The sequence below is a fragment of the Accipiter gentilis genome, chromosome 15 (assembly GCF_929443795.1).
Source record: "Accipiter gentilis chromosome 15, bAccGen1.1, whole genome shotgun sequence".
NCBI lineage: Eukaryota > Metazoa > Chordata > Aves > Accipitriformes > Accipitridae > Astur > Astur gentilis.
Genome location: NC_064894.1, coordinates 22,167,607 through 22,239,695, shown reverse-complemented (window position 1 = coordinate 22,239,695; position 72,089 = coordinate 22,167,607). Strand labels below are relative to the sequence as shown.

The window sequence follows — 72,089 nt, the reverse complement described above, 5'->3', positions numbered from 1 at the left end:
ACCTGGGAGGTTTGCAGAAACGTAGTTATTCTTTGGAGCTGCTGATTTTCCCACCATGAGAAGCACTCGAGATCAAATCAAGAGTGCTACCAAAAACCATGAGAGGTTGTAATCCAAACATATTCTCTCCAGCAAGCTTAGCCAGAGGAACAGTTCCCTGAAGGCCACCCCGTGCCGTGCCCAACTGTCCAGCTGCCCTATATTGCACCGGGGGGTCTGCTCATACCACACTCAAACAGAGGCAAAAAGGCAGATCCAGAAAAGTGTAGAAAGGTGAAGTCACTAAAAATTATTTTTTTAACCTGATGACCTTCCACTGCGTTAATTCTAAATTATCCCTTTCCTAATGAATCCTATTTTTTCCTAACCCTGCCCTGCTCCTGCTTCAATTAACAGTTCATTTTTGGATTAAGGTTGTGCCATATGCACTGAGAATTTATTTCCAAGAGCTTCACTCACTAACAGATGTAATCTTCTAGCACAGGTGAGGTTGGCCAGTGAAAGAGTTTTCCAGAGGTGAAATGGAGATGGAATATTTTTTCCAAAATATTTCCATTTTTGCTCAGTATTTTCCTATTTGTTCAAAAGTGGGCCCAGGAAAAAACTGGAGCATTCCAACCTGCTCTAGAGGTAAGCAAAAACTGGGGAAAAAGAAACAAAAATTTATCAAGACAGCCTAATGACATTTTAAAGACCAGAATGTTCACGGACGGCTGTAAATATTCCCAGCCCCAGTTGCCTTGGATTTTGAAATAACACAGACAACAAACAGTGGGTTTGGGAGCGCATTTTTTGTGGCATGGACATTCGATTTGTTTTGTAAAAAACAGACAGACACTAGCTTTCCTCTAAAGTATGGGGAGTTGTTACACTTCCACCAAACACCGCCACATGAACGTGAAGAGTGTTTGGGGTTTTTTTCCCATAGGTTTGGCCAATGTCTCCAATCACTCTTTATAACCTGGTGGTACATGGTGCAGGAGCAGCTGCAGTCTGAGGGGGGAATTGTTCCCTGGCAGGGGTTCTCTGGGAACAGCCACTTTCCGTGACCTCCAGGAGGGAAAGAAGGACCTGCTTCTGGCATCTTCTGGTTTCAGAGAAGCATCATCCACCGATCTGGCCACATGCTTTATGTTGAGGCAGTTCTTCAGTCAAATACTAGATTTTAGCAGTTTTTAAGAAAGTATCCTTTTCCCAGTTTTTAGTGAACAATTTGTTGGTTGTTGCCAATTTTCATCTCCAGACTTTCATTATAGTTGCCAGAGAATGAAAAAGAATATGTGTGTGTATATCTATCTGTATATAATGTATATATACCCATATGTATGTACATGTATATTTGTAAATCCGTCCCTACATACACTTTTTAACCACTTTTACTGCCTTCTTCACAAGAAACTGTCCATTTGTGGCAGCGTGTCGGAATCTGTTTATCTGGCAGTACATCCCAAGTGGCGGGTGCACCAGTGGTGTACCATTCTGAGCAGTCACAAACCCCATTTACCCAGAAAAGCCAAATGTGCATGTATTGTACGTAAGTTGATTGCTGGTAAGCAGTCAATATATATAAATCAATCGGTTAAACAGCTTTTTGAAAGAGCTGTGTATATAACAAGTGTTTCTGCAGGCTCATTCTTACTGCACTTGCTGTTGGCCCACAGTGCCAATCCTCATTCAGCATGCTTCTGAAAACTTCTGTTCTTCTGAAAAGCAAACCTATTCCTCCACTCCTTTTCTTCTCCCTTCCCTGCCTATAGCAAACCATTTTCTTGCTTTCCCAACTGCTGCTCACTGTGGGTCAGCGAGTCTGTGAAGCTGGAAAGCTCAGTGCAGGTGGGAGCAGGCTGTTAGAAGCATTTTTCACACATCAACAAGACCTGCTCTGAGTAGGTTTACATAGCGTGGTGTCAAAGAAGGTTGTAACAGCCAGCTGGCCATCCACGCCAGGAATGCTGCTTATACTGGCAGGGCTGAGATGAGGGTACGAGGTCCTAGGAAAACGTCCCAATCCAAACCAGGCCCGCAGAAGTGCGGGGCACCTGCCGACGGCACACGCGCAGTGAGATCTCACCCCGAAAACTGAAGGAACCACACGGGGGTCTCCGGGGGCTGAGACGTCAGCTGACTCCAGCAAAAAGGATGGCAAGGATGACCCTGGCCGAGGAGGGGGGCATAAGGTGAAAGTCGTCCCCCATGACAGAGGGAACAGCACTAGAAAGCAACAGCATCAGGGAAAGCCCTGTCAAAACCATCAACTACAAGAGAACTAAACGGTGATCAGCTGTAGTGCTTATTGCATAGCTGAATGCTAATTAACCTGTACTAGGGTTTTTAAAGATGTTAATGTTCCCAGCGCAAGTAGATTTCCTACTTGAAAATGAATTTTTAAAAAAGGGGGAGAAAAATATTAACTCAGTAGAGCTGTGGGAAATTAATGGTTTAGGTTTGGGCCAAGTGTTTCCACAAAAGACAACAGCGAACTGGAAATGTGATGAGTCCCTAAAAGAGATTGGAGGTGAATCTTGCCCATGATTCTGCTGCGTATACCTTCCAGGCTTCTCAACCCCGACAAGCCAAAGTGCTCTTTCCAGTCCTTGGTTTATAAGTTCCCCTGTCGTACCTTTTAGATCTGAAGGCTTGGCTTCTAAATATTACGTGCTCAGCCTTCCCTTTCTATGAAATCCCTTTCAAATTGTCTCTGCTTAGGGATCTGATAATTGTGGGAAATTTGTATAATAGGCTAGTAGGTAGGTAGGTAGGTAGATAGATAAATAAATAGATAGTAAATGGATAAGTAATCTTGGTAGAAACAGTCTAGCAGACATGTAAACTACAACTTCCAAAGCATTCGGGGCTTTTAGTGTGAAAGACACTGCATGTTTTCATACATATTTTAAATATTTTTTATTCTCTCTGAAAAGCAAAAGGATTGACTCTTGTGTTGATAAGGAAACTTGTAAACAACTTACATTTTCGGATAAATGGTGAGTACAGAGGAACATAGTTGCAGAAAAAAAAGTGTTGACTTAAAGATCCTTGTCTTTTTACTAAGTCACTGAGGACGGTAGAGTATTTTTTTCTGCTTAGCGTTTCTTGTATGTGTGGAATGCCTATGTTAGCATGTGCTCTCCCAGATGCAGAAGAAAACACGGTTCTGGCTAAAGCACGTATAACTACTTGGATAAAAACATGCAGTCTCAGGATGCCCTGAATACCCTTTGGAAAGTTCATTTTACCCTTGTGCCAGCTTTCTCTCATCTACGTAAAAGCTGTGAGGCAGCATCACTGATTTAGGAGATTAACACTGATACAATTCATGGAGCGGGAGTCATCTCGCTTTTCTCAAATAACAGAAGCGTACAGAAGGGTGCCGCGGGGCAGTCGCTTTTAGGATGCTGCTGGGACTGCAGGAAGGATGTGCATTTTCCAGTGAGCTGCAGGAGGGATCCCTGGGCTTGGCAAACCGGAGAACACTGAACTGACGAACGCTACCCTATTTCTACGGGCTGACTGACTTTTGACGCTGTGCCAGGGTAATGCGCAAAAGTGACATGAAAAAGAACTGGCGGCCAACCTCTGAAGCTCCAGCGAAGAGCAGGACACACACTCCAGACTGGCCGCGAGCAGAAAAGAAGTAGCGTACGCATAATTCTGCATATTCAGACTACAGGGCAAGAGAAAGCACCGGAGCAAAGACATTATATGGCATCTTCTCCAGCACTGGCTTCAGACAGTGTAACAGCACTTGCGGGTGAGTGGAGCATGGCACCTGGGTGTGTTCTGCTGAATAATGAAAGTTCTCCTTCCCCATGAGAAGATGCTCACCTGGAAAAGAGCACAACACCCATTAACCTGCGTGTGGCTTCCCCTGGAGCATGGCCACAAGCTGTGCTCCGTACTGGAAGGAGCAGGAGCGGTGTGTCCCGTGCTGCGGGAATGCGAGGACTGTGGAGTTTGCTTGGTGCTGGAAGGCGAGAGACTGAAATATGGCTTGGCACGCGCCGGCTGGAAAGACACAGCATACTGAAAGACATGCTTCTGTCCTCGGGTGTGCAGGAGGCTGGGACACAGCATGGGGCATGTGGGAGAGGAAGGAGCCGGAAGGGATTCCCAAGGCTCCCGCTTTTCCTCTGGAGCGTGGAGTTGATGGCAGGCTTTCCCCCAACAGCTTTTTCTCGCCTGTTTCTGATTTCCCTGGAAAATCACCCTCAGCCCTTGCTTCAGCTGCCTTGCAAGCAAATACCAGCCTGCGCCAGGAGGGTGCACGAGGGCTCCCGGAGGCAGCAGCATCCCCGCACAGCAAAACCAGTAAAGCCAGGTCCCAGTCTATTCCAAGGCCAGGAATAGAGGGGCAGATCAGGACAAGAGTTGCACAGACTGGTAAAATTGTCCCTGTGACCAGCAACAGGCAGTATAACAAAAATTAATACCTTAATGGTAGACAAGCCAGTTTATTTAATGCCGTGGTTGTATTATTTCAACGGCCAAGGACACAGAAATAGCTTCGAGCTGCCTTCCCATTCCACTCTACATTTGGCCAGCTCTTCAGCTTTCATACTCTCCTCTACAATAAGCCATCCTCCCATCTGCTCAGTGAACTGTCTGTGAGTTAAAAATCAATTTCTGAAAACTGTTATTCAAAAAGTTATGCCAAATTCTGAGCCTAAATGAAGTCCTGCCTATTCATTTATCGTGAAGCAGCAACTCCAAGCATTTTTCACCCCGTGTGCTTGGCTCTTACCAGCTAATACAGAACCTCAGCAGAGACTTAAAGGTAATTTTTAAAGTTTTCCTCAACTGGGATATCTTTCTGAATTGAAAATTGCATTCTCCTACCTTGACATATAAACCGGACCTGCATTTCAAAAACTTGATTTATTAGGAGAGTGTCTCCATCAATCTAACTCAGTAGACCTGAAGTTCCTTAATGCACACAAGCCTTCTTTAAGGAAGAAAACATAACCATGGGAGAAGTATGAAATGGCTCACTTTCTTTAAATTGATGGCTCTTACCTGCTCTGCCAGCTCACTGACTAGTTTACCTGTACATGTAAAACACTTTGCAGTTCAGGAAAGTGCCTACCTCAGCTTGAGAAAAGATCCTTCTTTAAAATGTACAGCCATCTTGTGTGAAGATCCCGGCACATGATCCTTGGTATGCACTTTATGATTTCCCTTTGAGGGTGTGTTTATTGCATGGGATTTCATAATTCCATTCCTATTCTAGTATTTTTGTGTACAAAATGGGGCACAGATTACATGTGTCCTCAATAGAGTCTGGAGCATTGTTATTTATTACAAATAATTCATCTGCATACAAATTTCTTATCCTTCAGTATCAAATGAGATAAATTTACACAGATACTAATATGAAATTAAGGCAGAGTTTCCAGCTGAGCTACGATACGTCTGTGTATACACTGGTTTCCTGTGGACTGGGCTACAATAAATAGATATTATCTTGAAAATCAAATTACATTTTCTTTTGTCCCTTTCTCCCTCACACAGTGCGTACCTACAGTGGCAGCACCTTCCTTTATTCCTTTCTCACTCTCTTCCTCTCTTTTTCTTGTTTGTTTTTCCAACTTCATTTCTAAAGATGGGGTAGGCTTTTGGAACCATCAGGACTAAGTTCTCTGTTAAGTACGGCCATAAAAAAATTTAAACGTGGGCTCTGTTCAGTTTCAGAGAGTCAGGATATTTTCCAGCCCCTGAAATCACACCTATTTACACTCAGTCCAGGAGCTACATTATTTGGGGCAATTCCAAGCGATGAGAACACAATTCCCTGTACCATGGCTCCACCTCCAGTATTTTGCTATGAATTTTCTTTTTACTCTATTTTGCACTTATTTTGCTTAAAATATACTCTGTTAACATTTTCTAGTGACATTTTCTGGAGGCTTAGCCAAATACACATTGAATAAAACAGAAGTGAACCACTCTCCTGTGTGGTATAATATTGCCCGCTCTAAGCAATAAAAGTTTCCACTTAAGGAAGATCTAATCATGGAAGTAAATGACAGCCTTTCTTTTCCTCATCCCAGCTTCATATTGTCGGTATTATACGAAAGTCTGTACAGACAAAAAAGCTTATACCTTACCTGTTTCTGCCCTACTGAAAACCTGATCTTCTTGTTTCCTTGCATCGAGCCGCTTACTCTCTCAAGCTGCAGTCTTTCTCTGCCACCTACCTCCCTCTGTCTGAAATATTATCTACAAAAGTGGAAAGACAAACATTTCTAAAATGAAAACATTTACAGGAATTAAGGCCTTCACAGAAAGAAACTTCCTTTTTCAAAACGAAGCACGCAAATGTATGACTGTGCCATCGAAATCACTGGCACTGGGTATTGCAGAGGATCTACGTATCTCAATTACATCAAGAGTTTAGTGCCTATGTGAATAGGGCTGGTGCTTAAGAAACCTCAACAGAGCTCAGACACAGCCTGTTTCTACTTTTAGATCATAGCACAATAGAAAGAAGTACAATAAACCAGAAGAAACCTATTTTGTGTTGGGGGTGATTGTTAGGGAACATTTTGTCTGAAATTGCCTCTCTGTCCTGAGCACAGAGGAAACATGTATTATATCTCTTATATACAAATGCAAAAATAACTGTAGAGTGTCTTGGTGCATGAATCTCAGAACAACCCAGACTCACCTCCCCGTTGTTCAGTGCTGAGGGGGGGAAAGAGGTGCGCAGCGACTGAGCTCAGAACCGAGTATGCCACAATACATGCATCAGAAAAGCTGCTAGCTCTACCTCTGAGGGCAAAACGGAGCCTATCCCTATGCCAATTCGTGGAAAAACTTCCGTGAACTTTCCTGTTGCAAAACCAAGCCCTAAATTCAATGCGTTCAGCGTGTTCTCACACATGTTAATATATTCCCTCACGACAGCTCTAGCTTTCCCTCCCAGCCCTGCATAATGATCTCTTCATCTGCCGCAATCAGTAGAGGGGAGACAGGTGATGCCTCCGGCCTGTAAGGGTTGGGTAGGACGGGTGAGTGACACACGCCAGATGCTGTGCCCTGAGCCGGGCTGCAGCTCCCCTGTAAATACATCATGGAGTAAAAATCACCACGTACATTCCAGCTGCTGCAGACCGTGTCACTGGAGTAGACGTGTTGTCACATATACGAACACGCACCAAATAGTATCTGTACGTGTGATAATTAGCAGCTAACAGTTAATTCTTCGAGCCGCAGGGAAAAAAAGGAAAAGAAAAAAATAATCATGCCCCCAAAGGAAGATTAAAATTAACTATACGAGGTCTCTGAGGCTGAAAATTAAAAAACAAATTAAAACTGGGTTCCTTGGGACAGTAAAAGAGACAAGGAAGTTGGGTATATGTGTCCTCGTGCTATTTTAACATACTGACTTTTATCTTTAATTTCAGTTAATTCAGTGCCCGTGAAAACTACCAAGCCAGCAGCTCTTGAGCCTAAAGTCTTCTGCATCAATACAGACCCATAGGCTGCACCTCAAAAACATCCCTGGGAACACCATGGTAACAGTTGCCAAGCCCTAAAAAACCAAAAAGCTTTTAGGGAGACGGAGCACAAAGACTGACAAGATAAGAAAGAAGAACAGCAATATTGATCTTAATTCATTTCAGCCAAATTTGACCCACGTAAACCCACAAGTAGGCATTCAACTGAAAGTTGAGTACGTGCTGAATTCTACAGACAGTTTGAGGCATTAGAGAATAAAAGAGAGAGCAGAAATAGGAAGCCCAGTGAAACTAAAGTTACCATCTCATAGAGGAGGCACTGCACAATATAAATAATGCACACAGCACATGGATAAAAATTGCAAGAAGCTGGAGTCAACAGAAAATCTTTAGTGTTTAGGAGTATGAATACCGCTATATAGGAGTATAGTATCTGAACACTGTATTATTCATATTAGCTAGTTTGTGAACTGTGCAAGATGTTCATCGGTAACTTGAAAGTTGATATAAAATCACACCAATAAATTTTGCAGGTAACGTAGTGACAAGAAGACTGCTGAGTAAGGTGGGAGGGGGGACATTTGGAAAGACCCGAGTCTATTGCTAAGTCTCTTGGCACTTTCAAGAACAAAGAGCACGCAAATGGAGCTCTTTGCAGCACTGCACATCCAGCGCCAAGAAGGCAGGTGATGGCAAGGGTCCTTCCTGGAAAAGATGACTCTACAAGGAGTTGTGAGCAGATGTCATAGGCTTGCACGGGATCACCAAACCTTTCAGCCTGGTTACCTGCAGTCTTAATCATCAGCTATGTGAGAGCTCAGAAGAAATGCCAGAAGCATTCCTGTACCATCAGCTCCACACCACCAAGCAGTCCACGGCTTTTACGAACTTGTAGTAGTGATCCTGAAAATACTGTGATGATCGCAGTGGGAGAGCATACCAGCATGATGTGTCTTTAAAATTGTGTTGTGGCAAAAAAAACCCCTAACAGCCTTAAGCATCAGTTGCTAAGAAGGTATTTTACTTTGTGTATACCTTCAGCAAGAAAGATGTTAGAATAATAACGAGTTCTTGTGTCAATATTATAAAACAATGTTGAGAAATTGCAAAGGGTGCAAAGAAAAAAAAGGTACAGAAATTATCTGAGGACTGGAGAAATTGCTGTAGAAGATTAAGGAGCTCCATCTATTTTGGCAGAAAAAAAAAAGATTATTATGTGGAATAAAGTAAGTTTCATAAGAAAAATTATTACATATGTGAGGGCTGTTTAGCTAAGTGAAGTAAGGCATTACATGAACCAACAGCTGAAAGCTGAAGCCAGCCCAACTCAAGCTGGAAGTGAGAAACGCCGAGGGCGACTAAGCACAATGATAAACGGCTGCAGCAAGGGCTGGATCCTCCATCCACCTCCTGGTACATTCCAGTCGGGAAAGCGCGCCTTTCTGGAAACAGCAAAATTCTCCCCAGGGTTCTAAAAAAAGTATAGTATCAACAGCATGAAGTATATATGTGGTCAGACTGAAGAAACAGAAAGGTCCCTTCTGGCTAATAAATACTTAATCTTTTTATTGAACATGATGTTCACTGCTCCAACTTTTGCACCCGGGGGGCTGACACTGGATGCAGGATTTCCAGGGAAGGTGAGCCACAAGCATGGTCAGTGCTATCACGTTTCCATGACTTTTTTGTCCCAGTCTTTCTGAATGTTGATGTTTTGTTTGAGGATCTGTTTGCCTGTCCAGTGAGCCATTCACAGCAGTACCGAATTCTTCTTTTGTGAAAGGTTCTGACTTAGTGAGAAGATAACACTGACTTGCTTTACAGGAATGTTTTCGGAGGCAAATTGTAACTTTCTGCCTCTTGCTGTTTATCAGAACCTATCATTCTTTATTCCTAACAACAAGATTTTCTTTTCACATTACTGCTGTGAAACATTACCAGTGTATGGCCGTAGGAGTAGGCCCATGCCAGTGTTTTAATGGTACACAGCCAATTCTTAACCCATGTCCTTCCTAAAACTGTGCTTTCCTTCATTGCTGTCATAATTTTCTCTCTGAGATATCTCAGCTGTTTTTTTCCAAGCCTTTGTAGTTCCTTCTGTGACTCAACCCACCTAAAATTCTTTAGTTGGGACCAAGAAAAACTATTTATATATAATTGTAAATACGCAGTGAGATCATTGGCGAATATAGTTTCTGACCCTTGATTTCCAGGATAATTTCCTATACCGGGACTGATTTCACAGAGTGCACCGAGAAGGTAAAACACCACCAGCAGTTTTGCATGAGTGTTTATATTGCTCTGCATTAAGGCACTAGAGTTTGCTCGTGTCTTACGTTGGGCAGTTTTACGGTCAAATAGCTGTTTATAAAAGAAACTGAATTCATACCAAGCCGCATCAGACCTGATTCCCCTAACGTACACTTGAGCGTGAGCTAAAACCCCTCAACCCAGCCCTCAAGGAGAGATTCTCCAGGGGACACAACCTGCACCGTCTGCCGCTTCGCAGCACCCAGTCGCACGTGTTGCTGTTATACTTTGGGTTTTTCTTCACGAGAAGCAAACGCTCAGCCTTGGCAAGTGTCGGATCCTACCTTTGCTATTGCACAAAGTCGTTGGTGAAGAGCTTGTACCAACAGCAGGCAAGTATGCTGTGTCTTTGGAGTACGTGTCCAAATCAAACTCACCTCCTGAAAAAGGGGCTTTTTTTTGCATGTCAGCTTTGAAATAGGCACAGATCTCTGTATGGTGGGAAAGCTCCCTACCTCTCAGGAGCAGGGACACGCGGGAGAAGCGAGATCCCGTCGTCCCGAGTGAGGTCCCTCAGCCTCTCGCTGCGAGGAGCGGAGGGGCGTTCCTTAGCTGACTGCCTTGCTTTGGATGCCAGCCACAGAGCGAGTCCTTCCCCGTACCGTGGCTATTTGCTTGCAACTCAGCAGAAATAAAATGATAGAGTACGAGATACATTTCTTTTTGTAAGGCCTAATCCCAGCAGTTCTTTCCCCTTGTTTGCTCCTCGACCACCGACACAGAATTTGCTCTGATGGAGGAAGGAGCGGTGCTGGGGCTGAAGCCCGCAGCCACGGCGTTCCAGGCTGCATTGCAGTATGAAAGACAAATTTACCAAACTAGAAGAGGGAGAAAAAAATGGTTTAAATACGAATTTTAAACCTTGCACCTGGTGCAGAAAAAATTGACACTTATGCTCATTAGGCATTGAAATATGATTTTGGCAAAGGACGGGCATTCAGAACAATTCCTAGCGTTTGGAATATAAAAATTACATTTGGGAGGAAACAAAATAGAGGCAAATATTAGGTTTTAATTATGAGGATTTTCTGCTAAAATTCAAGTAAAGACTTCCAGGTCTTCGAAGTTCAAAGCGCTCATTCTTTTCAGATTTTTTGCCCATAGTTTTGTAAATAATCATCATCTGAAAAACAAGTAATATTCTTTGTCTCATATTTTCTGTATGTTTTGGCTTCATTGCAAATGCTTAAAACATAAGCTAAAACGGGTCTCTTTTCACAGTAGTCGTGACCCATACCACGGAGCTGAATATTTCAAAGGGCTGCTATTGAAAAGAGAACTTACACCTCTCTGTTAGAAGCTAATCTCCCGCCTATACACCGCCGTCAAAATTAGCAGTTAAGACACATTCACCTATTTACGCCTGTGTGCGCCGCACTCGGCAGAAAGCCGGGGAGTAAATCCAGTTTACCTTCACGATCGTTTGTTCTTTTCACGTCCCTTTGCCCTCGGCGCTGTTTTAGTTCCTATTAAATGCAAAAGCATCGCCCTTCCCGGCATTTATAATGATACAAAATTCCTGGGGACATTCCTCCTGGGGAACAACTGATTTTTTTTCCTCCTTTGCTTCACCAGACCTTTCAGTTCCGTAACTTTGGTGGCAGCGTTTTCAGGCGGACGCCGGGCTCCGTGAGATTTTTATTTTTTTTTTTTTTTTTGGGGGGGGGGTACCCATCTCCCTGCCTTTCCCGTACCCCCACTTCGCCCCCGTCGGCAGCGAGACCCGACCGGGGGTTGGGGTGGGGGGTCCCTCAGCGCGGGGGGGCGCGGAGCGACCCGGCGGCGGGGCAGCGCATGAAATAATGAAATGAAATAAATGGAACTAAATGAAATGAAATGAAAAGCAGCAGGAGAGGGGCTGCCCGGTTGGGCAAGACCCCCCTCCACCCGGCTCCCCCAGCGGCCGCCGGAGGGTCCCTGCGCGGCCGGGACGAGCGCCGGGTGCCGGAGCTCCCCCCCTCCCCGCACCTCCCGGGCAGCCCCGGCTACAGAAGGGGGGGTCTCGCCGGCTTCCCCCACCCCTACCAGCCGCCGGGCCAGGGGGTTGAAACTCCCCCGGCGGTCGCGGAGGACCCTCCGGCCCCGGGGCATTTGCTGGAGGGAGCCGCGCTATAGGGAGGGGGGGGGGGGGGCGCGGGAGGGAAGGAGGGCAGCAGAGGGGGGGGGGGGGGTGTCGTCTCAGCCCAACGCGGTCTCATCCCCCCTCACTCCTCCCACCAGTGAGTGGTGCCTCTTAACCCCCGGGAACCTCCCTCCCGCGAAGCACTGCTCCACTTTGCAGAACACGAGTTGATGAGGAAAAAAAATCGAATTCTCGGCGGCGGCCAGCCATGAGCTGTTTGGATGTTATGTACCAAGTCTACGGTCCTGCGCAGCCCTACTTGGCGGCAGCCTACAGCCCCTATCGCCAGGTACGGGCGGGGGGCAGCGGTGAAGAGGCAGGGGGTGGGAGGGGTGTCGTCTGGAGGATGGCCGTCTGGGGCCTTACCAAAAGGAAAAAGGGAAAAGGAGAAGGGGAGGGGAAAGGGGGGTGGGGGTGTGAGGGGGGAAGAGCTGGGAGCCTGCGATGGTGAGCGGAGCAGAACCGCATCCCACCTTGGCGCGGGGCTCGGCAGGGTACGTACCCCGGCGGCGACCGACGGGCTGCGGGCTGCCTCGGGAGCGAGAGGGCGATTTTAACCCTGCGATGCCTTTTTAGGGATTTTTTTTTTTTTTTCGTCTTCGTCTTCTTTTTTCCCCCCTTCTCTTCTTTTTTTTTTTTTTTTTTTTTTTTTTTTTTCCTTTCTCCTTTGCCGGGACGGTCTCCATCCGAGCGCGGCGGCTCGGGGCAGAGATTTGCTGGGTTTGCGGGGAGCCGGCCCGCCGGGAGCGGCCAGGCAGGGCTGCCCGGGGCATCGCTCACCCCCTGCGAGAGCCGCTTCGGGCAGATATTTTACCAGCCGCCTCGGAGGGGCTGCTCCGGAGTCACCCTCTGGAAGCGGGGGAGGCGAGAGCGCCGGGAGGCTGCGGGGTTTCCCCGGTTCGGTGGGCTGGGGGGGGGGGGGGGCGGGGGGGGAGGCAAGGCTGCGGTGCGGGATGCTCCCCGCTCCCGGGGGCCGCTCGGCGGCGGGACCCCGGCCCGTCCCCCGGCCCACGGCGGGCTCCGGGGGGCGGCGGTCTCCTGCCAGACCCGCGGGTGCTTCGTGGGCGAGAGCCACCGCGCTGCGTGCAGCTCCGCCCGGGCTATCGCGGGGAGCGATTAATCCCCGGAGTTCGAGAAAAGGATCCCTCCGGCCGCGGGGACGTTTCGCGGCACCACGCACGGCCCGTCGTGCGGGGGGAACTGCCCGCCCCGGGACGCGCACCGTCCCGCGTGGGTCCGGGCTCGTTTCCCCGGGCTGCACCTGCTGCGCGCCGCTTTCTCTTTCACCCTCTGGGTTTCTCTTTTTTTTTGGGTTTGTTTTTTTTTTTTTCCCCTCCCCTCCCCCTCGTTCCCTCCAGAAATGAATTCCTTCCTCCCCCAACACAACGACAGAGGGGATGGATAGAGACAGCAGCACCCCGGGCCCGGGGCGGGCGGCAGCCCCCGCCGTGCAGCGCCGGTGCCGGGGCGAGGGGCTCCGCTCCACGCAGCCCCCCGGCGTGGTGGCCCGTGTCCCACCTCCAGCGCCTGGCAGCGGGGCCGGAATACCTGTTACAAATAGCAAATGATGTCTTCCCCCACCTTGCCTTTTCCCCCCACCACCAACAGCCGCACACACCCCCACCCCCCCCCGCCCGCCCCGCATACGGCTTCGTGACATTATTTAGGGGGATGATCATTACCTCAATGGCCGAGCCGGGAGCCAAGTGGAAAGGCGGTCGTCACGAAGGAGTGACATTATTAAATATCTCGCGTGTCTTGGCCCAAGGCTCTGACCCGCTCCGCAAACTCCCAGCAACCGCGGACACGCTAACGCGGTTAAAGAGAAGATGGGAAACATTCAGCAAACTCCTCAACGCCCGCTGTTTTCCCACCTGGCGGAGTCCAGTAAAAACAGAATAATCTCGTAGGAAATACCTGCAGCTTCTTGCTGGCCAGGGAAATGCTTTTTTTTTTTTTTTTTTTTTTTTTTGCCTTGAAATGTATTTGAGGCTGCCAGTCTTTTTTTTATTTTAATCTTTTCTTCCCCCCCCCCCCCCCCCCCCGCCCCCTTCTTCCTCCTCGCCGCTGTGGGTTACAGGACACTCTTTGGGGCAGATTTTGCGAGCCGAGGACCGAGCCGCGCTCGCCTTCCCCCCGTTGCCGGGGGTACCACCTCCCCCCCGCCTCGCACCCCCATCTCAGTGTGTGTGTCGTCCCCCCCCCCAGGAACCGGCCTGCAAAGTGCCTTCTTGTGCGGGACTTCGTGCGGGGGCCCCGTGCGTGTAAACCCCCCGCCCGGCCGCGCCCGCCCCGCCCGGAGGCTGTCCTGCTCCATCCCCGTCGGCATCTCCGAGTTTCGGGCCCCCAGCCCTATCTGCAGCCCCTTCGCTGCCTCCCCGGGGTGGGGCAGAAATGCAGCTAGGGGGTGGGGGATGCGGCTGGGGTGGGGGGGGACAAGCGGGGAGCCGCGGAGGAAACTTTCGCATCCTCTCGGAGAGACGGCGGGAGCGGGCTCGGCGCTGCATCCCGGCCGGCACCGGGAGGGCCAGCGCACTTTGACCGCTTCTATCTTCTTTCTTGCCTTCCTTCCCTGCCCCTTTCCTCCAGAAACTCGCCTTTTACTCCAAAATGCAAGAAGCCCCGGAGAGCGGCAGCAGCGCCGGCGCCAGCAGCTCCTTCTCCAGCCACCCCGCGGCCAGCATCAAGGAGGAGGACTGCAGCCCCGAGAAGGAGCGACCCCCCGAGGCCGAGTACATCAACTCCCGCTGCGTCCTCTTCACCTACTTCCAGGGGGACATCAGCGCCGTGGTGGACGAGCACTTCAGCCGGGCTCTCAGCCAGCCCAGCAGCTTCTCGCTGGGCAGCGCGAAGGCAGCGCGGAACGCCGGCTCCTGGCGGGGTGAGGGCGCGGAGGGGCGCGGAGGGGCGCGGAGGGCAGCGGGGTTCTCCCCACACCCCGGGCCGGCACGTCGTCCCCTCCGCCGGCCGCGCATCCCCTCTCCCTACTCCCCTCCGCTGGGCCAATTGACCCTTTTAGGGGGGAAAAAAAAGAGAAGAAAACCCTTCAGTTCTCGCCGGGCTGCGGTGGCCCAAGGAGAAGTGGCCTGGGAGGCGGCCCCGGGGAACTGAATGGCCTTTACAGCGCAGGCGATTTACCTGGTGGGGCTGCGGCCAAACAAGGGGACCCCCTCACTGTGGCTGTGGCAAGAGCCTGCCCTGCTGAGCCTGCCGGGGCAGCTTGAAGTTTAGCGCGGTGGTAATCGAACGTGGGAACAAAGCAAAAAACAAGTGTGGGAACCACCTCACCAGCTTCCCGCTGCTGAAAACCAGATTGCGTGTGTCCCTGTACCTCTCCCTACACGTATCACCACCCTGGTTGGTGCTGGAGCAGAGACAAGGATGCCACACTTCTGAAATGAGGGCTTTCAGACCTGCCCCCGGCGACGGCCCTGTGCCGGCGATGGCGAGGCCACGGCTGATGCGCAGTTCTCCATAGCCTTGTCCGATTCATCCAGGACAAGCCCGTGGGGGTACCCAGGGCAGAGGGGAATAATAACCTTCCCCACCCTCTGCCCACCAGTGAGTTAGGGCAGGCACTACTTTTGCTGTAGTTTTGGGGACCCTCCCTCACAGGGCTGCCTGCCCAGCTGAAAGCCTGTTTTCCAGCCCCATCATGAATTGCTGTCAGTAGTTCCTAAGAATGAAATAGTAGCTTACATAGTTCACGGGCGAAAGATATTCAGTGCTGGAATTGATGGCAGGAGAGGAGAGTTCTTTGCTCATCACGAACTGCTTCCCCTTCTCCTAAGTAATGCCAGGGTGCAGAGCTGACGTACCTTGCTGGCAAACATGTATCAGAAGCATGGTTTTATTTGTCTGGGGAACAGTGTGCATTCCCAATTAATAATGTGTAATGTCTATCTGTGCTATTAATAATCACTAGGCCATCTCACATGTTGCTTACCAGGCAAAGAACATGTAGAGTCCTTGTCCTTTGCCCTGCCAATCTCCAAAGATCTGCAGAGTGCTTCCCAAATATGTTAGCAATATACCCAAGAACCAGGCCTTAGTCTGGTGTAAGAGATGGGGAATTGCCCTCAGATGTTTCGAAAATTCAGGCTGGCCCTTAGTTGCATCTCGTGCTGTTCCTGCCCACTTTGAAACCGCGCTGAGGCAGCAGCTGCTTTCCCAGCAGCGTCAGGCATCCTCCGAGGTGCTGGGCGTAAATGCTTAAACAGAGAGATTACTACAAAAAACAAACAAGAAAAATCCAATCCTGGAAATTGCTGCGGTGCATAATAGCTCTGGCTCAGTTTCCACTGCTGAGGAGAAGAGGTGTTTCCCTCACCTTAGGTAATAGCCTATTCCCCAAATACGTACTAAGGGAAACCTGGAGCAAGTAGTTTCAGTTTCATGGGTAAGCCCTAGGCTAGGTGTGTTGGATGTTTAGCTGGAAAGGAATCTGTACCGGCTGGGAGAATTTTCTCGTGTTTGGCAGCTGTTTGGGGGATAAAGGGAATGCGAGGGCTGGTTTGGGGGGATCTGGGGAGGGGCAGAGCCCTAGGGAAAGGAGCTCAGGGCTCGCTGCTTGTGCTCACTGCTGCCTTTCCTTTCTCTCCCGCTCCCTTCACCCAGATGGCTCCTTCCCGATGAGCCAGCGCAGCTTCCCACCGTCCTTCTGGAACAGCACGTACCAGCCCTCCTCGGTCCCAGCCACCCTGAGCAGCCCCCTGGCAGCTGCCGCCCACAGCGAGCTGCCCTTCGCCGCCGCCGCCGCAGCCGACCCCTACGCGCCGGCCTCCCTGCACAGCCACCTGCACCAGGGTGGCCCCGAGCCCTGGCACCATGCCCACCACCACCACCACCACCACCACCACCACCCTTACATCGGGACACAGAGCACCCCCTACCCCCGCCCCGCCGCCATGCACGAGGTCTACGGACCCCACTTCGACCCCCGCTACGGCTCGCTCCTGGTGCCCACCGCCTCCGTCCGCCCCCACCGCCTCACCCCCGCCTCCGTCCCCACGCCGGTCAGCCCCCCCTGCGAACTGGGCAAGAGCGAGGCGGGCGCCGCTGCGGCCTGGACGACGCCGGGACCCTTCCCCAACGCGGCGGGGGAGATGAGCCTCGGCCTCAACGTGGACACAGGTAAAAACAGCTGCCCGACGTCCCTCCGGGTCCCCCAGCTCAGCTGCGCCCCTGCCCCCTGCCTCCCTCACACCGTCCACAGTAGCAGGGAAGCACCCCCCCGCGGTGGGGCGGTTGGGGTGCCGCTGGGGGGGAATAAATCAGGGGTGGGAGCCCCATGGGAGACACCTGAGCTCTGCCCGGGGTGCCCTTCTTGGGGCTCTCAGGCCAGGCAGGTGAGGAAGGGGAGAGGGAGGACGGGACAGGGCAACACCTCACCCCCCCGCCCCAACACCCTTAAAATTTCTAGCACCCGCAAACATGCCCTGAGGGTCCAGGTTGCTTTGAGGTACTCTTCTCCCAGCCCTGGCCCTCCTCTTGCCTGCTGGGAGCAGGACGGAGCCACCCGAAATGTCACCGCTTGGCTCCCTCCACGGGGAGCGGGGACAGGCGCAGCAGAGCAGGTCATTTCTAGACCTCGCGCAGGTTCATGAACCACCTTCTCTCCTTAGTTACTTTTTCCTCCCAGTTCTTGAGGGGAAAGCACAATTGCATTTGCTGAGCAGAAAGGGCAACGGTTTTCCCTTGGTAGTGGCACCCTGTTCCCGGTGGGCTGCCTGGCAAAAAGGCTGTGAGGCCACAGCGGTGACAGAAAGGTGACACAGGCATAGCCAGCAGTGGCAGTTCCTGAGTCAGTGGTTGCGGAGGCAAGGAAATCTGCTCTGGCGACAGTTCTCCATGCTGAAGTTGGGTTATCGCGGCCACGGATGGCTCCTTACGGTGGCCTCACCTTAGGCAGGAGGGACCTGTGCCTGTCTCCAGTCTAGCTTGGGCTCTTCTCCTTGCTTCACGGCCTCCTGGGACTCTGGGGAGCCCATGTTTTAGACTGATTCTCTGATCTCAGCCGGCCGAAATGCAGTTTGTCTTTCTCTGTCCTTAAATGCCTGTACCTATTTTTCTTCTTCCTTTTTTTTTTTTTTTTTTTTTTCTCTTCTCTCCGTTCTCAGGTTTGCAGCCTCAGGATAAAAGCAAGGATCTATACTGGTTTTAGAGCTGTCCTTCACTCTTCTTCCCCTGGCTCTCCCCTGTAGATCTCTGCCTGTTAGACATGGTGGCATTCAGAGCTGAAATCGGGTCAGTTTGTAACAGCTTCTGATCTTGGTTTGCAGCTCGCCGTTACTCCTTCTGTGGTGGATCCCTTCTGAGCTGATGTGCTGACTCAAAGACTCTCAGATCCCCCCTTGCCCTTTTCCAAGCCCACCGTGGCCCGGCAGCTCGGGGAAAGACAACGGGACTTAAAAGGACCCGGCATTGCAAGGACGGTACTTTAGACTTATTTCGGAGAGGAAAATCCTTCCGTTGCAAGAAGAGAGCCAAAGACGTTGAACTTCTATTTAAGCAGATCCCACAGCCAGAACTGCAGTCAGACTACTCTAAAAGAGTCAAATGACGTCATGGATGGTGATGCAAAACCACTGGCCTTCGTACAGGGCACAGAGGAAATCATGGGGGTTTTTTTTTTTAGTGGTGTGAATATTTTTTTATGGCAGTAAAAATTATTTCTCGAATGCAAACATGGGAAAGCTACTTAGCAGTTTTGAACTGGATTTTTACTTTACATTATAGAAAAGTAAAAGGAGAAGAAACTGGAACTCACTAACATTTTCGGGCTATCAAGGAACTGGTCAGATTTTTCAGCTTTGTGGTTGTGAGTGGCAAGTGTCTGGCCGAGGCCACCTGCCCCGGGCTTACAGAGATGCAGCTGTTCCACGCACAACTGCTCAAACCCCAGAAAGACGAAAACCAAGGTGGCACTTCTCAGAGTTTGGCACAACATTTGCATTGGATATATAACGGTTGTTTGGTTGTGTTGGGTTTTTTTTGTTGGTTTTTTTTTTTTTTTTACAAGAAACATTTCTGGTGAAAGTAAAACCCTCTTAAAGCAGGGGGAGGAAGGAAATCCGTGAAGAACGGCTCGCCCTCAACCCAACAGCCTTTAAGGGGAACACCAGAAGGAAAGGCACGTGGTGGACAATAGGTCTGAGTTGCCTCTAACATTTCTCTTTGTCTACTTGTTGCTGTCATTTTGTCACTTTAATAGTTGTTTTGTTTTGGGTTTTTTTGAAAGAGGGAAAAAGATATCTATTTAACAGTAGGAAAGCTGTATTAAAGTTATCTCCTTCTTTCACCCTGTGTGCTTTTATGAAGAATTAAAGCTAAATAAGAGAAATGAGGCAAACTGGAAACTTCAGGATGAAATAGGAAAAATACCTGTCGTGTGGATGAAGTGAGTTATTTTATTACTTTGCATTAAAGATAAATAGAAATCCTAGGAGTTGAAAATATTTTCTTAGTAAAAAATACAGTGATAAATACAAAAGATAAGAAAATACGAGACTGTTGCAGTGCTACATTTTAGTGTACGATGTATCTGTAAGATGGCTTAAAGTAAGGGGGCTGCTCCATAATAACAGATGTTTCTTCGTGAAGCTGATAGAAGAGAGGACTGTAGCAGTTAGCATTGTTATTGCACTGGTAAATTAAAATGCTATTACAGGGTGACAAATAATTAATGAAACTGTGCAGAAATGACAAATTCACCCTCTGCTTAAAAGCTGACTTTTTTATAGGCAAAACGTTTGATCCCAACACTACCGTGTTTTAGGTTTTTTCTGTTTTTTCTTAATGTAATGTCTTTCAAGGCTGACAAAGTTCAATGCATGTAAGAGAAGAGTCCTAACATTACCCCTCTGACACCAGGAGAAGCAGTAGAAAATGGACTTTTGTGCTGTGATGAGAGTTTTTACCTTCTGACACTCTCACGTAATCTGGCATAATGTTCACCATGTGTCAGAAATGGAGTTATGAATAACCCAAACTTGCTTCTCCTAGGTTTCAGCTCAGCAGTAACTCTGTTTATGGGAAAGAATGGGAATCCTAATAGTGAGAGTATGATAAAGCAGTGTGAGTAAATACTGTGAGAAGCTGGCAAGGAGAAACATGTGCAGAGCATCCCCGGCCAGAGCTTGGCAAATGGCAGGAGGTGACTTGCTGGGATTCCTTCAGCCAGACCCTGAGCATTTCGCCCTCAGCCTCCAATTAGCCAGAGCCCAGACAAGCTGTAAAGGGCAAGGGAAGGACTCCAGAATTTATGTTACTGGTTAAACAAAAAATGTTCTGAGGCGTCTATCAAGAAAGAAGACAGCAGTACTTTGCAGGAGAAAAGTAACTAAAAATAGCATTTAACCTTATTGCTGCAGAGGCTTGGAGATAACAGGATCGTTCTGTGAGCGTTTGCCTGCATGTTTTTTTAGGCTTTTTAAGAAAAAAGATTAATCTGGCTCTATCATTGGTTGTGCTTCACCACAATTGTTTCTTTTTCTTTCTTTCTTTTTTTCCTCCTCTCCTCTGTAATTCACAATGAGGAGGGCTGGGCAATACAGCACAAATACATTTGGAAATATTCATGTAAGCACAAACCGGTCACTTACGTCATTGGCATTTACAATTCATTTTGACTGTGAAGCATAAGAATTTTTGCAATGAATACATGAATATTGGTTTCAACATTTGTTCTCCAGGTACTCTTTTTTATTGTTGTATTGTGAAAGCATCCAAACACTGAAGTCAAGATTGTGGCTCAAGGTGCTAGATGTGCAACAACTTTTTTAAAATGCTCCTACTCCAGATGGAGTGCAGTTTGAAAGCACACGTGCCCTGTTTTGGCTAATCCTTGCAGAGTTTTGCTCATTCTGTGTTATTCTGACTCCAGGGGGACTTCTCACAGCACCTACCTTTAAGACTTGGGCGTCAGTCTTTGCAGGACTGGAGCAGCAGCTCCTAATGCAGTAACAATGCAAATAACCTCGGTGCCATTTTGCAAGTCTGTTTCGTTCCTTTTTGCATGACAGGTTATTACTTGCTTAATCATGAATGCTTGCAGGAAATCTGGAAATACAAAAGAAACCCTTTTTGTATGTTATGTATGTCTTATCTGTCACATGCTTGTCACACACCAAAAGAGCAGGGCTGCGAGTCCCCGGTCCTGCAGCCTGAAGAGCAGATCCTCCTGCTGCCCCTTTCCGAGTGTCGTGCAGAGGTTAGCACCGGCTCATGCTCTCTAGCTACCCACCTGACAAACAGACTAGCCCGGCTGGGACGGACGAACAAACACGGCTCCCGACCCGTTCGTGCAGAGTCTAGGGAAGGAGGCAGAGGGACGGGATCTGCTGCAGAGCACGGCAGTACGGGGCATAGCAAGGGTATCCACTGCTGGCGAGTGAGAGGAGTTTGTAGGAATTTGCAAAGTAAGCTCCAGGCGTGTTCACTGCAGACGTTTATTGCCCATTCTGAAAATAATTGAAAATTAGCAAAGCATGAAGGAATACTGTTTTAATGAACTCTGAGGTTAACAGTGGTCTGTCAAGAGCAGGCTGGAAGTAGGGATGGGACACAGTATTTGTGGTCGCAGTCTCCTCTTTGTTTTAATGAGGGCTTTGCTTCGGTGTAGCTGCAGTTGCAAGAATGCAGCACAGAGCTCTTAGACACAGATATATATGTGCCCCTGCACTTACAGTCTAATGTTGGAGAGCTTTAGGGCAACGTCGCTTACTTCCCACCTCCTTTTCCAGTGGGTTTTCCATAGGACGCCCCAGCAGAGGAGGAGGAGAGGAGAGAGAGAGGGTGCAAGAGAGTCTGAGTAATCCCTGCGTCTCCCCTGGCCTGTGTGCTGCCCGACTCTGGGGAAATGTATCTGCCCTGTCTCCTCCTTGGGTTAGGAGGGACTGCCATCCCTTCTCGCCTTCCCTTTGAAGTCCTATTTAGGCTGATGACAAGCTCTAGCGAGGGCTTAAAGGTTGGTCCCTTCCTGGAAGGGAGGAAAATGCTGCTGGTGGGTTTAGATGCACCAGGGTTCTCTGACTGGCAGTCCTCGTGCATCTTTTTCTGGGCGAGGGTTGTAATTAGTGTGCCCTTTTGATTACAGAAGGGCAAGCTGGCTCCTCTGGGGGATTGTGGTGTCCTGGCTGGCTTCCCTGGCCTGCCACGCAGAGGAGCAGTTGCAGCAGGGGAAGGAGAGAGATTTGCGTTGTGATTATTTGGAGGAATGAGGTACTGATTTTGTAGGCTAGGCAATTTTGCACAGGGACGTGGGAACAGGGGATCATTAAAAGAGAAATAAAAAAGGGGAAAAAAAAGAAAAAGGAAAAGAAAAAAGAAGAAGAAAAAGAAGAAGAAAAAGAAAAAAGGAAGAAAAAAGAAGAAAAAGAAAAAGAAGAAAAAGGAAAAGAAAAAGGAAAGGAAAAAGAAGAAGAAAAAGAAGAAGAAGAAGAAAAAAGAAAAAGAAGAAGAAAAAGAAGAAGAAAAAGAAAAAGAAAAAGAAAAAGAAAAAGAAAAAGGAAAAGAAAAAGAAAAAGAAAAAAAGAAAAGCTTTACTTCAGTCAGCCCTCAAGCTTTGGGCCTACAGCCTTGGGAAGCGTATTGTTAATTTAGCTCCCAGCACAGTAAGATGGTTCTCTAAACCGACTGTGCTGACAAGCAGCTCAGGCTAGCAAGGTCCCCTTGTTCCTGTCCATCTCTAATCATACCGGATGAGTTACCTTTGCAGTGCACCTTCTACTGCCTCCTTAGCCAGGCATAATCTGTGAATAATGCGCACCGAACCTGTGAGTGCTAATTGTAACGGAGAGGCACCGGGCTGCCATGACCCCCTCCTCCTGCCCCTGCCCTCTCTGCGTCAGGTCCTGCGGGAGAAGGGGAAGGTGCTGGAGGACCCCGTGCAGGGGTGCAGGGTGCAAGGGGTGCAGGGGTGCGTGCCCCTGGGCCCCGCTGTTGTGCACAGGCACCTCCCTTTGCCGTGCTCGGCTGCAGCCCACAAAAACACAGGCTGGCCGAGGGCTGGAGCGTTTAATTGGGGACGTGTCGTTTGCTTATTTACATTCATGGTAAAGGCAGGATAAATAGCAAACAGGAGAGCTGTCCCATTAGGAGATGTAATACCATGCTGGACGTTACTGAGGGTGCCCCATCTCCCCACTGCATGTTTCCTCCTGCCCCACCTGGCCCAGGTATGGCTGCACGATGCCCTCCTCGGTCATCACCCCCCGCACCCCCAACTTCTCCACTGCTCTTCTCCTCAACTTCTGGCCCCAGCCCTGACCCTGCACCTCATCCTCTCTCTGTTCTCCCGCCTCACCCAGCCTCTTCCCTCCTGCAGTTACTACTCTGGGCCCATGCTGTAGCAATGAGGAGCAAAGGAACACCATTAGGAGGGACACAAACTTTCCTATCAATGCTGTTTGCGTGAAGTTGAAGTATCAGTATCTCTACGATAAACAGAATTGGGCAAACATAGACCCTCTCCAGAAGACCCAGCACATTGGCCTCAATCCTGCACCATACCCTTGTGGTAGAAACCAAGCCCTAATCCCCGCTCCAGTGGAACAACCCCCTTTTTTCCACACGCTGAGCCCTAAAGAGCTGCGACAGCCCCAGTTGCACACAGAAACAAATGATTATTCTCTCTTGACAGACCTGCACAGCTCCCTCCTTGTATTTAACTGCAGTCCCAGTAAGCTGGATCAGGAAAGAGATACTTGATAGCCGCTGTTTCCGTGGTTGAAATATTTGTGAAGTTAGCGCATAATCTGAAAGCAGAAGCTAATAAATTATAGGGTGCTAATTGGGGCCGGAGTGGAGCCGTCAATCATATTATCCTAAACACACAGAGACCCTCATAACCTAAAAAGGCAAGAGAGCCTCCAGGAACAGCTCCCAGTTGTCACTAGCCATGACCTCCACTTCAGTGAGAGCACAGAGAGTCGAGGCAGAGACTTTATTCTGCTAAGAAAATTAAAATCCCGTGTTTAAAAGGGCACTTGTATTTGGTTTTCTTTACCCTCTTTGGGAGTATATTTCCCAGGGCACTTTGCAGTTTTGCTTTGCCACTTAACTTTCCGCTCTTGCAATTTTAAAAAAAAATGTGTAAATCAGATAAGAGTGTGCAATTTTTCATATTTGCATAGTCCTTACAGTAACAGTCATAAGTTTTTAGTCACAGTCCAACCTCTCTGCATATAGGCCTGTCTTTTAAAAGCCATCTTACTCCTCACACTTCTTGTTTTGCTTCTCATGCCCCAGGAACACACATACTACTTCAAAGCTGCAGGAATCTATGATCTGAGCCAAAACACAACTGTGCAAACACGCTAGCAATAGGGCACTTGCAGCCTTAATCACTTTGTCACCACCTTTTCTTCTATTGCTTCCATCAAGATCAAGTATTTTACTCATCATGTAATATAAGACTGAATCAAAGAATGCTGAAGAGGATTCTAGTAACAATTCTCCCCCGAAATTCATTTCATTATGGAGACAAGCTGGCATTTCAGAAAGCATTCCCTGCAGAAAAGATCTGAAAAAAATAAGGAGCAACCCAAAAGTGAGGAGTGGGAAAGCTTGATTTCAGTGGCAGTATGACCACTGCATGCAGGCCTGACAATTGAGCTACAGTAAGGTCAAACGGTTTTCCTGGAGACACTTCACTCGGCCCTTAGTGACCACCTAAAATTGCTGCTGCAAGACCACATGATTAAGTGTACAAAGACTTTCAAAGATATTTCTAAAGGTGTCATTTTTCCCTCATTTTTGAGGCCTGTATGAATTATTTAATGCCAACTCTGAATGCTGGCAAGAAGCAGGACCAACAGTCCCTTCTCAGCTTGCTTCTGTGAAGAGGAATGACAGCTTCTAACCTGGTGATGCTGCCACTAAACCCAAGAGCCACTTCTGAGTGGGGTAGGCAATAGGATGTGTTTGGCAACTGACTGCGCTTTATCACGGCCATTAATTTTGTTTTAGTAGATTCAGGTAGAGGATAATTCTTCGTGCTTTAAGCAACAGACTCAGAAATTATGGAGTGCAGTATCTGTTAAGATAACAAAGACTATGTCAGCAAACAAACTGAGGAAAGCACAGAGTTGGCAAGGTCCTACTTGAAGAACACAAGGCTGCACTGTGTGAGTAGGTTTCCATCCTTGGGGATGTGGTGATGTCAGACTGAAGAAATATGAAGATGTGAGAGAAGATATTCTCATAAAAGGTTAATTCTGTGACTCCCAGAGTTCTGTTTCTCTGCAAGAGAAAGCTAAATACATTTGTGACTGGAAACTACTGAGAACTTAAACATGGTCAGCCCTCCTGGAAAGGTGTGAAAATTGGATACGTGAAGAGAAATACACCAGGAGATTAATCAAGAGTAATGAGATACTGGTGCTAAAAAATGATGTTGAAACTCCCCTCAGTTTCCTATAAGACAGATGAAGAGGCAACTGTAGTTGCTTACTGTACTGCGCAGGACAAGAAAGGTGTTTTGATGGCCTCATCTCTAACAAGCACTAAGTGGCTTGTACTGTCAGGGAAGATAGGAGAGAAAAAAAAGCAGGAAAAAGAAGATCCAGCTATGTCAACAGCATTGCAAAAGGGGTTGGTATCCAAACAGAGTGTGGCTATTCTACAGCTCCATTCTTACCGTAAAAGATAGAAGGCAGTGATGAACGTCCTCCAAATGGAAGACGTCATCTGAAGAAGAAGTTAACACATTATAAAAAAGGTTATTTTATACGGCAGTATCAGTCATGTCACTGGCAATAATGACAATATTTTGGCATCGTCACTTGGCTTTGATGTACTGGGTTTCTGGTTATTTATTAGAGTTAAAACATAATGTCAGTTAGAGGTGCCAAGTGTCATTATAAATAGAGCCATGATCGTTTGAAAAATCCACCCGGTATGCAAGCTCCTGCAACTCACTCCAGTATGTGCATGTAAGAAAAACTTTCAAGAATCAACTAAAAGAAATGAAGGTGAATTAGAACTTTTTAATCATTAACAGACCTGTCAGGGCTATTTTACAGACATTTGTTTCTATAACAATTATTTTCAGGTCTGTTATAGCTAAATTAAGATAAGCTTTGTGTAGAAAGAGGTAAATTTGAATCTAGAGGAAATCTTGCCTTCACAGTTATTATTGAAATGCAATAGTCCTAAACCTGAATCACAGAGGATCAGTTTCACCTGGTTATGCTCAGTAAAGCCACATCTGAGGACTCAAACCATCATAGGCAGCATGCCGCAGATGTCAAAGAAAAAGGAAAAAAAGAAAAAAACTGGACACATTAGTCAATTCAAATAGATGGTAAAGCTTTCTCTGCTGAAAACAGCTGTGGGAAGCAAGGGATGCAGTGGCCCTGCTGTAAGGATCTTTGTGCCCTTCCATACAAGTGGTAAGGGAACCAAATTTTGACGGACCTTGTGATCTGGAGGACGTTACTAGTCTCTGTTATCTAGGGTACCAGGAAAGCTGAGGCCCTGTCTCCAGCTTCTCAGATAAGCAAGGATGTGTCGAACTCAGCTCTTGCCTTTCTTGTCCCTGCCACTTACTAGTTTTTGCAGGTAACAAAGACTAATAGAAAACACTTGCGGTAGCAGTGTAGCTGCACAACCTTTTGCCTTTCTGGTGGCTGTTTTTAAGTTCCCCAAATCTTGGGATGATGCCATTGAATAACTGACAATAAAGTCTCCCATAGAAGATGAGACCTGAATGCTAAATATAAAAAAGGCAAAGAAATCATCTTGACACCCCATGTTTTTCAGTCCTACATGATACAAGCAAACACGACTTTTGCCTTTCATATCTCAAAAAATTCTCTTTTCAAGCTGTATAAATTTTCCATTCAAAGCTCTTGACAGCCACGTTCCCGTAGCTCATGACAAACTGCTGAGCACTCCCTCTGTGACACATGGGGATAAGTGAGTGATGCCACTGAAGCCTGGCATATCTCTCAGCAGCAGCTACATGCAAAATTTCCATAATTTTATCTTTGGCCCAGTAAAGACTCAATATTTTTGTCATAAAGCATTGGTTTTTCCTTTGTAGGATCATGATTGTGGTCCCAAATGGAAAGCATGAGGTACACAGGTTTTGGATGGATCTGGTCATTATTACGTGCCAGCTCAAAAGCCCTTGCAAGCAGCCCTGAAAAATGGAAATTCACTGTTACCACCTGCTGTAGACCGAGGGGACTGAAGATAGCAGACCTAGAAAATACTGCCTTAGTAAATAAGTAACATCTGCCCTGGCCCTTCACATTTACAAAATCATTTACAAACTTTAATTAATCACCACAGCATTTGTGTTATGTTGTAGTAAATACTATTTATAGGTAGCAGTAAATATTTTTCATCCATTTATATGGATGTCAAGTCTGCAACTGAGAGATTAAATAAGCCAACTAAAGCCACATAGTATGTCCATGTCTGTCCAAGCACAGCTCAGAGTTCCATCGTTGCCATTTGAGAGCCCGGCACCAGTGGGTTGTGTGTGGTATCACATCCTGAAGCATGCTCACCATTGTTGCTCAGTGATCTCGCCAAGTGTCTGTGCTGGCATCAAGGAACAAAGAAGAGCCTGAGACAGTAACTGGCTGCAACCCAGAGACGCACCTCGGACATCTCCTGATCAGCACCTGGGGGCACGTCTCCTCTTTCTGGGCAGATTAAAGACTGTACTGGGTTGGAGTTTATTTTCTTCATAGCAGCTCATCTTGTGCTATGTTTTAGACTTGAGACCAAAACAATACTGGTAACACACTAATGTTTTAGTTATTGCTGAGAAGTGCTTGCACAGCATCAGAGTCTTCTCCGTTTCTCACTCTCCCCCCGCCCAGTGAATAGACTGGGGCTCCACAAGAGGGTTGGGAGGGGACACAACTGGGCAGATGACTCCAACGAACCAGAGATATTCCATGCCATATAATGCGCTCAGCAATACAATGGAGAGGAGGAGGCTTAGAGACATTAGCCATCTTTTGCTCAGGAACTGGCTGGACGTAGGTCTACCTGTCTCAGGCCAAATCTTGAGAAGCTAAAGACTTTAAGGCAGTTTCTTCACTGCTGTACATCAGTGTAGCTTAACATATTTAACTTGATTTAGGTGAAGATTGGGTCCATCTGCTTTATACCAGCCTGAGAATGATTCTTTTCTTAAGAAGCTTTTGGGATTGCTGAGAGGAACCCCTATGCACTTATGATTCAGACTTCAGACATCACTTTCTGGTTCCTCCAGCTCTTGCAGAGGGAACCTTCCCAGGATGGGTTTCTTCTCTTATTTATGTGGCTTCCTGGGGCTTACAAGGTAATCTAGAAAGAATTCCTCTTACTACATAGATATCTCACCCTAGACTCAGTCTCACTGTACACCTTAAATGAAGAAGGTAAAAATGCACATTATTGCCTCTGTGCTTGAGGATGAGTCTCTCAGCAGTGTGTCACACAAGTGTGGTCACAACAACTGCTTCGCTTGTACCCTTATCTCACATTTAACCTTTCCGAAATGTCAGGATTCTTTTCTCCCCTGAACACATATTTCCTTTAAGTTGCATTATCACCCCTAAAGCCATTTACACTTATTTAAAAACCTATAGCCTTGAAAGTCAAGACACTTGAACTCAAGGCTTTCTTGACTCTTTCCCTTCATCTGCCACAGGAGGAGGTACCAACTATTAGAGACAAACACAGGCTAGTTAGTGTCCCTTTCCCTGCCCAAGACAGAATGTGCTAAAAAGGTCTTTCATTCTCATCACTTCTTACATGTGTGTCTCCCCTACTGTTTCCAAAAGTAGCTATGAAAACTGTCATCAGGGGCTGACTGCTTGAAGGCAAGAGGTGTTCTCCTGATAGTGAATAAGAGTTGATGAATAAAACATGAATCATCATGAAGAGTTTGCATGAAGAGAGGAAACATCGCTTCAATGAGAAGGTGTAATGATGAAGATGGGTAAAGAGAAGGGTGGTACAGAAATGTGAGGGATTAAGGAACTCTTCGCAAGTAGCATCATGGGTGGATACAAGCGAGATAAGTTTGCACACATCACATTCAGCTTTAACAGAATTCAGTGGAATAGTTGCATTTGCATACTTAGTCCTCTAAGGCAGAGAAATGAGAGAGGTAGAATGGAGTGATGGGTAGGGCCATGCTCCCACCTGAAGCTGTATCACTGAGTGTGCCTCAGGTCACTGCACTTCTGGGGAAGGTTAGGTATTTTGTCTTCCACTGAATTCAGCAAGTTATAGATCAGGATCCTTAAATTTGGATCAAGAGATTTGTGTTTTATCCAGTCCAATACATTTTTTATACTATTAGGTGCAAAAGGCATAGATCACTGGTCAATATCCTCATTCATGGCAATGAATTCATGTCAATGCATTAAACTTGACACATTCTTCCTCACCATGCTGTGATAAATCCTCCGTTAAAACTGGTCTTGCAACACTTACAAAATGTGGACAAAACAAGACTTACCTTCCCCTCTGTTCTTTCGGAGTCACTTTCGGTATTTGTGACTACTTCAAGACTTCAAAAGCGTTACTTCCAACTGCTGTCGCTGACACTCGCCTTGCTCACTAACCGAGTTTACCCATGTTGGAGAGGCTATTGCATGATTCTTTTCCAGCCCAGACCTACACAAAACTGAACTGGCTTGAGTTGTCACATCACAGTTGTGGTCACAAGGCCCGTGAAAGGTTTTGCCTAGAAAAAATTTTGGCAGGATTGCAGGCTTCTCCTGCTAAATAAAAAGATATCATATGAAGTCCTGTTGGTTTTCAAAACCTTTGTTTGTAGCTTGCTGACTGAGCAGTCCTCTTGAGTCAAGTGGAATTACATATGGACGTGAAGTCATCCGGGTATGATGACTACAGAACTGGGATCTTCCTGGTTTCTGGCTAGCACATGCTACTGGTTAGCAAACATTACTCGTGTTTAAATCACTGAAATGGAAGGAATGGCTGTACAATTGGTCAAGCAGCACTTGAAGAGGAAGGAAACATTATATTTATTTATCTGTCACTCATGGTCTGGTGAGCATAGCAAAGTGCTGCAATTGTTGTTATTGGCAAATCTGGCTTTTACACTAATTTGTAGATGAAGAAAAAGGCAGTTATGTAATTATAGACTGCTTGAATGGGCTTTGTCAGGGACTTCAAAGAATCCTAATTCAAAAACTCTCAATTTCTATTTTGTTTGAGTACAACTGTCAAAACCCATGTTTCTTGTTCATCTGTCTTGGATCTCCATTTGAGAAACTTTTGAAGCTAGATTTCAGTGGAGTTGTGTCTTAAAAATATTCACATTCTGACATCAGATAGTGCCTTTACTACTCTTCAGTGTCCCCCGTTATCAAATATTTGCACAAAATCAGAGCATGTTTCTAGCTTCCTGACAGATGTCAGTGGATAGCTCTGCATAATTTGCAAACTAATGTTCATGATGAAATGTTCCAAAATGCTTATTGCTGTCTTCTATTCAGTAATGATTTATGTATCATTTATTATATACTTTGACTTGATCTCCAAACACATCAGGGAAAAGTATCTCCCTTCACCCAGTCTGGTAAAAAATAAGCAAGGATGATGAACATTAAAAAGGGAAAGGAAAAGAAATGTAAGAAAACAGGACTGTCTAGATTCACAGATCAATTGCTGTGCAACTTAACATACAAGATGATTGCAAGCATTTGTTTAACTTAAATAGTGAAATAGACCATCTGCAGCAGTGGACAACCCAGTCACCCTTCTTGAATTGCTTCCTGATTTGGAGTTCATAAAAATCCAATAAGAATTTATGTTAGTTTTTCAATTTGTAAAACCTTGTTTGTGCACAATGAAGCTAGATTTCAGCTGTTTTTTCTTTTCATGAACGACTTGGTCTCTTCTTTGAAATAGCATACCAGTACTCCCTTTCTGGAAGGGCTGCCTGTGTCTGAGGCATATGTGATTGCATAAATTTAATCAACACCACAGTAAAATCACTTGCTGTCTGATTACATGTTTTATTCCCTTAAACTAGCCCCTGTGAAACAAACCATAACATGTAGAAAATCAAAAGATACATAATTGCTGTCTTATTCTGCTACACATCATTCAGTACCTTACGATATTCTCTGGTAGTTTTAGTGTTTTAGAGAGTTCCTGTTTTTTTAAGATATCTCTTAGTTAGTATGACAATGTGCAGAATATTTTCCTTGGCTTATGTCTTTTTTGGTAGAGCTTTTTCTCTTCTTTCCCTCTTTCTTACAAACAGAGGGAACCCGACTTAACTAAGTTCAGCAGAATTGATGTTTCCTTGATCTTGGTTGCCTTCTTTGACTAATACCAAATCATTTAAGCCCTCTTGATTCCTTGTTGCCATTTGCGTGGCTGAAAGAATACTGTCCGAATCTGCACATGGAACATCACTATCTACATTTTAAAAAAAAGAAAAGATAACAGCCCAGTGATATACATGCAGTATCAGAAAGCAAACAAAATCAGACAGCTGCTGGAGAAAGTTGGTCTAGTGACCTCACAAAGAGTGACTGATGATTCAAATTTATTTTCTGCTATTGCCTGTATAGCTTTAAGCAAATCCCTTAGGGAAGGCTGGTCATCACCATTTATACCTCCACAAGCAGCAATACAGTTACGAATACATGACTCGATTCTTTTGGTAGTAAAGACAGCCTGCATAAAGCCAAAGTGATTTTAATCTGTACATTTGTGTAACCCTGCTAATAATACTGCTAGAGTCTTGTAACATAGGCAGTTTTCTACCTATTAAATCATTATATACTGTCTCTCTAGAGGACTTGTAATATTCTGTCTTTCTAGAAGCTTGAACTTGGCAAGCCAGTGTATTTTTCCCATTTCTAAAAACTTTAGAATTTTTCCCTAATTTTATTCTGTTCACATATATAGAGTTGCCTGAAATCTGTTGCAGAGGATATATCTTTTAAAAAATGTAAAAATTATTAACTAAATACTCAAGTTATAATTGTTGCTATTTTTTGCATTTATTTTTGTAACATATACGTTCTTTTATTACACTCCCTCCTTATTTTACTTCACAACTGGAAAATTAAGCATGTGACATTCCAGGTTATCTGTGCAACAGAATCACAAGCATTGTGGTGTTGCACCAGGCAACATATAATTTATTATGTCACTATAATGACACGCCCGCCCAAGCTATAAAGTCAGAAGTCTGTTCCGCATGCTAGAGTCCATTAGGAAAGATTATCAGGAAAAGTCTGAAGGAGAATTTTGATTTTAGAAACCTGTTAGCAAGATTGGGATTGGGACATAGAGCAAACTGTGGTCACATACCACAGTGACTGACAGCTACGAAAAATCATTTGATACTCACTTTGTCAGTTCAGGACTATTATGGCAATATTTAGTAATTCAATCCTGACTAAGCCATTACCAACTGGTACAGCTCTTCTTTGTATTTGGTTTTTGTTTAATAAAGCTTTTAATGGGAACCCTCAGGGGCAAGTTGCTTTGGAAAAGGCACACTGGCAAATGCTGAGGGCATGTTTGCAGCAAACTCTTAAGAGAGAAACCTTAAAATAAGGACCCAAGTAAAACTGGGTATTTACAGACCAGACATATGCCGGCTGACCTGCCTAAGTATAGAACACTAGAGGAGCATTCAGATTTGTTTCCTGTATAAGTATCTGGAACTGATGAGGTGATGTTTACACAAATGTGAGTATGAGGTCACTGAGATATTTTTACCAGATATATAGATACATTACTAATTCTTTCCCCAACAGGTCTGAAGAACTACAGAATATATAAAATATTATAATCCTTTTTCAGCCTATGTGCCACTGTGTTTCTCATTATGGAGAAAAAGAGCTAAAAAATCAAACACCTTGCCTTGGTTTTACTTTTTGAGCTTTGGGAACAAAATGAGCAAGAAAGACTATTTTTGCAGAATATTCTTATCCTATCCAAAGACGGAGGAAGAATATAATGTTGATGACCTTCCTCTTACAATATGACACGTATAAGCTACATTGCCACTTTCACAATGAGATTTTTGGCTACAAGTGCCCTTTCCTTCACTGTTGTGTCATCTCTTAGCACAGTGTTTGGCACCTATGAAAGCTTAGCACCATTCTGCTGTCCAAGCCAAAACATCTATGCAAAGATGTCAAGTTATGTAGTACAATACCTGCCTCTCATGTAAGTTAGCAAAGCAAGCGATTTTTGCTCACTTACTTGTATGATGGATAGTCACGGAAGATACTGAAAATGAGCAACTGAGGAAACAAACCATTATATGTTGTGAAATTCCCCCAGAAATGTGAAGGCTAGAAGCACCGCTAGCACCCTGGGAAGCCATAAGCCAATGCAGAGAATTCTGAATAATTTTTGGAAACTCCAAAAAATCTTAAGAATTCGAAGGCAAATAGAGAGAAGCTGGAGTGGGGAGGCAGGTCAGTATATTCATGAGATATCATTCTTTTCTTTTCAGTTTTAACATTGCTAAAATTAGTTGATTGATGTATAGTCATGCTGGGTTATACGTGAGTAAATGCAGGATAAACCATGTGATGTGATCCCCTCAGATTTCACAAGCAAAGCCTGGCTGAGCCAACAAAACACCCCGAGAGGAGGCGTCCAAGGAACACCTTCATGGAATCTTAAGTCGTGCTGGGGAGTCAACTCCAAACGCTTAAATCCTGAGGGGTTGTCTACACTGTGGACTGCTGCATAGTGTAGAGTTACCTACATTCACTTCAAACAACCTACCTCAGGGCATGAGGCAGGCTAGCTCTGGCAGTCCAGATCTTTGTACAGGCTGAGGAGTACTCTGCTGAGAAGCAGGTTCCCACTGAGCTCTGTGCTCTCTCAGGTAGACTGCTTCCAATAACTAAAATAGCATGTTCAAAGCTCAGCACTGTACTTGCATGGATACCCGTTTCAGGTCCTAAATGCATGTAGCTTTGACCTTGCTAGACGCTTTTCTTGGTAGTGGTGTGCTTAAAGCACAACATCGTAGCCAAACTGCAGGTAAATTAATTACAACACATCTCTCCAGAGGTAGGCAGAAGCTTTCTCCAGGGAGCCACACATTAATTGACACAGGAAACTATGATCGCCTGACTCATACTAATGACGGATGGAGTTTGCTTGCTTAGCCTCCTCTGAGGAGACCGGTCCTAACCCGATAAAATCTGTGCTTCACAATCTCAGCATCTCAGTCGGCTGCTTCCTGCCGCAGGGCAGCTGGGGTGCCGAGCTGGACCACGTATCACGCGTTGCTATTGCAGAGTGTCTTTTCTTGCCTGCTCGGTAGGCTGTGTGGGCTCACAACATGTTTTGAAATCCTGCCTGAAAGGGTGCAAATTTTTGTGATGTCTTGATAAACAGATGGGTTTTTGGTGTTTTAAGTTCAGAAGGTGACAACATATAAGAAGAAAAAAAAATGTCAGTAGAAAAGCTGATTGGTAGACTGAACAAACTGATCTAGAGATGCTGATCTTCTATTACAGCTATTTCAGAGCCAGATCCTCAACTAGCGCAAATTAACAAAGCTCCATAGAAACCAGTGGGATGCCACTGATTTACACCAGCTAAGTAGCCAGCCTGAGACGTTACTAATTCTGGGTAATATAATCTCATATGACGCTTAGCACCTTCAACATGGTAAGGTACTTAGAAGTGCAGCCACATTTGCTTTTTCCCATTAATATCCTCTTGTTTTTCTCATATATACTCTGCCCTTTGTCCCTGCCACACAACGTATGTGGTAGTAAAGAAGAGACTGGCTGACTTACTGGCATAGCTGAAAGACGTACCCCAGAGTGAACGCATTCAAAAGAAGTGCTTGATGACAACATATCTTTGTTAAGGGTGAAAAAGTGGCTATTGAACCCTGACTTCTCCACCTCAGCTATGTTGGTTAGCTCAAGGAGATAGTTCCTGTGCAGGGTGTATCTTCCTGATACCTGCTGGCCACCTGGAGCTGGAGGTGCTGTGTTTCAGTTTCTGCACATTGCCAGTAAGAATATAAATAGAACAAATATATATCCGTTTTAATACTCCACTCTGTATTATATATCAGTGGAGATATATCTGTGTTTCCTGTCTAATGAAGCATATGATCTTGCATGGTTTCAGGGTGACTCACCGAGCTTTGCTATTCTGTCAGACACTAAAGGTACTAAAAGTAAGAATTTTGTTCATCCTGCATTTCCACCGCACTAAACTGCTTAAAGCATTGACTGCCTGTCTTTCTTTTTATTTTAATAGATTTTTCAGAGATCTGTGGACTGAAACCTCAGTGTGCAAGAAGCTGTCTTGGGAATAATATATAAACCAGTTTATTATCTTGTTTATTATCATTTTTAATACAAAAGCACTGAAAAAAGGCCAGTTCCACATTTGCTGCAATACAATAAGGCTATATAAATAGGAAAGCACCACCTTTCTCCAGGTCACAAAGCAGGATTCATTTTACTAAGTTTTAATCACCCAGATCTTACAGGTCCAGTTTAAGCTCCTTGCCTAGGCTGCCTTTACAGTCAATGGAGGGAGAAAGGAGGACTGAGTTGCTTTGTGGAGATGTTTATTTCACATCCTTACCTTTACACAATAACATCCCCTGAACGTGTCTACAACTCTCTGGTGATTGTCAAACAACCTAGACAGCCAGCGTAAACACAGTGCCTAAGTTTTAGTTGCTTATATCTGTACACCCATAGACAAATGTCAGCTCTTATAACATCATATCATCTGATTTTTTTTCCTCAGTCCAGGGCAAAGTATTAGCATGACTTTCCTTGCAGTATCATATAGCTCATGTGCGCTCTCTGGAATCAAACAGCATTTGTCTAGGGGACAAATAAGAAGAGATCGCACCACCAAGTCCGCCTTTTCCTGCAGTGTTGTAACCACTCACTGTTTTGGAAGAAGCCTTTTCTCTGACCTCCACTGGCTTTGGGTCAGCCACTCACTAAGCTAAGTGGGGAAGAGGATTACTGATTTTCAGAAAAATACAAAGGAGACCAGATATAAGGTTTTAAAAATGTCTCTTATCAACACATATGCTTTGGAGAAGCTTCCTTTTGTTCAAGTGATTACCTGAAGTTCAGAGAGGTATGCAGACTAGTTTTTAAAAGGCAGCTGGTTTTAGGAAAATAAACTAATGATTCTTACACAGGGAACAGCAAACCAGTACCACTCAGACAGCAGAAAGGGCAAACATATAATTAAAGGTGAAATCACTGATTCCAGATTTTAATATCAAATCCCCTCAATGCAAAGTTTTGCAGAGAGATTTAAAAAAAAAAGTGACATTTTTAGCAAGTAGCTTAATTGCTGAAAAAAGTAAATACACTGAGTCACTGGCTTTGGAAAGAAATGTGAAAAAAGGAAACATTATGAAATTCTAATGGTTTTATCTTCTGACATTTTTCAAGCAACATCTCCAGCTTAGGGACTTAAAAATGACATTTTTGAGGCCAAATGTGTTTCCTTTTAGTCTTTAGTCTTTTACCTACCCTGGATTTCCTCAGGCTCCCTTCAACCGCTCTGCATCTCCTCTCACCAGAGGAGCCACTTCTAGCAGTAAGAGCGTGGTGCTCCGACACAGCTTCTGAGCAATTATGACATTTTTTCCTTATAGGTCCAAAAGGGATTGTGGGGAGCAGCTCTGATAAGAATAGTGCTCCTGGGTCATAAAGGCAAGGAGCCGCTCCAGCTGCTTAATGCCCAGTTGTCTGATGTCGGCAAAGACGTTTGCCAAAACAAACAGGTGTTTCCATCTGTAAAGGGGCATGCTTGGGACCTGAAAAAATATAGTGCTGTCTTGTATGTGTAAATGTAAAAAGTTATGTCTGAAAATAGATGGACTGGTTATTTTTACAGCAATGCAGGGCCATCCTGTTAGCATGCTGATTCATGACATTTCATTTGCTCTTCTTGAAACGGGGAAGAACAGCGTATCTTTCAGTAATGAATGGGTCTCTTGTGATGGGGCCTCTGCTCAATCAATTCCCATCGGATTCAAAACCCACTGGTGTCTCAGTCCTCTAGCTGGATAGTGCTTCTCTCACTCAAAAAAATGTTGTTAATGCTACTTAATGCCCACGATCAATGTCCTGGGAAAGTCTGTAAGAACAAGAAGGAAAAACTAAACTGGTAGACCCATTCCTGGTCCTGAGTTTGCTTCTCTCCCTTCCAAACCAGCAGTGCCAGGACCTGCTGGTATTGCTCAGGCATATTTACTGCCACTTGATACCTCCTTTGCAATAACAAAGCCAGTGTCCCTTTTGTCATCTCCATGCTATCCTGTTAGCATGCTCTCCAGACCACTATCGTAGTGTCTGTATTAGTTCACCCACACTTGCAACTTGTGTGCCATACTGCACCAGCATTAATGTTCTTGAGAACATCTAATGTTTTCCAGCTCTCCCACCTAGGAAATAGCACCAACAGCAGGTACAGACCTGCTAAAGGTGTGGCTACCTACAAGCAGGTAAGGCTCAATGGAATTTGGAAGATGTATGATTCCATGTAGGGCTAAGTATCATAGTTATTTTGAGGCCTGTCATTTCACTTTGCTTGACATTTGGCTCTTTCTTTTGGCATCAAGTCTTCTGGTGAGAGCAAGCATTTCTTGGCGGGAGGCTCATGACAGGAGTTTCATGACACACAAAGGCCAATGACCGTGTAACACTTTTGGAAAATGTTGTCCAGGACAATCCATCATGGAACAGTCTTCTGGTTTATTTGTTTTGGCTGTCATCTTCCCACTACTACTACAAATACAAGAAGTACTTCACTTAGTCCCAGCTAAAAATGAATGCAAATTTAAAAAATCGCTTACTTATTAAACAGTGTTTTACAAATCACAGATGAAGACATATTCCATGCCCCAAACTGTTTACAACAGGGTCATAATGGAGCATGCATTTTAGTCTGGAAGCTCAACCAGAACCTAATTGCCAGTTCTTGCTTAAATCAATAGCACTTCTGGAGCCCACATTTCACTGAACTCCACTGCATGAGATTTACATCACAGGCAGAAAAACTATTGAATTAATTTAAGGCTGGAGAGCTAAAGAAAACTGACATGCATGTGTCCCTGATCCTGATAATCCAGCAACATTAAGACATCACCAGGACTCTAGGCCTTCAGTCAAGTAAGCAGAATAATATTTTAATGGGCTTATAGACTACTTGAGGAAAGAGGGAGATAACCTACAGGCGAACTATGAATATATGGGGAAATAAGCATGTGCATTATAGAGACATGTAAAGAGCTTATCAAGTGTTTAGTCTTTTAAAATACATTTAAATGAAAGGACGATACATAGATAAATAAATAAAATTCAAGCTATACTGTTTCCTGATGGGCATTCCCTGTATGAAAATCACCAAATGAGCCTGTGGAGAAGTTAAGGAGGAGTTTCAAAAACTGAAGCATGAAAACATTGAATGGAAGCATGAAAACAGTTGCTTTGTCTTCCCATCCCAATGCTGATCCAGCAGCGGGTATGTGGCAACAACAGCTAGGCAGAGCCTATGGAAAGGGAAGAATGGGGAGAAGCCATAAGAAGGAACAGGGTAGCTGGTGGAGAAAAGGGTAAGGCTCAGGGAGAGAGCAAAACAGGCTGACTCTGAGAGCTATTGCCAAAGCTCTGCCTGCACTGAATTGCCCTGCTTACCACAGTGGGCCAGATTTTACCAACTATGTTATTATAAACAGGCTTAATGGAGTCTGATTTCAAAAAGTGACCACTGCCAAGAGATTCCCTGAATATAACACACATTATGGAGTACCGCTATTAAGACTACCCTAAAAGTCCATTATACAACCCCATTTTCTGTAGTAAACTGGGTTTTTTCAAATTTTAACCATTCAAACTGAAACTTTTCATGGAAGTCTCAATCCATATTTTCCTTTTCAATAACTTGGCCGTTTCTAAGAATGCCACTTTTGTCCCTGGCAAACAAATAAAGCAATGGCTTTTTCTCTGTGACCTCTGCTGTGTGGCAGAACCTAAAATTTTGGCAAAATAATCTTTTTTACATTAAGAATATGTATTTGTCATTCCACTGAAAGTAACTATTTGCCTAGACTGAGCTAATTAACAGCAGGGGAAAGATCATGCTTAGCTGGCACATGCTAAGCAGAGACTTGCACTGAAACTAAATTCCTTGCATGTTACATCTATGCCAGGCCTGCTCCACCAAAAGGACAACAACCTGTATTCCAGCCTCCTTCCCCAACTCCAAGCAGCAGAAGGGCAGGCTCATATTTAAAAGTTTCAGCCCTGCTAAAGATTTTAACAGACATTGATGTAATGCCACAAGAATTTCTCAATTCCCTTAGTTTTCATGTCTCTCTTGCCCTTGGAGTTAGGGATCACAGAGCAAAGGTGTCTAAGCTAGGAAACCACACTAGCTCAGGACCAGAGGCAAGCAGTCAAATCAGTACAGTCCTGTACAGCCCTGTATCCAGTGGATGTTGTGTTCCTGTTGCCATCTTAAAATTAAACATCTAGTCCAAGATGCTGTATCCAAGTCAAATATGGCAAGTCACCTAGATTCCAGCCATCATCAGTGGAGAGAAAGACAAAAGGCGACCCCTTTCATACTATGATACATGTCTAAAACATAGGAGTTGTCACTCTCTGGAGATGTCTGTTTCTGCTCCTGAGTGAGAAACCTAGAAGAGTATCTCAGATGAGACTCCTAGCTTCTAGACAGCTGCATTTGGGTGAGGTAAAGTCCATCCAAAACATAAGGCCTATTAGCTTGGGCATAGTGCCTAATTAATTAGCTGTACTCCTTTCCTGAGCTAATGCCAATCTTAGATTTGTGCCAGATTCTCTCTTTCCTGAACTCCCTACGCAGATGCTCTTAAAGAAACTAGGAAATTACACTACATGCTTTTCATTATAGTATAAGGGTGCAAAATCAGTTGTTAAAAAAGCATGAAATGATAGGTTATCTTTGGTCCCATCATGTCTTCATAAAGTCTTTAGCCTTGTAATGACATATGATAAAGTCTCTAGTCTTGTAATGACATACAAACATGTCATGCACAGACAGGATTTGACAGAGAGAGAAATCATGATGGAGATAAACTGACATTTGTAAAGCTACACCAAATGGTAAAGATAAGCAAAGTATTAAATACACCATATGATAAAAGATAAGCAAAATACCAATGCCAGTGAATTGAATATAGGTAGAACCCTGTAGAAAAATCACTATGTAGTTGTGTAATTGCGCACTGTGTCATTCCTGGAATGGATCAGGGAGTTTTTAGGAAATCAGAAAATATTGATGTATCACAACTGTTTATGAAGCAGGGCAAGTTCCTAGTTCAACAACATTTTGTGAAGGAAAAAAAAAATCCAAAATCAAAACAAAGCCTTTAGATATTTTAGAAACAACTAGGTTTTCCTTTTTTAGAATGCAAAGTAATTCTTTTAACAGGAAATATTTTTCATTAGAGAATCACACAATTTAATGGGTTAAATTAAAAAAACCCAAACAACACTCTCTGAACTAAAAGTGAAATATTTCAACTGATAAAAACTTTCTTTTTGCAGATTTTCAGATCACATTGTTTACTAAGACATCACTTTTCCTCAAGATTTAGCCAGTCAGGAATTACTGCAGGATGTGAAAAGCTTCTTGTTCTCACCCAGTCAGGATGTTTACTTCCATGTTTAGATGATGTGAATCACAGTTACACAGATAACTTCAAATTTAGCATCACCTTTTTTTTTTTTAATTCCTCTCTTCACAACCTTAATAATGTTCTTACATAATTGGGCTTTGTTGTGTCCCATGTCTTAAGTATATCTTCCTTAACATAACCTAGTTCTATTCATTCACAGTGTGCAGAGCATAGGCATGATGTGACTCCTGGCTGGAGCTATCATAGTTCGGGTTAGGATAAAGGCTGCCTTACTTAGGTACCTAATTTATGCCTCACTTTCAGGCAACTACTAAATCAGTACTCTTAAAGTAAGTGCCTAACTGCCAGGTTTAGCTGATTTTATAGGCAGAGAATTTGAGGCAGTGACAAATGCAATGAGAAGAACTGCTGAATCCCACTTTGTTCATGGGGAAGAAGCCATGGGGACAGCAGGTGCTGGCCCTGACTCACCTTCAAAACCTTGGTTGATGACTCCAGTTGCTGTCTCTTTGTCTTCAAGGTAGTGGATGAAGGACAGCGGAGAGCGTCTTACCTCTCGCAGTTTGTTTGTTCTGAATATAAGAGAAAGTAGGTCTGTTGTCAGGTTCTTGGGCCCAGCATCTTGTCATTAAATCACATCTGGAAAAAAAATTGTTAAAATGCAAACATTAAAGATAATAGAATCATTAATCTCAACCATTAAATCATCTGAGAAGCATGTTTGGCCCAGATTTTCAACTTCCAAAAACTTTGTATGTGGTACAAAGATTATCATCAGCTGCTGAAGGAAGGAAAAGCAGATTAAAGATCAGTTGTCAGGAATACTCATTATGAATGCTTTTAATTTTTCAAAGATGGATATTTATGAGGTTGGGAGCAGCTATAACATTAAAAAAAAAAGACACATTTGCCATTAACATCTGTTGTCACCAAAGAAGTCATCAATATTTTCTAAGAAAGCAGACAAGGAGGTAATTGTCTCACAGAAGCAAAAAGATGTTTAAAACCAGAAATGAACCTGAAGCTATCAGCTCATTTAACCCTCCTTCAACTGATGCTACCTCAAATTTAGGGGAAGTTCAAGGCAAACCCTCCAGCACAGAGAGGGTTAATTTAGACTTCTACCTCCAGACCAAAATAAATAGGAGTAAGTTTTCCCATCAAAGGCAAAAATGGTATGAGTTTCCTCTGGGTGCAGGGATCCTAGTCCACCTTGCACAACACTATCTGTACTATTCAGTGGAAAACTGCCCCTCCTGTTTGTCTAAAGGATAGGACTGATTTGTATTGCTTACTCAAGGTGAGTCCAGGCTACACAAAACCAAATCCTACTAAAGCCAGGGGCAGCCAGGCTGAAAACCAAAACACAGCCAGCACCTGGACATGCTAAGTGTTGGGAGTGGAGAGAGGTCTTAGAGTCTCAAAACCGGAGAGCAGCGTTTGAGCAGCCAGTGAAAAGCCGGTTCAGGAAGCTGCTACTGGAATGTGGAATATTCACCTCTAAGCCCTAGGTTCAAATCCTCCCCTGACAAACAGCCTCCCAGACCTGCTGCTATGTGATACCACGTGTTACTGAGTTATGTGAAATGAACTGGCTTGCTCAGATCTTCACTTATCCATCTTAAAAAGGAGACTGCTGTCCTTCACCACAATTGAGTATTTTACAAAACCGTTGGTGACAGGTAAGAGAAATCACTTGACTTCTGATTTTTCAATTATATTTTTCAGTAAAATATTGGCCTTGGCTGAGAAACATGAGTAGAAACTAGAACCACTTTTCATCAACCTGTATTGTGTGGTTGTGGAGCTGGACAGAGTGATTCTGTGGTTTTTTTTCAAAAGGATCCAATGAAACCTTGAAAATCCATTTTAAGAATCTAAAAAGTGGTAGTGATTTCCTAATGCTCTGAATCACTTAATCTGCTTACTTTCAGGTGTACTGATTATTGACGACACTGGAAATATAGAAGGAAAAGTACTGAATAAGACTCAAGATGAGGTGAAATAACTCTGGTTTCCCTTCTGCTGCCAGCAAAGTGTCTGTCACATTGAATTCCAAAGCTAGCATTGGATGCTGGAAGCCAAACAATCTACTTTCTGGTCGTGCTGGTTGGTAGGATATCCAAGAAAAAAAGGTGAGTTCAGGTGCTGTGCTCCACCAGGTTAGCACGTGGGCTCTCATGAGCAGAGCCTTGTGCAAGGTGTAGCAATGAAGTAAAAGAGGTGACTGTGTACACTGCTCTTCTAATGGAAAGGAAGGAACAGACAGCCATAGGCCAACAGAGGGAGAAAGAAATGGAAAATGATACATAAGACATAGAATCATAGAATGGTTTGGGTTGGAAAGGACCTTCAGAGGTCATCTAGTTCCAACCCCCTTGCAATGAGCAGGGACACTTTCCACAGACCAGGTTGCTCAAAGCCCCATCCAACCTGACCTTGAACACTGCCAGGGGTGGGACAACCACAGCCTCTGGGCAACCTGTTCCAATGTCTCACCACTCTCACAGTGAAAAACTTCTTCCTTATATACAATCTAAATCTACTCTCTTTTCATTTATGAAACAACAACACAACAAATGTGGATTCTGAATATTTTTGTATTCCTAAGACCAATCTCTGTCTTTCTAAATAACTAATTTTTATTGGACAATCTGCTTTATAAAGCCATTCAGTTTTGTTATTGAGTGGGGATATTCACTGCTGCCAAAACATTCAGAACTGGAATTTTCTCATTTTAATTATATTCCATATTTTTATTTCCTAAATCAAATTACTTGCTGGTTGGCTTAAAATATTAATACCAGGTAGAACTGATATTGTTCACAAAGTATTTAATTCAGACAGGCTTTAGGTTTTCATGCTGTCTCAGAATATATCTGCAAATTTTGCACAGACAGCTATTTGTGGCATGTTGTGGCATATTTCAAGGCATGTTGTGACATCCAAAGTTTTAAGTCACATGGCATAAACTTTCACTAGCCCAGAAATGCATCAGCATGAGACCAGTCAAGAGGGTGAGCGCCAGGTTAATATGCCAAGATGTACATGAATGACAGCTTGAGCACATTCCTATATTTTTCTGGAGCCAAATATGGGCTAGCAAATAGTGCGTCGCTTCAGTATGAGGAGGAGACTCAGAGGATTCCCCTACTTCATGAGGACAGCCTTTCAAGAAGAGATGAAAATTATCAGATCCAAACACAACATCAGCTAAAGGTTTATTTAGGTTTAAGGACTAGCCTGTACACCTAGATGTACACATACACTTCACAACTGTGTTTTACCTGGGTGGGGCAACTGGTAATCATATGTACAACAGATCTGCATACATGGGGCAAATAAGAATTCAAGAGCCTGGAAAACCAAAGAATTAATATTCAGTATCTAATATTTGAGGCTGAAAATGAACAACTCCTGAAATGCTCTTTAGTGCACAGAAGCTACAGGACATTACCAATTTTCTCTCACACGAGATGGAAAATATAATTGATGTAGAGATTTTCTTAGAAAAGGACAAAATTTGTGAGAATGAAGAAGACCTCCTTCTTTCATCTGATGCATTCTGAGCAAGCCCTTCTTCTCTCCCACCCTCCAAATCCTTCCAGGGCGGTGTTCCCAGAACCAAATAGGAAAAGCTCTTAGTTACCAAACTAAAGTTTCTTCATCAAACTCAGTTGTGTAATTTTGCATGGGAGTGAGCATTTGGTGAAACCACAGCTGCAAGTCAGCAAGTGGCACCACGCTTGTACAAATTCTCCTGACTGTAATCCACAGCCTTAGAGGATCTATCTTAAATTATCTCAGTTCAGTCCAAACCTTGGCATGCTCTTGCATGCAAGCCTCGCACCTGGGTGTAGCTGTGCCAGATGTGGATCTCTGACTGCAAAAGTAGTGCCATTCATACATCTAATTCATAGTTCAATAAATGTGGCTCATTTATAGATTCCCAACCCCCTTTTCCAATTATTTACCAAGCTTTACCTACCCACACTTCTTTGGGGGAAAGCAGGTGACTACTCCCTCGAGCAACATCTTGTGGAGGCGAGGGGGAGAATTTCTCCCCCCTGCCAAAAAAACCAATCCCACTTCCTTTGTGCTTTTACACCCCAAGGTTTCTGTGTCAGCCCTACTTGCCCTTGCAGTGTGAGCCTTCCACAGATTCCTAAACACTTCTCAGCTGAAGTAGTTTGGCCTTTGAACTCTCTTCCTATCAGTGATATTTTGTTTTGTCAAATGACAATGAGCAAGCCAAAGTGCCAAGGAGACAATTACTGACTGCTGATGTCCTGATGCAGGTTCAAAACCACAAGCAGGGAAGCAGGAATGTCAAGAATCCCAGCATGCCATTAATGACCTAGCAAAGTAGCAAAAAGCTATTTACGCTACTGACAGAAGCTGCATGCAGGTGCTGAGTGTTCACCAAATGAGATAAAAGATGGTACAAGACTCTAAGAGCTCATTCAGCCCCTTGGCTTTCAAAAACTACATTACGGCTATTAGGCCCTGATCCTACAAGTTACAACAGGCAGACCAGTGTTTAAGCCCAGGTGCTATGCTAAATTTAAGATCTAAGACCTTAAAAATTACTTCAAGCAAAGTTTTCTTGATTCCTCTGAAGATCTGGTCACTCATTTTAAAGGCAACTTATGACCCTTTGTGTGAGCTTGAATATCAAACTAGTACATGGATATACCTTACCTCCTATGCTTTTTTATTCACAGGACAGCTGTCAGGAATTTTTTGAGGAAACCTTTTTCAGCAGAAAATATTGAAACTGAAATTGCTTTGGGCTCTCATTTGTTCTGTGACTTCCAGTTTTCATTCTGTTCTAAAAAAGAAAATATCCTAATCTCTTCAATTCTTCAGTTCCACCAAGTGCTAAAGCTTACCTTTTTCTATTGCTAATATGGTGTTTCAGCTACACCTACATAATGATAAATAATCATCCTCTCTGGAACTCAGAGCATGGTAATTGATGTGAGACCTATCACAGAGATCTGGGCTTGCCAATCACAGAATTATTCTCAAGCCATTTCCTCAGGCCCATGAGTACGAATCGTGCACTTTTAAGTATCCTCTCCTTTCATTTGTAGGACCAGCTGTCAAGTGCATTGTGTGACTGCTTATGCAGAGTGGGTGATACAGGAACTGAGACATGAAATTAGACAATACTGAGTGATCGCTGGGCTCAGGTTCAACTTCCTCCTTTATACACCTCTGGCCAGTATGGACTTGATCCACTACATGTAATCATTTTATTCTTTTAATTGCAAGACTTTTGCAATTAAACCTGAATTTTGTGCTCAAGAGACAAATGGAAATTGAAAGCTTTGTTTATCCAGCTCAGCTACAGACTAACCAGAAGTGCAGACTTCCCTTTTGCTGTACTGCTTCAGCTTTTCTTATTGCCTTTTGTAAGAGCTATATCTGCAAAGAGAGCATGGTTTGTTTTCCACATATGTTCTAATATTAGCCTAATTCCTGCAGCTACCATTAAGAAAGCCAGTTATATCTGCTATTGCAGGCACATGGTGTACAGGGACCAGTAAATTCTTTCTTAAATCCATTTTAACTTTTAACCAATACCATCAGGCACTCTCAGCCTGTTATCACATTACTACCAGATTCATGCCCAAGACTGACTTTATATTGCCTCTGAAAACCTGTTTAAAAGACCAATATCCACCATTAAACTTCAACACTTAAATTCTTACTCACAGGCTGCACTACTGGATGAATTAGTAGCAGGTTGGGAGCTACAAGTGTTAGCTGTTTTAGCTGAAAAAAACCAGAGGATGTTGAACTCTGCATGGGCATAAGTAACATTCAAAATGACAGCTACCTCACAGTAAGCCTCTTGCTTCTTATAAATATTATCAACAACATTTAAGCAAAATTAACTTACAGGTCATCAGGACAATTGTTTGGAGATTCCAGCATTCCTCCTGATTGTACATGGTGTAAAATTTCTGTATTGGAGAAACCTGGATATGGTTGTTGACCCGAAGTTAATGTTTCCCACATTAAGACTCCAAAGGCCCTAAGAAACACCAACAAAAAAATGCAATTACCATAGTCATCATGAACAATGTCCCTATCAACAGTTAAAATGTCTCTAATCTAAGAATAAGACACAGAAAAATTAGGAGTAAGAGTTTAAATTTTCTGTGAAACATTTCATATGTCCTAAAGCCAGCCTCTGGAATAGCTAAAATAAATCTGAAGAACTGACACACTTTCCCAGACTCACCGAGATGCAGCTTAGAAGACATTGAGCAGCCACAGCTTTCCTGGACAACACTGTCTGGTTGAGCATGTCCTCACTTAAACAAGTGTTTAGAAATCTCTAGAGGTGTCACTGGAAATGAAGAGATACAAGCTCTCCTAAGCACCACTCACAAAGCAATCACCACTTCATTTGGTTTGGCACAGAGCACTAAATGACTTGCTTAGATAAATGTAAGAGTGGCAGTCAAAAGGATGGGCTGCACCGCCTGAGGACTTGGACAAGATTGGTGGGCTATAGCCCACCATGAGTACCTATGGCTAATGAAATCCAAACTTGTGTGAATCTCAGGTTTAATGGATCTGGTTTGATTTGGTTTTTTCCATGCCTCCTGACAGCAGGCCTCTGCTTCTTCACCATAAATTCAAATCCACCCAAATACACGCTTTAAGTAAACTTCCACAGCAAAGTATTATGACCTTCCCCTGATGATGCTGAGAAATTTGGGCTTCAGAATAAAGAAGTCATCAGAAGAGGGTGAAACGGTAAGGGGAAGGTATTTGGCTGTAGGAAGGAAATGCCAATTAACCTAATGGAAAACAAAATGGAACAGCATGCAGGCAGTCAATTCACTGCCCAATCAAGGAAAAAACACATTGCGGGCCTAGTACAAAATTTTTTCATTGAGTGATACTAGTTCTTTCCAGCCAGAATCCAAAGGTAGAGCTCAAAGCATTAAGAAATATATCCACGCAGGTACTGTCGTGATGCCAAACTTTTTACTAGCTCATTAAAATATTGCTTAGGAGGAAATCTGCCTTAGCCTAAAAATTATTAGAGATGGCAATATGCAACCTTATCATTCCTCATGTAAACCAGTATTTTCTTGCTGTGGGACTTAGTATGATTATTCCCACAGCTGTGTGGCTGCTATAACTCACCAGACATCAAAGCAGTTTGTAAAGACACCATCAATGAGGCTTTTAGGAACCATCCATCTGACAGGGAGTAGGCCTTCTCCTCTTTTCCTGTAATAATAAGTTTCATAGATATCTCTGGCAAGTCCAAAATCACCAATCTTTACTACCCAGGAAGAGCTCTCATATTCCTTCTCAGACACAAGGCAGTTGCGAGCAGCCAGCTCCCTGCTTTGTAAGGCAGAAACAAGAGGATGGAGTTAGCATTGCAGAGTAACTCAGGTCAGAAGGGACCTCTGGAGGTCATCTGTTTCAACCAGAAGATTCAGAGCAGTGCTGACCTCGAGGTCAGATCAAGTGGCTTAGGCCCTCATCCAGTTAAGTTTTGCATATCTCCAAGACTGAAGATGACACAGCCTGTCTGGACAACCTGTTCCAGTGATTGATCCTTGTCCTGGGTTCAGCTGGGATAGAGTTAATTTTTACAGGAACTTGGGAGGTGGGGGCATAGCCAGGGCAGCTGACCTGGACTAGCCAAGGAGCTATTCCATACCATGGGACATCATGCTCAGTATATAAATGGGGAGCGGGCCGGGGGGTGGTCTCTGTTTTCGGTGGGGGAAGTGGCGGAGCGTCGGGTCCCGGGTGGTGAGCAGTTGCACTGTGCATCACTCTTTTGGTATACTTTTTCATTAGTGCCGTTGTTGTTGTTATAATTTCTTTGTGTTTGTCCCAGTAAACTGCCTTTATCTCAACCCTCGAGGTTCCAGCTTCTTTTTCTTTTCTCTCCTCCGTCTCCTCCCCATCCCACCGGAGGGGGCGGAGGAGTGAGCGAGCGGCTGCGTGGTCCTTTGTTACCGGCTGGGCTGAAACCATGACAATCCTGCATGTTGTGAACGATATTATCTAATTTCCCTTGCTGTAACTTGTGCCTCTTGCTTCTCTTCTCTTCCCTGTGCACTTCTGAGAAAAGTCTGGCTCTGTGTCCTCTATAGCTACCCATTAGGCAGATGAAGGCAGTAAATGGATCTCCCCACTTGCCCTTCTCACACAATGTGAGTCTTGCCTGGGGTGCAATGAGTCCTGGATTCAGATCTTAGAGTAGCCCACCATTTTGTGAGAGAACTGTAGGTGGTTTTTAGCAGAAAAGCTTAACATTAGATTTTAGTCCAGTGCTCTCACCTTCCCCGTTACATTGTGACATCTTTTTAAGCATTTTTTCCCAGGGAAGAGAATTAGACTCGATATTGTGGATAAACCTTGGAAGACTAAGGAAATAAGTTCTCTACCTGTGTATAAAATACATTTTCTCTAAATAGACACAGCCTTTGCAAATACCCAAACTTATATCCAAGAGGCCAGTCACTGTCAGTAAGGGACTCTGGAGCTACAAGAAACAAAGACAGAAGTTAGCCATGTCTTCCAGCTTTACAAACACAGAATGACAACCTCCCTATGCAAAGATAGTATTGTTTCCTCATTTGAAATGCATAGGATTTTTCCAAAACTTGCAAATCACAGGTGCAAAATCTCTGTATGTCAATAGACCGAATGCTAATTACCGGCAGGGTAAACTGCCAAATCACTGCACTGCAAGGCAGGTGAACACATCCTGTTCTTTGATTTGGGGCTAAGAATATCCTGGGACATTCAGAATTGTTTCGTCTCTACAGTGGAAGATATGGGACCCTGAAAATTTCCTCCCACTATCAGATCAGGTTTGTTTGCTGCTGTATTTATTGGTGTAATATATTATTCTAGTAGAATGCATGTATACACATTTCAGTAGAATTCAATACTGACTGTGGATTTGATCTGATCATGTAAATGAACTAGACAATTGCTATAATGCTATAAAATTTCAGTGTCAAATCCTATTGACCTACAATCCTATCATCCATATTCTTTCTCCACCCTAACTATGGAAAAAAATTAATTAATTAAAGAAGTTTATTCTTTATTCTTTCCTCCTCTTTCCTTGTAAAGATTTTGAGGACACAGGCACAGGGACAGAGTATTCTCTTATATGCCTGCACTATACCTAGCACATTAAAGATACTGCTGCTACTGAAAGACAAAAAAAACCCCACAACCCTATGAGGCCTAATAGATCAGATACATGACCGTCATTATTTATGATCACTTTTCAAAGGACTGTTCACGGTATTCATAGAGAGAAACTCAGCAGACTTCTCACAACTGAAAACACAATTTTGGTCAGTGGTCTAATGACATTCAATCATCTTCACAGCAACTCTGAATTGCATGCATTGAATGCATGCAAGGCCAGCATGCAACACTGAGGTTACAGGGTGTTAGGGAAAAGCCAGGCCAGACCTTGCAGGTACAGAAACAGCTGAATATCAGCATGGCCTTTGAGAAATGGAAAAAACTGAGAAACTGTGGGCAGTTACAGGTTAAAAATAGAAGTCTCATGGTCTTTACCCACCTTTTGCTTTCTGGCTCCTCATAAATAGCTAAGTAGATGCCCTCCTTCCATCAGCGCCAGTATAAGGTACTGAGGTTCATTTAACAGGTACACGCCAAGTAACTTCAGAATGTGGGGCTGATCAAATTTACTAAAGAGAAGGAAACAACTGTAAGCTTACATATGAGGAATCCAGCTGGATGATAGCTTTTAAAGTGTATATAGCTGCAAGCAATGAATGAGCAGTTTGGCCTTTACAATCCTGCCTCTACCAACAACATGATTTAGTAACTTACAGGGCCTGGATCTGCTCAGTCATGGGGAGAGTTCAGGGACATCCTTTCAAAACACAGGCTTACACTCCCACTTTGATAGGCACTCTAATGCATGCATGTGTATTAAAAGCACACTTCATCATATTTCCAGGAAGCAAAGAAAGGTAGCCAAATGGCAATCTCATCTAGGAATAACACGAATTGCCACCTGTACATTAAACGTATCTCTATGATTTTAATAGAGTACTTTTACTACTATACTCACAGTAGAACTGCTGATTCAGAGAAATGCACAGAGAAAGGTAAAAGCACAAGGTGCAACATGATATTGTCACAATTCAGAGGCGAACTGTTCCTCACAGTACATTTTCAAGAGAAACGAAATATGCACAAGGAATACTTGCAGATATGCTATTAATTGCCTGTGTGTGTCCAAAAAGATAGGGATTACCACAGAGCAATCAGTACTCTCAGATCTAGCACTTTTCAAAGAATGAAGAATATTTATTGCCTCTGTCAGTGCCCGTGTTTTTACAATCAATCACATTTGTTTGTGAGAAAATGGTTTTCTCTTCACACTGCTGTGTGAAAGGACTTGCACTAGCAGTCAGAGAAACTTGACTCTATTGGGGGAACTGGTGGTGTTCAAAATGCTGTCAAATGCACTAGTGTAAACAAACAAATAAAACAGAGGGACATTTTCCTGCTAAACTCTTTCAGTTCACATAATCTTATGTGTGGGCAAAGACTCCAGCGGAAAGTGTGGTTTTGAATTTGACAGTTCCCCCTTGCCCCTAGCACATACCTCTCAATCAGACACACTTTGGCGCTCTCAAGAACAAAAAGAGGAGAAGGAGCACCTGGCACTTCCCTTACAGCTCATGCAGCCTTTTCTCCACTGACCTGTCATTCCTTACTTCCCAGGTGATGGGATACACTCAAGAATTTGCTACATATATTAGTACACAAATGACTTACCAATAACCAATATCAAATGACTTTTTGAAATACAAGCAATCGAATTTCCCCATTGCTGCACACCAATAATAGAAGAAACAAATAGTCTTTGCTTAACTGGGACAGTATGCATAACACTACAATCCAAATTTTAATGAACATCCAAAAAGGCAAGCAAAATAAAAGTTGCATTTAAATACCTAACATCAAGGTTTGTAAACAATCTGGTCCACTTATTTTTCCTTTCTGCACTTGGTTTCATTTATGAGACCTTACAGACGAACATCAAGAAAAATCATTAAGCTCTCCATGAGGGAACTAAATCATTCTTTTTTCATGTTAAAAAAATGAAAGATTTAAAGCATATAACACATACCAAATTTATTTTGTTTAATGACTACTGGGAATAGGTAATATTTGAACTTTTCTATTCTCTTTGTTTCTATGTCTCATTGTATTGGTGTACATATGGGCCCATATCAGTGTTTACACTTAAATGTAATAATTTCCAATTATATATTTTTCTAGGATTTCTGGGTTTGGATTATTAGCTGCCACAAGAAAGCAGTATTGGAGAAGCTTCATACTACACAGAAAAGAGACCTTAACTGGGTTTATAACTGCTAGGTAGACTGAAGATAGATTGTAGGAAGTTTACACACAACATTTACTCTTTGTCCTTAATTTACACTTTAGTGGCATGGTTCCATTTTGGTTTTCACAAGCCTCTTACCTCATTCAATGTACAGTGTGTGGAAGAAGTTAGGCAAAAAATGCAAGATATTTTCTTAAAAACATGTAAACACAAAACAGAATGCTGTGAAAACCAATTGCAAGTTTAATAACACTGTTTTCCATACAGGATATAAAATCCTTCATTTTTCAAAAGATGGTTCTGTTTCTGCACTCATGAAGTGCAGAAGTGCATCTGAAAACTAAACCACACTCTCAGTCTTATGTTACCAGCTGAAAACTTAGCAGAACTTTACTTGTTTGTGTGGACACTCTGGAAAACCAGCCTTCTAGCTGACACAGAGACCTTACTATGTGAAATTCTTGCACTGGTGACAGATGCATTATTTTTTTAAGTCTACCTCAATAGAAGAGGTATGTGGCAGCCTCTAGTGGTAAGTATGCACATTTTTAAAAAACAATTTCCACAGTAAATTGAAACTTCAAGGCATCAGCTTGTTTTGATATGTTTATTTTGGTAAAATGGGATTAGCCAAACCTTGCCCAATTGCCTTTAACAACTAACTTAGTTTTAGGGGAGCAAAGGTACTGAAATACATCAATCCAAACCCCAATAAATCCATGATATGAGCATACTGAACTTGCAGTCTGTATCTCAAATTTTGCTAATCAGTTTTATAGCTTTATTTTCATAAAACTCATCAGTAGTGATTTAATTTTTTAACAGAAACAGGAGAACACCCCAAAAATGCCACAGTAACTTATTTAGAGGAACACGCTGCTTTCATTCCTTTGAAGGCTACCACCCTCATATTATACTGGCTTCAAAGGGTGCCCAGTGGCAAAGCTGTCCCTACCCCATTAAGTGTGCCTCCTTCAAGAATTCACTCTTTTCGTGGTCTGTCAAACCCTTCTTCAAAGTCTACTCAACAGAAAGCAAAAGTGTAATAACACTTAGGTTACCACCACCATTATCATGTAGCAAGGACATACCTTAAAGCATAACAGGCATTGGCTAGTCCCACTGTCTCAGCGGTCCCCCTGAGTTGAGCTAATTCTTTGTCTTCCTTGACAAACACTATCTGTCCAGGCAAGGCCTGTTTTCTGGATTTTCATCTTTGGTGCCATACTGGAACAGAAAAGCAGACCATCAGATATTTCACTCTGAGAGCATCCCAGTGCGTGAGCAGGCTGAAAGGCTACAGATTTTTTGTTATTCTGTTCAACATGACCCCCCAGCAGCTCATGTAAGCAAGACATTTCCATCTCGCCATCATATTTTTCCCAGAAAATACAGACAGCTGCTTCTTGAGCTGAGAAATCAGTCAAGCATCCACTTCTGTATGTGGCAAGACCCAAGCCCGAAGGGCTGCTGCTGTATCCCAGGGAGAGGATGCAGAGTGAGAAGGCAGGACCATCACAGGTGGACATCTACGTATCAGGGTAATCTCTACATCCTTTCTTCAGGAACAAAGCTTAAGAGGAAAAAAATGGGACCCTTTGGTGAATAAATGCAGTACCCAAGTTCAGAATTATAAGGTACAAATTTTTATAAGGATACACAGGAACATCAGAGTTCCATCAGCATTCCTGTGCTCTCCCTGCAGGGAATCAACAGCAAGAAATGCCTGAGGATGGAGTGAATTGGTATCTTGTCCTTAATACTGAAAATATAACCAGCCATCTCTAGGGCCTCAAAGGATGAGAATATACAAACTCCTGCCAGCTCCCCACCCTGGGGATTGTTCAGCATTTTCCTAAACCTGAAGGCTGATCATCTCCTGCCACCTGAACTGCCTTTTGCTGAGGCCTGGTGAACCAAGGATATGCAAAAAACTCAGCCACATAACAAAAACAAATAGTATGACCACAGTCAAGCCCAGCACAACAACTCCGATCACAGCAGCAATGGCAATGATGGTGTCTGGGAAGATCATGGGATCTGTTAAATAGAAGGGGAAAATTGGTTAATGACTGTGTGTACAAACAGTACCAATCCTATGGAGCTGAGCAAACCTTAACAGAACCCTTGAGCTGCCTGCTGTGTAAATGTCTTCCTCTGCACAAAGCTCTCTCGTAGGCTGTATGTAGATATCTACATTTAGTCAGACTAATTCTCCTCCCCCAGCTCTGGGCCATTCCTGTGGCGATGACCTACTGTGCACACGGAAAGAGAAAGGGTGGGATTTTCAAAAACACCCACAGAATGTACATCTAACATTCTGGCTGAAGGCAAGAAGTAATCCTTACATCCTTAACTCAGTGTGGGAGCTTGTCTTTATTTCAAGAACCATACCATAATGCAGACTGCAGGGCCATAGAGACAAACAGGTATAAATAAGCAGAAGCAAAATGCAGGCCCATTGTTCCGTGCAAAAGAGCCTGATGAGCACTACCAACTGGGGTCACCATATAAATGCCACCATCTATTAACTCTTAGACAAATTACCTGTGCAGCAACATCATTATTAAAATAGCAGGTCTTTTCATAAATTGGTAAGATTATTCTGAATAAAAAACTTGATTAACAGAGTAAGAAGGTACAGAACGTATCTTCATCCAAAATTATATCCTTGCTTGTGTCACTGTATTCACCGAGACCCAGCACATTTGCAGCTGCCACTCTGAACTGAAAAGTTCCTTCTAAGTTCTTGGCCTTCCATGTGCAAATACTGGCACAGGAGCTGTTGTAAACCACCTCCCACTAGGACTTCACTTTGCTGGTGTTGTCAGACTGCTTCCTGCAACAGGCACAGCAAAATAGCACAGGTATGTCATTAACGCAGCGAGGGCAGTTTACTGCTTCCCCTCCCCGTTCTTCACTTCAGTTCCATGGCCTTCACAACATCTCTCTGCCTGCATGAAAGCTCAAGCTGGTCGTGGGGTTTTGGCTACAGAGCAGAAAATCGTACCATGCTATTTCAGCAATGCTAGGAATCACACATCTTTAGCTTGGCATTGGAAATTAAATGCTAGAACATTTTAGACATAAAAAGCTCCAGCACTATTTCACTTGTTTCAGTGTACACCTCACAGACATGATTTCAAAACCTTCTTATTTAGCCTTCAGAAAAAAATAAGCATTTATTTTTGTGTCCTGTTAGAGGTTTTTGCTTTCCTGGGCCCAGAGTAATTCAGTGGCTCTTGTGCATCAGGTTTCACAAGCTAAACAGGAAGCAAGTCATTGGCAGTGAAGACACAATTCTTTAGCTAGCCAGTTTCCCATAGTATCTGCTGACTGCTGGGTATATTTCTTCCTTTCCCCATTGGACTGAGATTGATTGCTCACAATAAATTCAGAGCTGATTATTCAACAACCAAAAGAAGACCATGTATTTAAACTTGAAAGGCCATATCTGAAATGTCATTTCATGCCACACAAGACTGGAATATTTCACGTGAAATGACCTTCATGAGCATGTCAATCATTCTCCCAACACATTTCAATGCAGAAAAAAGGTCAAACACTTCTAAACCATAAAGACATGGGAAAACTATATATTCATGTCCTTGGTGTGTACATATCCCTACCAGAGCTATATGAAAAACAGGAGCTGTTTCAAAGAGCTATGCAAATATTTTCTAGAATGCTATGCAACTGACCTAACATTTTGCTACCTGGTGTAAAAGGACCATGAAGCTCAAAGTGAAATTCAGTCAAAACCATCAGCATGTGCACATTCAAACTGCAGGAGAAAAGCCTATTTCATTAAAAAAAAAACAACAAAAAACCCACCTCAATGATGCATTATGATTCCAGAGATGAGTAAGAAGCTGGAACCTGGAGAACACAGCGGGTAACGCACAGCCCTGACACAGGTCAAGGGACTGTCCTTTCTTTACCCATCCACAGCAAGCCAGGTACAAACTGGCTGTTGGCATATCAAAATTATTGTGGTCTCATAGCATGCAGGTCAGCACTGCTGTATGCTCACAGAACTGTATGGAGGAAGATTACAGCACCAGGAAAATATGTCTGGGTGAAAACTTATATAGGTAAAGTATGCCCAGCTCCACAGCACTCTCAGTCCTTAGCTTTCATAAGCACAGAGTTAACTGAGGAAAAAGAAATAATAGCTGAGTTTAAAAACTTGCTTCCCTCCATCAATCCTGATTTCAAACAGTGTCATAGGAATATCTCAGAAGATAGACTCTCCTCATTTTTAAATAATACATTAATTAAGACTTGCACTGACTGCCTTAAACAGACCCCTCCAGACTCATGGTCAAAAAATGAGAAGTTTCAAAGTCACTGCCCACAGCAATATACTCTAACCTGTCCATTCAGCCCTTCCAAAGCCAGTGTAGGAATAAGTGTGAATTGGCATTCTACAGATGCCTAATGACATATATAGTCCAGGCAATCTGCATTTGATGACAGAGCACTTTAAAAATTATCTAGTCATCCCATATTGGTGGGAATACCGTATGATTTTTTCTGGCAACTATGTAAGGCCTTTTCATGAGTCCTCTGAACACTAAGATATTTCTACATACGTTTTAGCCAAAAATACATACTACATGCTTGAAATTTGTGATTTGAAAACATCTCCAAATCTTCTTCTAATTCACCAACTTATATCCAAATATATCCCTATATTTCAGAGTTGGTCTGGAAATGTATTTTCTTCCAAGTTTTCTAGGAATTTCTGGAAATGAAGGCTACTTAGTTTACTCAAGAAAAAGAACCCATGAGAAGGGCCTTTTGCATCATAGATATTTCACCCTTCCCATCAGAGTCAAACCAAAAGCCCCTACAAACCCACATTTCTCCTGGGCTGCTCCCTATGGGAAGAGTGCCTGCACATGTAGCTTACCTGCTTTCTAAGATGTAGTAGGTCAGGTTTCTTCCATTGTCATCAGCCTTTTCCCACTGTACAGAGTTTTTAGTGTCTTCTGCTCTTTTTGGAACTCCTGGCTTACTGGGAACACCAGCTTAGGCCAAACAGGGGAAGAAACAGAACCCTTCAAATGTGTTTATAGCAAGACAAAAGGCTAACAGGCACAGAAAAAAATTTAGTCATGTGCACATGGATGTTTAGACATACAAAAGGATGGAGGATCTATATCAATAATCCCCATGGAGAATGAATCTTTGGCCTTCTTTTTGCAATTGACAAATTTCAGCGTTTTCATTCATATGCAGCCTTTCCCCAGTAGTTATGAGTTCACATGTGTATAGGTATTTCATTTCAGCTTCCCTCACTCTTCTCCTCTGCTCCACTTGGAAGTGAACCTCATTTCTTTCCCCCTATTACTTTTACAGATATGGTATTGTGTTATTTATTCTTCAAACAGACACAAATATTGGCTCTTAGTATAAGAAAATTGCCTGCTAAATTTTACAAAATACTGTGTTTGAATATTCACGTCCTGAAAAGTCTTAAAATCTTGTTTCCCTACATTAAGTGCTTACCTGTAGCTTTAAAGCTTGTTGAAGAGGAAGTGCTTTTCACTCCTGTAACATGAACTACTGTTACTTTTACAAAGTAGTTGGTTGAAAGAAGAGTCCCTGTGAGATTGCCTGTGTGAACAAGATCTGCTGTGCACATAGTGTTTGCAGGAGAAAACCAGTCACTTTTTGTTTGCCATTAGAAAAATAAAATATCATTGCGGTCAACCTTCTTGCTCTGCTGAAATTGTGTCACAGTTCTATTCCTTGGTAGATTAACTACTTTGCCACCTTTTAATATTGTAGGGGAGAGATTGCACACATGCTGTTTCAGTCACGGGACTTCGTCCTCTTAGGGACCAAGGACACAAAACCTAGGTTTTTTCTTTGTTTTCAGGAGACCTACAAGTCTTGGCAGCCACAAAGGACAACAGATTAAGTGGCCCCTTTGCACAGCCAAAAGGAGCCTTCCCCTTGCTTATCTCTGTGCAGCTTGTATTTCTGGATCACCACGATGTGCCCATGAGTTCAGCTTGCCATGATGCAATTGAACGGAGGTGGTTTAGTGGAATTGTGCTATGACATTTGTTTTAGGGCAGGGAAACGTTTGGTGTAGCCCTAATGAATCCGATTATCTATATTAAGGAATCTACGTGATCCAGTTTAGCACATGACATTTTCTGTGTCCAGTGGTCCAGACATTAAAATCTGAAGCTTCCATCCATGCTGCTGTCACTGCAGCACTTACCTCTACAGCCTGCACTACCAGACCTGTTTTTCTCTCCAGCATTTTCTCCTAACCTCTACCACAGCAAAATCAAATTCAGATACTAGGTTGTAGCTGATATTTAATGCTGAAAACCCTTTTCTTCTCTTTCTTGTGCAGAGCAGACGTAGGATTTGTAGCTACACACCAGGTTGGGGGAGGGCAGTGAGGAAAGAGGGAGGGGACTCTACTGAAATAGGAGACCCAGGAGGAATTCTGGTGGGGTCATCCAGGATGTTCTTTGGCACTATGGAGCATTAAATGCTACAGCTGCACTCCTCCTTGTTCCTGGCAAACACTGCCTCCATCCTGCCCCTTCTGAGCCATTAAGACTGATGTCACCATGCCCAAATTATCCACTGAGACTCTTCATATACATCCTGCCACCCTGTCCTGCTCACCAGGACAGAATGGGTTCAATTTGATCTGGAAAAAAACTAAGGGGTATTTTTACCTTACACAGTTCAAACCAGAAGCTGGTTTCATTGATGTGCAGAGGAGCTCTCCATTCTAGCTGGAAGCTGGTATTTCTGGGAACTATGTTGACAGGTACAGGTGGAGTCTAAAGATTTTGCAGTAACAGGGACACTTTCAGAAAACCAGTTCTCATCAGGATGAAAAGCAAGAACCTAGTAAGGAAATGGATGAATTGTACAGTACCAGACCAGTGGGAAAGGTGCCTTTAGCAACTCCAAGTGTTTGGAAGACTAGCTGCTTTCAAAGAAGACAATATTCAGGCAAAACAGTTATAGATGTACAAAGATTTTGAGCCTCACAGCTGCAGCATTACACATCTTTGGGCTGGAAGTTCATGGCCTAGAGTCCCCTTCCTCAGAGACTCTTAGTTTCTCATTTCATCTTTCTACCAAGACTCTTCTCTTTCTAGACCTTTCTTAAATGCCACATGCTCTTACACAGGCATGCAGATGTCACATCACACACTAGGCAGTGTTTTAGAATCACAAAAACACAAGGTGAGGAGATGCCTTAGCACAGCACCTTCCACTAAGCCACAATCAAATATGACTTATGTTGGGGTATGCATACTTACATACGTACATATAGGTATACAAGTACGTGTGTGTATATGTATTCCCCATTATATCATCCAAATCATTAACAAAAGCACAAAATCAATTTAAGACCAGAACAGATCCCCTCCAGCCAACAGCTGAATGTTCTCCCAGACCATGTATGAACTGTGAAAACCACTCTCTGACTGTATTTGTGATGCACCCAGTGCGCATTCTGCAGACAATGTTTACTTGGGTGCTTTTGAAAATAATAGAATCATAGAATCATAGAATGGTTTGGGTTGGAAGGGACCTTAAAGATCATCTAGTCCAACCCCCCTGCCATGGGCAGGGACACCTTCCAGTAGACCAGCTTGCTCAAAGCCCCATCTAACTTGGCCTTGAACACTTCCAGGGATGGGGCATCCAAAACCTCTCTGGGCAACCTGTTCCAGTGCCTCACCACTCTCACAGTGAAAAACTTCTTTCTTTCATCTGATCTAAATCGATCCTCTCTCAGTGTAAAGCCATTACACCTTGCCCTATCACTACGTGCCCTTGTAAAAAGTCCCTCTCTACCTTTCCTGTAGCCCCCCTCTAGGTACTGGAAGGCTGCTATAAGGTCTCCCTGGAGCCTTCTCTTTTCCAGGCTGAACAACCCCAACTCTTTCAGCCTGTCTTCATAGGAGAGGTGCTCCAGCCCTCTGATCATCTTCATGGCCCTCCTCTGGATCTGCTCAAACAGGTCCATGTCCTTCTTATGCTGAGGGACCCAGAGCTGAATGCAGTACTACAGGTGGGGTCTCATAAGAGTGGAGTAGAGGGGTAGAATCACCTCCCTTGACTTGCTGGTCATGCTTCTTTTGATGCAGCCCAGGGTACAGTTGGCTTTCTGGGCTGCAAATGCACATTGCTGGGTCAGGTGGAGCTTCTCATCAACCAACACCCCCAACTCTTTCTCCACAGGGCTGCTCTCAATCCACTCTTTGTCCACCCTGTATTCGTGCTTGGGATTGCCCTGACCCATGTGCAGGACCTTGCACTTGGCCTTGTTGAACTTCATGAGGTTCACACAAGCCCACCTCTCAAGCCTGTTAAGGTCCCTCTGGATGGCATCCCTTCCCTCCAGTGTGTCAACCACACCACACAGCTTGGTGTCATCAGTAAACTTGCTGAGGGTGCACTCAATCCCATTGTCCATGTCACCGACAAAGATGCTAAACAGCACCAGTCCCAATACCAACCCCTGAGGAACACCACTCATCACTGCTCTCCACTTGGACATCAAGCCATTGACCACAATACTTTCAGTATGACCATCCAGCCAATTCCTTATTCACCGAGTGGGCCATCTGTCGAATCCATGTCTCTCTAATTTAGAGACAAGGATATCATGCGGGACAGCATCAAATGATTTACACAACTCCAGGTAGATGACTTCCATTGCTCTTCCCTTATCCACCAACACTGTAACCCTGTCGCAGAAGGCCACCAAATTTGTCAGGCATGATTTGCCCTTAGTGAAGCCATGTTGGCTTTCACCAATCACCTCCTTATTTTCCATATGCCTTAGCAGAATTTCCAGGAGAATCTCCTCCATGATCTTGCCAGGCACAGAAGTGAGACTGGCTTGTCTGTAATTCCTCAGGTCTTCCTTTTTTCCCTTTTTAAAAATGGGGTTTATTTTTCCCCCTTTCCAGTCAGTGGGAACTTCACTGGACTGCCACGACTTCTCAAATATGATAGTGGCTTACCCACTTCATCCGCCAGTTTCCTCAGGACCTGCAGATGCATCTCATCAGGTCCCATGGACTTATGCACCTTCAGGTTCCTTAGATTGTTTTGAACCTGATCTTCTCGTATAGTGGGGAGTTATTTGTTCTCCCAGTCCCTGACTTTGCCTTCTGCAACTTGGACGGTGTGGCTGGAGTACTTGCCAGTGAAAACTGAGGAAAAAGAGTCATTGGGTACCTCAGCCTTCTCCATGTTCCAGGTAACCAGGTCTCCCATTTCCTTCTGGAGAGGGCCCACATTTTCCCTAGTATTCCTTTCATCAACAACATACCTATGGAAGCTTTTCTTGTTGCCCTTGACATCCCTGGCCAGATTTAAATCTATCAGGGCTTTAGCTTCCCTAACCTGATCCCTGGCTGCTCAGACAATTTCTCTGTATTCCTCCCAGGCTACCTGTCCTTGCTTCCACCCTCTGTAGGCTTCCTTTTTGTGTTTGAGTTTGTCCAGGAGCTCCTTGTTCATCCCTGCAGGCCTCCTGGCATTTTTGCCTGAATTCCTCTTTGCTGGGATGCATTGATCCTGAGCTTGGAGGAGGTGATCCTTGAATATTAACCAGACTTCTTGGGCCCATCTTCCCTCCGGGGCTTTATCCCATTGTACTCTACCAAGCAGACCCCCACTATAATGTCACCTCTCCCTGCCTTCCCTTTAATCCTGACCCATAAGCTCTCAGTCTGCTCATCCATCCCCAGGTGCAGCTCCATGAACTCCAGCTTGTCACTGACTCAGAGGGTGACACCCCCTCCTTACCTCCCCTGCCTGTCCTTCCTAAAGAGCCTGTATCCTTCCATTCCAACACTCCCGCCATAGCAGCCATCCCACCACATCTCCGTGATGCCAATAAGATCATAGCCCTGCTGGCATGCACATGTCTCTAACTCCTCTTGTTTATTGCCCATGCTATGTACGTTTGCACAGAGGCATTTAGGTTGGGCTCCTGATGAAGCTGACTTACTGGCTGGAGTGGCTGGAATTCCTTTGTGCTGCTCTTCAGGTGCTCTCCTGCTGACCTGTGATCCCTCTCCAGGCTCTGGGCATCTATTGCTGGCACTGGCATCAAACTGGTAGAAGTGGGATGGATTGAGATGCTGGCTCCTGGCGGGTCTCCCGCCACTCTGGTGAGAGCCCTGCTGTCCAGATACATCATTTACTGTTTTCCTTTTAACTCTTCATCTGTAAAGGGAGAAGCAGTATGGTTTTTTGTTACAAATCTACATTGGACATTTTTATTCCTCTGTTATCGTCTAGGTGCTTGTATACCAACTGTTTACCATTTTGTTCTAATATAGTCCTGATCATACCTATATATGTCCTAATATAGTTCTAGTAAAACTGTATATGTCCTTAAAATAACTTCAGGTACTGAAGTTACACTATAAATATATATAATATATACATAAAATATATATTTTATATATATAAAATAATTTCCATTTTTAAGCTAAGTATGACCTCTTTTTGCTATTTCTATGGGACTTACTCTCTTCCAAAAGTTACAGAAGATAACTGTGAACATTCACAGACTGTTTTAACCATTTCCTTATGTAGTTTAAGGCCATCAGATGCTGCTGACTTAAATACATACAACCTACATAAATAGTCTTTAACCTGTTGCACTACTGTTGGCTTCATGCAGTTGTGTTAAATATCTAGTCTCAGGACTCCTGTACCTAAAAACTAAACAAAAAAAGCACTAAATACTGCAACCTGTTATTCCTTTTGTTGTCTTCTTCAGCATACTAACAGAGCCTTCCCAACTGCCTTTTTAGTCCTTGCTACTTTGAACTCCTTTGGTTCCTCCACCTTCTTGATTTCACTTCCACGTGAAGTTACTCTTTTGTGCTCATTCTCTCGCCCAGCATAACTATGAAAGCCACCAAAGTTTTTGCATGATGCTGACATAGAAGTCCACATGAACTGCAGCAGCTGATGGATGGATATCCTATTCTGTTGTTTCTGCTAGCTATCATGGGGCTGGCCTATTCTTACATTTCCTGCTTCTACAGATTTCCTGTTTCAATATGGTAGTTGAAAAACCTCTGTCTGTGACTTGCCTGGACAGCAGAAGAAACTACTTCTTCTATTGTACTGACAGCATCATATTTCAATGAAATCCAAACTCAGCAGGTTTGCAACCACCCTTCAATATTCTCGTCTACAGAAATTTTCTTCAAAGGCTACCAAATAGCCAAGCACCTACTTGCATTTTTAAGTCATTGTTAGTCCTCTGAATTTGTTAAAGGGTCAACTTTGATATATTGTTCTTGTTGTGAACTTTGCATGCATATTTTATAATATACTTCTATTTAAAATGTGCCTGCTGCAAGACAGAATCAGTCAACTATTAATTGAGTGATCACTGTATCTCTATGGATATATCAGATACTTTTTGGAAATTTTTTTTTCCTAAATGTAAAGTTGTTTATTAAAGGAAAAGCAGCAATTGGCAAAATGCCTGAGGCTGCTTTTGGTATAATATATAGAGGTTTCCCTTTTATGAAAGTTTCGGGTATGTTGCTTTCCTGAGAAAAGCCTTTATCTTTTGGCCATGACCCATTCACACTCACATAGCCCTGCTTATTACACTTCACCTAGTCCTTCACAAGCAGCTCACAGTTCCAGGCATCCTCCTTTGAGAACAGGGGATGAATACCCATCATTTGACCCTCTCTTAGCATGTTGCATCAAGTATTGAGGCAATAACAGCAGGACTGCAGCAGAAACTCCTATTTACTCTTGAGATCTGTGATGTGCTCCCCAAATAGAAAAGATCTGAGCTCTAAGGATTTAATCTGAACAACCCATGTTAATTTTCCTTAAGACTGAAGGATTGAGAGAAGTCTGCAAAGTTTTGAACTCATATTTTCAAAAACACACATATAGCTTTACAGAAGAGCAGTCTAAAGATTTGCCGGTTAGTGAACAAATAGGTAAAACTGCTTGTAATTATACCTTGAATAAATTGTTTGTTCTGGATTGGAGCCCACTGACAGACCACGCAAGCATTCCATTTGGAAATTCACTTTTTTGCAAGGGTGTCGCTGGGACAGAAGGTAATAAATTGACAGAGATTTGATAGTGGATGGATTCTAGAGGTCCATTTGGCTTCAAAGGTTCACTCCAAGGTATGTTGATGGTGGTGTCAGACAAAACCACTGTCTTAATGGAATCAACTCCCTCTGGTAATGGAACAGAAAGAAAAATTAATCTCCTTTTCGGTACAGATCTCACTAGAGGTTTGTTTGGTTTTTTGTTTTATTTTTAGAGAAGTCAAGAAATGTCACTGAGGAAAGAAAAAAGTTATAAGCATATGAATATGATCCATTTACAGGACTGACACTCTACACATGTAAAACTCATATTCTTGTACAGTCAGTGAGCTGCAGACAAGTTCAAAATATTTTGAGGGACTTTTTTAGGATCTCCTTGGCTATCCTACCATGCAAGCAGACAAAAAAAACCCAGCTGCTGTCCTATATCTCTACATTTATAGTCATATCACTGAATTCCTGCTCTCTTAGTTTCCTAATCAGGGTCTCAGATGTGAGTTTAATATGATGCTTACTTAGACATGCACAAAAAAAGTATACCCATGCACTATTCCAATTGGAAAGTCTTTTCCTGAACAGAAAAGTCTGAAGAAAGAAAACCCAAAACTAAGCATTTATTGCCAACTTTTACAATTTTACTCAGAAATACATGGTCTGGCTGAGATGTGTAAGCAAGAAACTGGGTTGCTGGTCTGATGCCCATGCCAGCTGGTTACTCAGTAATTGTTCTGGAAAAATCAACTCTTCCTTTGAAGCTCTGGGATCACAGACTTTGAAATGGTATATGGCATGCCCCAACGCTGCATTAAAAATTCTTTTTTCCTATTGAACTGTCCAGATAGGTAAAGAGTTAAGAAGTCATTACACTATCTATGTTCCCAACATATCAGAATGATGAGTACATATACTATAATTTATGCTCTAGTAGCAAGACTGCAGATTATTTAAATGAAATGTGCAGAAACTAGACTAGTAAAGAAGACAAATTTCTCATTTTACTAGCTAAAACATATGTGGAGTAAGAGTGACACTCTGTGGCAAGAACAATGCATTAATTTTTCCAAGTTGTCTTCCTTTTTTTTTTAATTCCCTCTAGCTCACTATTTGTTGCAAAGTACAGATTAATCCAAGCTTCTTTCATTTTGTTATAGAATGGTGGGAAAGACAGAGGGAATTCACACAGCTTCAGAGGTGTGAAATAGTGTACACACTTCAAGAGGCTCTAGCAGCATCTGATTACAATTTAGACTAGCAGTTACATTCATGAAATTGAGAACATAAGTGCCAGGACACATATACATTACGTTTACAGCTGGTTGGAAATTTTTCAACAAATTGTGAAAAGCTCTGAATGTTGATACAAATACATATTAAAAATGCTCAGGGTTTGGGGGCTGGTGTGGTTTTTTGGTTGTTTGGGGTGTTTTTTTGTCTAGGACTTTATTTTTATCCCGATGTTTTGTTTTGCCCCAACTAGAGAAGTCCGTTCTGAGTTTCATGTTTCATTTCAACTTGTGACTGAAAAATTCCATTTCAATGGAGCAACCCAGTCTCCCATTTCATATGCTACCTTTATGTTTCACCACTGAAAGGGTGTACATTGCTGCAGGATGGCTCAGTTCACCACGCAAAGAAGCAACGGTGTGAATTCTTGCCACATCCCAATAGTATTCAATCGTATCCAATCAGTATGTCATACAAATTTTACAATATAGATGTGGATTCCCATGCAAAGAATTGAAATCCACTGATCATAGGCCAGCTTTTCTTATTTTTTGCCATAGACTCCTTAGGAATATGTTCATAATATTCAGAAATCCACATAGGATGAGAGCCTTATTTCTTGACGCTGCAGATGCTAAGAGATCTGAGTGTTAAGATTAAAAAAAAATAGCATGGTTGGATGAGAACTTCCAAAGTATAACATGTCTGGACCCCAAAAGAAGTGTCAGAGTGCCTGCACCTCTTATTTCACTTTAATTTGAAAGACAGAGAGAGGTTTTCTTAAGGGGAAAAATGTGACTGCTCTCAGGACAAAAAGCAAGAAATTATCTGTGTGCAAGAGGAGCCACTGGCAGCTCACAGGTGATGCTCTCCTGTAGACAATGGCAGCAAAAAGAGAGGTTACTTGTATAAAAGTACAACTACATCCAGAAATTTCTGAGATTTATACAATGCAAAGACTCACATACTATAAAAATCCTTTTTGGTCCTTAACAGTTAATTATTTAATGAAAATCATGTTTAAAATATGCTTTAAAAAGTTATTAGTAATATATGCCTTATCTTAAGAAAGGATATGACAAGAGATGATACAGTTAGATTAGCTTTACCCAACTGTATGTTCAAGGCTTTTAGAGATATTATCTTGAGCTCAAGATCAACAACAAATATTTGAGTTTCATTCCATGGTGTTTTCAGGGCAACAAAGAGATGTCTTATAATCCAGTCAACTGTGATGGCTGTGGCAGTGTGAAGATATGCATCTGTGAAAAACTTAAGAAAAAAATAAAAACATTACTAAAACTGCTTGAAAGCAGAAATTTCCCACCTGGTGTTAGGATATTATGAAATCAGATTTGGTTCTGAAATAATTTCTACTTGGTAAGTAGAAGTCAAAGTATAAAGAGATGCCATGGAACGACGATTCCAATATTTTTATACAAATGAAGACTATTATTTCACAAATATCAATTGTTGCTTCCATATTCTTGACATTAGAATGAAATAAAATTAAATTAAATTACATTTGATACAAAAAATAAATTTCTGGTATTTAATAGTGTGAATTTTAAACTAAATGTCTGTTGAAATATCTTATCAAAAAAGCAGATGTCAGTAAAACCATACGTGTTTAATAGAACAACTTTACCAATGGCATACTCTGGCCTATTCTAATAGCTATTGATGACAAAAAAATCAAAATCCAAATTTTATTATATTATACATATTTTTTATTGTACTGCTAGAATGGAAAATTATCCAGCTAATCTCTTTCATATTAAGTCTTACAGGAACCGACAGTCATTAAGAAAACTGTGGCTTTCCAGTTCTGTTTTCCCCACTGTACTTTGCTATTAAATGTGCTTTGGTCATCATGCTGCTTTTTTGTGTGTCAAATATGCAGGTTTGACTTCTTATAAAACATAATTAGCCCCAAAATAATGACAATAATGGCCACGTATTTTCCTAGATTCTCGCAAGCAAGGGAATGACCAAAGGAATACCTGAAACTTTGAAGTAGTCTGTATATTCAGAAGAAAAAAGAGAATCTTCTACGATATAGTACACTTCCTTATCATTAGCAGTATAACAGATGTCCTTTACATTTGTCTTTGCTGAAAGTTCCTATATGGTATGATTATCGTCTATGTCAGTAAGAAACAACTTGTTGGCAGAAAAATTTATAAGAGTTGGGACAGGGAAAAGATCTGGAAGGAAAAGGGCACAGCAGAATTTACAAAAAATATTTTAGACAACAGCAGTCATTCATAAGGAAAGCAAGTACAAGATAAAAATAAATGATGGTCCTGCATAAATTATATTTGATCGTATGTGACAGCAAATAAATAAAACAATGAGATGCCTTCTTGTCATCACATGCAAACTCCTGAGATTTTTTCAGTGGCACTGTGGATGCTTACCTAACAAATGTAAGCCTAGTAAAAACAGATTTGCTCACTTAATAGCCTGTAATTCCTAGTAGATCTCTAACTCTCCTGGTCACCTTTCACAGCCCAATTAGAAATATTCTATGATCTCTAGCAGTATGCAGATTACACATCAAAACCTGCTGTTCCATACTACCCTAGGGTTGCCTAGAAAAGTTAATTTAGCATAGTTTTGAGGAAAGGCTTGAAATTCCTGAAATTTAATCTCATGATAAGAAATGTGTTAATCATTTCATGTCAGAAGCTGTAACTATTCCCTCTGTGGTGTCTACTGTAGGGTGGAACACGTCACACAAAGTGTCAGAGGCTATTTATCAGACTACCAAATTCCTGTACTGTCGATTTCACCAGCTATTACACGCAAACCATGAGATGGCACCTAAGCCATCCATACCGAATTAATTCATCTCTGCTATATTAGACAAAGGTCCTGGACCCACAGAGGTGAAGGCTTGTACCTGTGGGACAGGAGATTGTTACATATGTTAAGTAGCAGCATAAATGACTGCATTTGAGAGCCTGTAGAGTCATAGTTTATGACAAAACCAGAACCAGATCCCCTGGCTGCTCAGCTAGGAACATAAGCACGTGCTCTGCTTGACCTGCGGCTGTGCTGTCAGTTCAAAGTCTACATTCAGGGCTGGACCATAGCTATGAAGAGAATTTTAAGCAGCGGCCCAGAGAGTGACAATTCATGCTGCACCTATCAATTAGAGCTCATAGGACACCAGTCAGTCTTGTCTCCTTCCCCAGGCTGCAGCAATTCCTGTTGTTGGTTGTGGGATATTTGGAAAACAATGGACAAATAGTGAACAATCCAGGCACAATGGAACTGATTATTCAGTGAGCCAGAGGCCTCTGCAAGCAGTAGGCCTCAAGGATGTGGCGAAGATTAACTGTTGCTACAAATTTGATGAAGCGAGCATGAAAAGTAGAGCAAGGCTAACTGTTGCTACAAGTTTGATGAAATAAGCACAAAAAGCTGAACAAAGTTGGGCCTACGTGACTGAAAGCAGGACACAAGACAAGTTACAGGCGGGGGGAACCGTTTGCGTGATCAGAAGGCCTTATCCTATCAAATTATTGTTTTAGGCGCGTGGACAGCACATGTTAACCAATCAACAGATGGCTTACGCATGAGCAGGAACTAAAATACTTATATAAAACAAGCTATTTGGGCAATAAATTGGCATCTGCCTTAATCATATTGATTGTGTGCAGTGTCCGTGACTTCCGCGTCGACAGTTGGTTGATGTTGCAACCAATACGGTGTTCTCCCCCATCAGTACCTGGTCTGTGACATGCTCTCGTGTTTTTTAACTTGTCTTTCAAGCACACCTTCTGTGTGTTCCAAACCTTTTATCACAATGGAAACATGACCTCTTTACAAGTTTTAATATGGAAGTTTCCTCTTATGGAAGCCATTTGAGTCTGTGCATTTCTCCAGCAGTGGAACTTCTCTTGATCTGTGGCTCTGTTTTAATGGCCTGTCACCCTCCACCAGCTCAGTCAAATCTGTGTTTAACATGCAGCTTTTAGCAGTGGCTTTGGGAAACCTCTAGAAAAGTTTCTTTTGGGCTTTACCAAACCTGTATAATATTGCAGCATTGTTTTCCACCTTACTTAGTGAACAATACAATCCGTAGAAAGGTTAAGCCAGGTATCCAAGGGTGAGTCAGTGAATCAGCAGTTCTACAAGGCAAAACCACAAGTTCTTGCCCCAAGCGCAATACCATCTCCTAGGTAAACGCATCAGACTGCACTGATAACATCTACTATCTAGCATGAGATAAGCTCAGTAATTTTTCATACCTGAAACCTTACTGTGAGGTTGGGAAGCACATCCCTGAAAGAAAAGAGCATCAGGGTGGATTTAACATTGCTCACGTTCCACTCCATGAAAATGTCAGCAGTGCCACTGTGACTCAGTAGTTGATAGTAAACCCTAAAATGTGTTAATACTCCATTGTCCCTTTCAGGTCTGTCCCACCCGAACTCCACAAGGACTTTCTTACCACTTTCATGTAGATTATTTCATAACACATATATTCTAGGGTTTGTAGGGGCTGAAGGAACCGCATAAAAAAAAAAAAGATGAAAAAACCAGAGCAAAGTACTCCTATTAAAACAAACACTCTGCCTTGCAGTTAACTTTTAGTTTTGAGCCTGAGCTTTGCAAGCCCAATGCTGTCATAGACAGATAGCAATTGGTGAGGTGTAAATTACAGAAGAATATCTAAAACTTCATGGTGATTCCTTTCTGTTTTTCATTGGTGTGTAGCTATCTGATTTTAACTTGTTTAGCAAAAAAAGAGGTGTATAAACAGAGACAAATGCACTCCTGCACTCAGACTGAGAGGTATCTATTTAGCCAAGTCCTGTAGCTAACAATGGAGCTGCAAGAATTTTCACAACATAGAGCGTACTCTATCCCCTCTCCTATCCACTGATGTGGAGACTTTCGAGAAACACCACTTCAAAATCTACTGCAGCTCATAAGCTTTCTCAGCACTCCAGTCACTCAACGCTATATTTTAGCAGACTTAACTTTGACCTGCATGAGAGCAAAAGTAAACACTGAAGTAAAAAGTGTATAACATCTATTAAAAATTTAGTAAGTGGTTCAGACATGAAATGCAGCCTTTGATGGCCATTGTAATGGATCTCAATTTGTCTTTCTTGCTCATAGTCATAGGCAGTGAGCAAGACAAAGGGGTAGAGAAAAAGAAAACGAAGGAAGGAAGGAGATAGGAAGGCAGGGACACAGAGCGGCATGTACAGGCACAGAGAGGAAGAGAGCGCCAGGGAACAGACCAGAGAAATTGTGGAGAAATAAGAGATGGATGCAGATCAGGTCAAAGAGATAGAAAAGGGAGAAAAAACGATGGGCTGCAGGACAGAAACAGAGGATGACAAAAAAGGGGGAGAGAGACCAAGTCACAAGAATAGAGAGAAGAGGAGAGGTACAGGGGAGGGAAAAACTGAAAAATTTGCAGCAGCGTGGGAAAGAGAGGGGGCCAGGGGAGAGACCGGGAGGGACCAGGATGCACAAGAAGGGCGACAGGGCCCCCAAGACTCACCACAGCTCTCGCTCTGGGGTCTGCTGGGAGAATTTGACAGATCCTTCTTTCCCCATCTCTCCTCCCTTCCTCTTCAGTAACTCGGGCCGCTCGGCTGTCCTCCACCTGAGAGAACACGTGGGTGTCTTACAGCTCTTGCGAGACGAGGCTTCCCAGACGCACAGCCTTGCTCCCTCACGCACGACGCGGCCGTACGGCGCTGCTGGCGACACATACAGACCCTGTGGTGGACATCGGCAGCTTGGCCTGCTGCCGAAGATGAAGAGGGACCCTTCCTCCCCCGGAGAGGCAGGCTCTCTCTCTTACCTGCAGCTGCCGGCCGGATGGCCTTCAAGTTCTTCTTCTTTGCCTTTCTGCGGCCTCTCCGGCTTCATCCACGGCAGCTCCTGTCCCTGTTGGTCCCCAGGCTGCGAGGGGAGCGAGGCCAAGCAGAGACGAGCCTGGGGCGGGGGCAGCCCACGGCATCCCCGGGGGAGGAACGGACAACCCCGTCCTCGGCGCAGCCTCTGGGCGAGAGAAGGGACCGGCAGCCGCCGTGATTACCACAGCCGACCCCGGCCGGCCCCCCCTCTTTCTCCGCACGGCCGCTAATGGCACCTGCGGTAAGGCAGCGCGTCGCCGGGCCAGCTTGCTGCCTTTAGGACAGGGCTGGGGGGTGACCTGGAGGGGGGGTGGGGGGTGGCGCTGGAACTGGGGGCAGCTGCACGGGGCGAGCGGGGCCGGGGGAGGCTCAAGGGGAGCTCTGGCGACATGAGGGAGGGGTGCCAGCCCCCTTCTCCTCCTCCCTTCTACCAGCTCCCGGGGAGCTCCCTGGGGCTGCCCTGACCCGGCTCGCCTCCAGCAGACCCGGAGCCTGCTGCAGCGGGCGGTTTGAAGCTTCCCGTCCCGCACCGGTGGTCCTGACCCTCACCCACCACCGGGAATCGGGCCCGGCACGCTGCCGTGCTGCAGCGGCAGCAGGAGAGGCGGCCGCGCTGCAGTTCCACGCTTCGGCCACGCGGCGGCAGCAGCAGCAGCAGCAGCGAGCACCCGGCGGGCGGCACCGGCGCTGCAGTTCCCGCGCTTTGCGCGCCGAGCGGCCGCGGCGTTTCCTCACCGGGCGGCACCGCGCATGCGCGTCGTGTCCGTCCCCGTCCCCGTCCCGTCCCCCCCTCCGAGCGGCAGTACCGACCGGTGGTCGCCGGGCGGCAGCATCCCCTTAACGATCCTTGTCTGAGCGTTTAGCGGCGGGAGCGATGACGGACCCCTCAGCCCAGTTTAGACCAGCCGACGGCCGTA

General features: G+C 43.9%; 1 protein-coding gene and 1 pseudogene across 2 annotated transcripts; one reads left to right on the top strand and one right to left on the bottom strand.

The window, feature by feature from the left end:
• The first annotated feature begins 12,097 nt into the window (after positions 1-12,097).
• Positions 12,098-18,211, top strand: VGLL2 (vestigial like family member 2). 2 transcript variants are annotated; one of them, XM_049817758.1, is made up of 4 exons: positions 12,098-12,178; positions 14,479-14,770; positions 16,507-17,022; positions 18,171-18,211. In XM_049817758.1, the coding sequence occupies exons 1-4, from the start codon at positions 12,098-12,100 to the stop codon at positions 18,209-18,211; spliced, it is 930 nt and encodes a 309-aa protein (XP_049673715.1). The 2 variants fall into 2 exon arrangements, with proteins under 2 accessions (XP_049673715.1, XP_049673716.1); XM_049817759.1 differs by lacking the exon at positions 16,507-17,022.
• Positions 18,212-31,031: 12,820 nt separating this feature from the next.
• Positions 31,032-71,185, bottom strand: LOC126045968 (proto-oncogene tyrosine-protein kinase ROS-like; annotated as a pseudogene).
• Between the last annotated feature and the right edge of the window lie 904 nt (positions 71,186-72,089).

Coding starts and splice junctions, on each gene's coding strand:
- VGLL2 (XM_049817758.1), top strand. CDS start 12,098: ATGAGCTGTTTGGATGTTATGTACCAAGTCTACGGTCCTGCGCAGCCC. Junction 12,179..14,478: donor CCTACAGCCCCTATCGCCAG/GTACGGGCGGGG, acceptor CCTTTCCTCCAG/AAACTCGCCTTTTACTCCAA. Junction 14,771..16,506: donor GAACGCCGGCTCCTGGCGGG/GTGAGGGCGCGG, acceptor CCCTTCACCCAG/ATGGCTCCTTCCCGATGAGC.